General features: G+C 39.4%; 1 protein-coding gene across 2 annotated transcripts; it reads right to left on the bottom strand.

Moving 5' to 3' along the window:
- Positions 1-38,382: 38,382 nt before the first annotated feature.
- LOC148029096 (Thioredoxin superfamily protein) lies at positions 38,383-45,931 on the bottom strand. 2 transcript variants are annotated; one of them, XM_087687856.1, is made up of 8 exons: positions 45,580-45,931; positions 44,417-44,463; positions 44,151-44,265; positions 44,014-44,058; positions 43,860-43,919; positions 43,684-43,779; positions 39,051-39,102; positions 38,383-38,679 (listed from the first exon to the last, which is right to left on the bottom strand). In XM_087687856.1, the coding sequence occupies exons 1-7, from the start codon at positions 45,895-45,897 to the stop codon at positions 39,085-39,087; spliced, it is 699 nt and encodes a 232-aa protein (XP_087543982.1). In that variant the 5' UTR covers positions 45,898-45,931; the 3' UTR covers positions 38,383-38,679; positions 39,051-39,084. The 2 variants fall into 2 exon arrangements, with proteins under 2 accessions (XP_087543982.1, XP_087543981.1); XM_087687855.1 differs by lacking the exons at positions 38,383-38,679; positions 39,051-39,102 and adding an exon at positions 39,866-40,916.
- Between the last annotated feature and the right edge of the window lie 26,158 nt (positions 45,932-72,089).

The following is a 72,089-nucleotide window of genomic DNA, read 5'->3' on the forward strand; positions in this document are numbered from 1 at the left end:
GACTCATGCTCTACATAACTAACTAAATCCATCAGTAAGTTTTGTATAGGGAAAGCCAAGGTTTTCCATCATTGAACGAACCCCATTCTATGGGCAGCTTAGTACACTACTAATGGAAATTATAAACTTAGGTCCCTTTACAACCTAGATTCAGAAACCGCCACTTACAGGCAACTCCCAACAAATGCACCATTAATGGGACCTAAAATGGGCCGGCACTGGCTATGCCACTAGCCGGACCTCATGCACACAACAGAAAACCCCACCACATGGCCTTGCAGGCCAGGAGGGTCTGAGCCTCACTCTACACTAATCAATTCTGCGTTTGTATTGAGTCATAGTCCACCATTCATCATCTCTTCTCCTCAAAGGGAGATCCCATAACATATAGGTATAGGCCTCGTAACACCAACATAAGGAAGCACCTTTCACTGCTCCATTGCGACTCTCCTACACCTCGGGGATTGGCCCCAAGATGCATCGCTTCAACATAAAGTACACATGAGACAAGCTCCACTCTTTCATTTTGAACATATTCCAGGAGATACCATGTGTCCTTACCAAATAATTCCCAAAAAACCCGATCGACTAGCCTACAAATTAGGTTGTCCCTCACACTCTCAAGCGTAGGTCATCATAATGGAAAACAGGTGCTATGCATCCAGTTTTTCATATCCCAATACCATGGTTGATATGCACATGCAAAAGTGGATGATCCTAATGTGCTCAAACATAATTTGCAATTAGAAACATGTCGTGCACAACCAAGATTTCTAATGCTCATTTACTAACTCATTACGGTGATATAAGGATAGCAGTGAGACAACGCTCATGCTACTATCCTCTTAATTAAAATACAATGAACCCTATATCATGATATGCATCAACAAAATCAACAATAGTTAGCACCCAAATTGCATCATTCAAACACCCCACCCCCTACGTTTAGGCAGTGCTTCCATTGCGTAGGTGTAGGGGTTCATTTTGTCATGTTTTGATGTAGAAAAAGCGATAAATCACGAACTTTGACAAAAAGATAGGGCAAACTGAGGCTAGACCTCATGCTCTGCTACTACCATACATTCACAAACACTCATTATATTTTTCCTTATTTTTATGAAGCGTATTTCTAAAAAAAATTCTATTTTTTATTTTTTAGTATTTATTTATCAATAATCACTATTATTTTATGCTTTTTCTTATAACAATCATTTCGGCATATTGAAATTCAATTTTATAATCCATTTTTTCCCATAAGAACACATTTCACCCACCTGAAATGACAAAGCCATCATTTTACCCTTAAAAACCGTATTTCGGATTTTGTGAGATTTAAATAGTGCATGTAAATCATTATGAAATCAAAAAAATTTGATAAATAGCAATTAAACATTATGCAACCAGCACTCAAAAAAATTTTCATCACATGAGAACATAATCTCCATCATAAAATATCAAAAAAGTTTCATTTCCTTCATAAGAAATAGTCATACCATGTTTCTAATGAAACCTAAGACGCATTAAATGGTTGTGTGACCAGCGGACAGAGCCTCCATTGCTCTCAATTCCATGCTACACATCAAGCTTCAGCATCTCCATTAATGTCCATCATCATTTGCTTCAATCTCCTTCTCGATTCCTCCTTCAAGATATTGCACATGAACAGGTTATAAAAGGGAGAGAGAGGGAGGAGAGAGAAATATTAAAAAATGAGATTTTTAAATCCTCCATTAAAACGGGCAATCTTACAACCATCTTGTTCCTCTCTCTGCCTTAATCAAGAATTTCCCTCTCTCTCTCCAAACGGGTTTGAATCGGAGAGGCATCGAGCAAAAATGAGGAGGCGCATTGACGCTTCCCTCTGTTCAACAGTTTTTGCATTAGTTTCAAGGCTTTTATTAAGCCTAAGGTTTAAAACATTAAAATAACCGGTTCATCTTTTTGTGTTCACACTGTCCCACAAGTGGAGTTTTCAATTTTGAAGGCCCAAACGAACTCCGATTTGCAATTCGACTGGACATGCGGCTTCATGGCGTCGAACTCCATTAACCTGGCCTCTCCACATACTTTATAGCTTCTTGATCCGATAGCTGCTTTATAACGCCGAACCTTGCGGGGATTCAATGGAGGGTCAAACGACCTCCGATTGATGAACCGATACTTGCGTTGGATTCCTGATGTCGAAATGCATCTAGGAAAACTCTAGCTCAGCCATCCACCACCGTTTGATTTTTCATTAAAATTGGCTTTTCAACGCCTCTCGAGCACTTTTCGGCTCCAAAACGGGCTCGAGCGCTCCAAAATAGGTCCAAATCAAGTCCTAAAATCCAAGTCTCATACTTCCCTCCCTAGGGATCTTAATAATCAAAGTCGATCTACCCTTTCCCTTTTGGGAGTCACACTGTCTTCCTTGTGCTACTAATAGCCATTACACTCTTCTTTATGAGGCGGCATCCTTCTGCTAGTCCCTCCCAGACACCTCCCATCCTTACTATGTTCTCCTCTCGTCTAATCCGGTAGTGGTAGTGAGGTGGTCTTGACATATGGTATTTCTATCATTCTCTTTATTAAAGAAAGAAAAGAAAAAAAATGGAAAAATATATATATCGGTTATGAGAGAAAAGAACTTAGGTCCTTGTCATACCCACCTATTCTTTGAGAAAAGGTAGAAACACCCTCGGGAGTAGGAAAGAATAGAAAAAAAGAAGAAAAATATTTTTTAAAAAAAAAAACAAACAAACTGCTATGGGAGAAAAGGAAGCAATTCCTTGTCATAGTAGGCCTCTTTCCAAGAAAAGGTGGTAAACACCCTTGGGCGGAAAGTTGGCTATGGAAAAGGTGGTAACCCAGAGTTCAGGATAGCTTACTCACCAGCTAACCTTCTTCAGATACAATTTCAAGCCCCCTCCCTTGGTGCACTATCTCTGCAACTTCATTAGTCTATCTGACCCCTTCAACAGATGATCTCTTTTTCAACCCAATCGAAGTACCATACGTATTGGCTGCCTCCTTGGATATGCCTCATCTTCAACACCCTGATGACACTAATAGACGAAGTGATCTTCATCGACAACCCCTTGAGTAATGCGAGCTTTCATCCTAACCGGATGGGGATGTGAGTATGGTCTGCCCTATGTATCTATCAGTAAGTGTGAGACAAAGAGTGGGGTGAGTGGCCAGTCCTTGCCCTTTACATTTAACAGAGAGGTGCGATGTGTGAATGGAGTGTTGCACGCACGGGCAGGGCCTCTCAATGCACAAAGCAGGATATGTTCCTGTGTACTGCACTATAAGGCTCCCTGGCCTTCTTTCTCGCACCGTATGCCAGCATAGGGCACGGTGCACAATTGCACCATCAATTGCGAACAAGGCATACAACCTTTGGAGAAGTGACTGTGAGGATAACATCAATGGGTTTTAGGAATGAGCTGCCGTCCTATATCTATCAACAGAGTGTGAGATAGAGGGGGGTTGAGTGTGGCTGGTGTTTCCTAAATCAATTATTGAGATGTGCGGATTGAGGGACGTTACGACAATTGGAGTCAAGTACGTTCTCGTTCCCTATGCACACATGGTAATGGTCTTTGTTATCACCATAAGACATGTCATCCTCTTCTGTACACTAGACAACAAGGCTCCCTCGCCTTCCTGCTTGCACCTATGCCAAATGGGGTTGGACGCGCTAATGCATCATCAACTGTGCACCTTGGCATACTCCCTCTGCACCATCCCCCTTGTCGATTCCTAACTCAAGTGTGAGATTTGGGTTTTCATCATGATTCACTCAAGTGATATCAGTAATGGAGCAAGTGCTTGTTCTTTCATTCCATTTGAGTGACCGTGAGCTAAGTGCAATATTCTTCGCCATCAATGGTTTCACGTGATTCCCTCAACAAAGCTGCCTCCCTGGGTATTGCTACTACGTGGTCCCTACCTCGCTGGATGTGTAGGTGCTGCAAAGAAATCTTGGTCTCTCCTGCATCTGACTACGACATAGTATGCAACATCGACAGCCAACCTCGATTCTCTCCAACATGGTCTAAGTTTTTCTAGCCCTACACCTTTTGTTTATTAGTGATGGTTAGGTCTTAAGTGTGGGGATGTTAGCAGTTGGTCTGATGTGTGGTCCTAGGTCCTTGATGTTTGATTTACTCTTCCCGTTAAGATTTTAAGTGTGGGGACACATCCCTGTGCGTCTATGATGCATACCCCCTACATATGCCTCGATTTGATCATGTATCTATGCCATGACCTGATTTTACCCTGATGGGGTCCCTTCCCCACTCACCTATTCACTTTCACCCCACTCATGGGGGCCGTTCCTTCTCTATTTTCATTTCTCTCTTGTTTTGAAGTTTTTTCATGTAAACGCACTCTACGTTCACCAGAACCCCAATCCAACCTTCTAGCCATGTTCATCCTTTGAACTAACCACTTTTCCTTTTAGCAATCCCTGTTCCGCCAGACGGTTTTTGGGTTATTAATTTTTGAACCATTTTTCATCAATTGGATGTGTTTCCATGTGAATGCATCCTTTTTGCTTCGGAACAACAATCTGGCATGACCACCGTGCCCTACACCTTTCCCTTGACATTTTCTCTTTTTGCCGCCTGTCATTCTGATGCATGGTTCATCGGTTATTCATTTTTGCGGGTTTTCGTGTCTTTTTCATGCGTATTTTCATCCTTTTTTCGCGTGAACCTGTCCTATTCTCCATGGAATTCAATTCTGAGTAGATAGTCTTGACCGGCCCCCCTTCTTATCCATTTCTCATTTTTCTATCGCCATATTTTGACTTACGAATTTTTCATTATTAATTTTTATAGTTTTTTCAACATTCATTTTATTATTTTTCCCATGTGAATGCCTCCTACCCTCATCGGAACTGAGCTCTAATGTGCCAAGCCTAACGATCATCTATGTCATGACATTTATCCTTCTAATTGCCCTCCATTTTGATGGATGGATCATTAATTATTAATTTTGGAATTCCTTTTCGAATCTGATTTTTGGGTTTTTTCCATGTGAACGCATCTTCTCTTAATCGGACTTGTGTTCTGCAATGCTCGGATTCTTGGGCACCTTCTTTGGCACATTTCTCATTTTTCATGCACTTTGTTTTGACAAACACATTCTCAGATATTAATTTCCGTATGTATTTTCGTGCTCAATTTTCACCTTTTTTCCATGTGAATGCCCTGCATTCTCCCCGGATCCCTATTCATTTTTCCATTGTCTTTCCCCTAGCTTCCGACACATTTTTCGTTTTTACAGCATTTCATTCCGATACAAGGTTTGGGTTTTATTAAATTTTTTCGTGTTTTTACGTGTCTGCACCTCCCGCATTGCGCATAAACATCAGCGTTTTTTAATTTACCCGTACTTTGATGCGTCTGTCACACCGTTCGCCCCCGTGACGGTGTCCCGGCCGTCTACGGGTCCCGTCACTGCAAATTTTTTTACCCCTGCCCCGTGCTTGTGCGCGGGCCAAGGGGAGCTCCCTTGTTTTTATTTTTTATGTTTTTATCTCTTATTTTATTTTTCAATTAAAAAATATACCTAGGTATTCATTTTTTAAAATCCCGAAAATCCCTTCAAGATAGTAAAATCCATTAAAAACATTTAAAATTTCGAACCAATCATTAAAACATTCTAGAAATTTACAAAAATTTGTTGAAACCTTTTCCCACATTTTGAACATTTTTCTTCATGGAAAATGCCATTAAATAACATATGAAAAATTTAAAATTGGCCAAAATCATTCATAAAATGCTGGAGATCCATAAAAATTCCCAAAAAATACATAAAAATCAAAAAAAAAAAATTCCCCAAAAAAATTCTAAAAAATTACATTCATATTCTTTTACATTTTGAACAAAATTTTGGAATGGAAAATGTCAACATATTTTTTGGGACATAATTCTTTCATGGAAAATCTTATAAAAATGTATTTATCATTTAAAATCCTTTGAAAATTCAAAAACATGATCAACAATTTTTGAAAAATCTAAAACAAAAATTTTTCAGCCTTTGTGATGGGCACAATCCGCTTCTTGGTTTTTTTACAGAAAGAAACAAAAAGAAAACAAATCAAACAAAAACACACATTCATCAAATCATATTTGCACAAATTCTTTCCATTTAATGTTGAAAAAACAAAACAAAACCAACCAAATCAAAACATACAAAACAAAATCCAAAATATCCATCTTTTCATTTATTTTGTTAATGCGTATCATTTTTGGTTTGGTCAAGGTGTTAGAAGGTTTCCATTTTTTCTGTATGGCAAGACAACTATTGTTAGTCGACCTTCTATCAGTTTTTTGTGGATTGCACATTCCATCTTTGAGGACGTGGTATCAAACTTTGCAAACAGACCCACACATCACTAGGTTTTTTTCTCTTTTTCCCTCTTTCACATTGCACCATAACACACATTTAATTATAATAACAATCTACCGACCATTGCACACACCAAATTAACAAAATGCATATCATAAAATTGTAAATAAAATGAAGCGGATATTAATTGTAAAAGGAACCCCATTGTTGCACACACATGTTTGCACTATAACCCACTTAATTTTTGTAAATTAAAAACCATTCACAAGTGCACATGCATACACGTTAGGACACATTTAAATTGTTATTAAAATGAACCCCCCGAAGTGATGCATGCATGCACTCAAGTGCCACACATCATATAATTGTAAAAATAAACTGCATCAGTAGAGACCCAGTCAAGTTAAGTTGTGTACAGTCTGAGAGGGGCTAGGCTATGTTTCTGAATCACCATGCATTAACGGATTACATTAATAATGAACTATGCTTAATTGATCATCTTAAAAAATGAGTCATTAGTTTCACCCACCCACTTCACCGCATTGTAGGACATTGAACGTTATGTGGGATTTGGGGTTATTAGTATGCCCTTGGTCTGATCAGTGTTCTTTATATTTTTGGTCCAAGTTTTTGGTTCAATCATGACTTTTTGAGTCTGTGTCAGGTTACAGTATGCGTGACACTTTTATTTTTGATTGTGTGCTTGTCTACAAGGATTAGGGTGCTTGATTGTTATGCATATCATGAAGCTTTAGGTCGCATATGTGCATAGATCATGTCGAATTTTCTTTAGGCTATGGTTTGCTTGGGATGGTATTGTCCAATCCAATCAATCTTTCATAAATCTTTCTCCTGTCGATGGTCTCAGTGGTGGTTTTGTTTGTGGGTTTTGCAAGTTTTCTCTTTTTATTCCTGGTTTTGTGTGTGTGTTGGTTTTTGATATAGTCTGAATGGAACCTTCTTCTACCCCTCCGATTGTGGTACAGTATGCTCCCCTCCCGGTCCATGATTATTCCCTCCTTTTAGAGGCAGATTGCATCTGACGTGCAAGCCTCCGATCATTTGTTGCCCTCACATTGCCACCTGGGGATGAGAAGCTTTGTTACTCCTTCTTGGCTTCTTATACAAACTAGTCTGGTCTGGTTTATAACCGCACCTTTTGTTTATCTACATCTAATATCAATGAAGCACTATGCTTGCCCATTTCTCCTTCATTTGTGCCCAGCTGTAACCAGTTACTGTTGAAGAGATTGTCATGCTCTTGAAGAAGGAAACTTCTACCCCCTTGCTTCTCAATTAGCTTATTAACAGTTCATGGGTATCTGTTGCCCATATTTCTTCTCCCATATGGAAGTAGCTATGTCAGTTCCTCCAAGACCGGTTTATGGCGGGGGCAAACCTACATCTAAGTATCTATCCAAGGAATTGTTCACAACTTCGGTGAAGATTCTAGAGGGTGCTAAGTTCAATTGGGCAAGCTTTCTAATATCCAAAATGGATCAACATTTTCAGTGAGTACAGAAGGGTCCTCAACTCAGTAATGTCTCATGTGGTACCTTTTTACATCGCATTATCACTTTTGCACCTCCTCCTGGTGGTGTAGCAATGCCTGATCCTGCTCCTTTGCTGATGCAGCCTCCACCTTCAGTCCCTTCTCCTCCTAGTGGTGTACCAATGCCTGATCCTGCTCCTTTGCTGATGCAGCCTTCACCTTCAGTCCCTTCTCCTTCGTCCATGCAACCTAATTCAAAAGATGAAGTCTCCTGTTGTTTTTTTTTTACAGAAACGCCTTCGTACGAAGGGTCCTTCCAGTCCTCTTGTACTAGATTCCAATGTACAAGCATCTGCTTCTACTATTTTGGTAGTGCTCTTCCTTCATTCCTCTCCTGTACCAATTTATTTGCAGCACAAAGGAAAGGACAGCTAGATTTACAGATCCCCTCATCTTTACAAACCATATTATCTAGACCCATGCTTCCCCAGATGGTTTCAAGTGTCAAGTCTAGTTTGGAAACCTCCCTCACTTCTTGTCCTTAGACACTATACACGTGTTTACACTTCCATGCAAGACAAGGTGGATTCCCTAACCAATCAGTTGAGCAAGGCGCTGGAGGATCTATCTTCAGAAAGGGCTACACTTAGTGATATCCATAAACAAATGATTATTGCCACAGCCTTAATGGATTCATAGAAGGCAACCATTCAAGAGCTGGAATCTAAGGTCGCTAAGTTGGGGGAGGAGAATGCATCTCTAATGATTGAGAAAAATTCTGCCCTTGAGGAAATGGTCACTTTGGCTAGTAAACTTGGTACTAGTGAGGGTCAATTGCAGCACTCTCAGGAAATTGTAGAGTCCCAAAAGAAACTTATTGAAGAACTTCACCAAAAGGTGGTTGTTCTTTCTATTCCTCCTCCAGCTCGTGTATCTTCTGTTTTGTCTTCCAAAGAAGAGCTTGATCAGTTGCAACATAAAGCTAAACTATGTGATGGGTTTTCTGCTAAAGTGGACCGCGCCGCCTTTAGCAGCATATGGATTGCATGCAATAAGATTTTATTCATTATACTGAATTGGTGTCTCCTCCTCCATCCTTTTGGATCAAATATAATCAACAGAGGTTTTCCTTGTATATTTCTTTGAGCAATGTAGATTTGGAACCTCTAGAGGATGGGTGGTCAAATCTGTGGTTTGCAGACTTACTAAGAGCTGTATTTGATAGATTCATGGATGAGCTAGTTTCCCATGAGGACCAATTATTATCTTTTATGTATCTTACTGGCCATTTTCGTATCCCTAATGAGGAGGACTTGAATTTTTATGTTGGGGATGTGATCTTGCAAGCTATGATGTATGTGCATTCAATTGAGCTTTTTCTAGCAGAAAGTTTGAAGACTTATCATGAGTAGATATCTTGGTGTAAAGGAGATGCCTGGCACCCACCTTTGGAGGTTGATGCTTTGAAACCTCGTCGTCTTAGGAGTGTATTTCATAAATCCGATATCCAGCCATTACAAACTTAGTTGTTGAGCTTTATTGTTGATCATCCGTTATTTATTGAGTCCTTTTTCCAAGATCTTAATTTTTGTTGTTCTATTTATTCGTTGGATCCTGCTGATCTCCTTTCTTATTCTCTTATGGTGTATCATTTCCCTTTTTATGTTTCCCTTATTTCCTCCAGTTTTGATACCATTCCACTTTTATATTTTAACCCTTTTGGATCTCCTCATATCCCTATTTTTACTATTTATCCTTTTATTGTCGATCCCACATTATCTCCTACCCCTCTGAACCTCCACCTACTGCTCCTCCTATTCCTTCTATTTTCTCAATGGATTCCCTTCGAATCTTTTCGTTGAATTCTCCATCTTTTCCATCTTCCTTATCTCTTCATTTACCCTCATTTTATGATTTTTCTTATCCCCCTTTACAATGTTCTCCTCTTATTCCATTACCCTCTCCCTCTGATTATATTAACCTTCCTCTCCAGTCAGTGATGGATACACCTGGCTATGATCATGACATTCTTCGTCGAAGACAATGGAAGCTGCATGATTCTGTGATAGGACCTGACCTCTTATTCTAGGGTCCTGGGATATGTCTGCAACATGTTCAAACTCTTACCTTCATTTTGCTAGAGTGCATGTTACCTCTGAGGATACCACTCTCCGTCTTGCATCTCATTTTTGTTGGTATCTTTCTTTTATGCATCAGCAGTCAAACCCGAATGCTCGAAAGAGTATCCCCCCATTGATTATCAATCCAAATGTGGATGTGACTGTTTCTCAAATGGATGTTATATACTACTTTACACATGCCTTCCCAACCAGATTCATTATCTTACTGGAAAGGATGTGTTGTTTACAGTTCCTCCAGAATGTGCCTTAGCATTTTGTTGATGAGAATAAAGCTCTGGAGCGCCTCAAGATTAGTATGCAGTTTAAGAAGAGATACCTTCATCCTACTTAGCATTGGATCTTTTCATGATTGTATCATCTTTTTCTTAATGTAAACTTCTTTTTGCTCTCCAATTTTTGGGGATCCATGCCATTCAAACTATATTTGCATATGGGTATTTTTTGTGTTGGGTGATGCTTTTTTTAAAAAAATCGTATGGAGCTAACGAAGATAAAGCTGTGAAGATTGATGATGTTAGTTATAAGATGGTTGCACTTGAAGACTTGGATGTCGAACTTTTATATCCTTTAATAGTTTGAGTTATTTTGGTTTTATGAGGTTGGAATGGTTCTTGGTATTATTGGTTTTCCTTTCATATGTGTTTTAGATACAGGTTCTATGAAGCTGATATATTGGGAAAGTGATAGTAGTTTGTGACTTGTGATGGATTGAAGATTCTTTTTAGCAAATATTAGAGCTTTTATTCTCATTTTCTTTCTGAGGTCACGAGGACGCTTTCTTTCTAAGTGTGGGGATATGTTGAGTGTGCAAATAATTTGTTTTTTGGACTGATTTTTTGTTGTTTTTGTTGTGCTGAATGGTTGTTTTGGTGATTGATCGTTTGAATTTGAAGATGTTTTGAAGTGTTTGGAATGGTTTGAGTATGTTTGAAGGGTTTATGTTGGTTTTTGATGAGGATATGTTGTTCTAAAGGGTTTTGTGATTCTCTCTGTTTGGTTCTATAAGGTCTGATTTTCTTCTGCTTTGTTTCTGTTTTGGTAGTTGAGATGGTTGAATGGATGTTTTGAGAGATTGTTGAGGTTGTGTTAAAAGGTTTATGAAAGATTGCATTGGTTTGGATTTGATTTTTGTGGTTTTTATGGTCTTTATTGATCTTTGTAAGGTTCTGTAGCTTCTTAGTTTTGTTCTTCTATTGTCTTGTTGTTCTGTGGTATGTGTTGTTTGTTTTTGTTGAGTGTTATGTTTGATGTATGGATGTTTTGGAAAGTGTTCTTGTCTTAGAAAAGGGTGAGCGGAAGCTCTATTCAAGCTAATTGAAGTGAAGAAGTGGTGAGGTTTTTATGTACTATTGAGGGTGTACTATTGTGAGAGAGATCATATGCAAAAGAGAGTTGATTCTATGAAAAACAACGTATCTTTCTATGAGAGACTGAGAGAGAGAACTATGAAGAAAATGAAGATGAATACTATGTGATCTTATTTCCATTCAAAGTGGTGTTTCTTTTATGTTCTCTTTGTTGGTTGATGAATTCTATGAAGAAAATAAAGAGAATGATGAATTTTGTTGAAGGTAAAATCGTGGGAGAATTGTTTCTATGATGATGCATGAAGATTTCTTGCTAGTGGTGTTCTTTTCCTTCTTGTGGTTCTCTAAAGAATGAAACAAAAGCTTGTTGATGTTACAAGATAGATTTTCTTGCAGTAGAAACCCCGTTTCCTTGGTGTTCCTTTGGGGCCCCAAAGCATGGATCCATAGCACTACGACTGTAGCCCTGTGACTACATAAAAGCATCAAACTTATGGTACCATTCCCTAGGTGTGTGCTTCAATCCATAAAGACTTTTCTTCAACCTGCACACTAGGTGCTCCCTGCCAAGCTCTGCAAAGCCCTTAGGCTACTCCACGTAAATCTCATCATGCAAGTCCCCATGTAAGAAAGCCATCTTGATATCCATTTGATACAAGTCCAAGTCAAGCTGTGCAACCAAAGCCAACACCATGCTCCTACTTAAAACTCTTTGCTACCAATCTAGCCTTGCATGTCGGCTTGGGGTGTCCAGGGATACTTTTTAGCATGTACACCCACTTGCATGACGGAGCCTTCTTTCCAATAGGCAAGGAAACCAAATCCTAAGTCATATTCTTATGCAATGAGTTTATCTTAGATTGCATAACCCTCTCCTAGGAGTGACTATCACCCCTACACATAGCATCATCATAGGTGAGAGGCTCTCCTGCATCTATAACCAAGACATAATGCATGGAGGGCTCAAATCTGTCAGGTGGGTATCTATCTCAGTAGAATGCTGTACTGCAGGCTCTATTGCGCCTGCCCAACATTTTATCCAACACCCTAGCCATGAGCATCTGTTGCTGTTGCAGGCTATCCAACTGGCTGTACAGAAGCTCGTGGCTCCTCCTGAAATATAACCTTGCATATCTCCATGATTCTCTCAGGATGCTTATGCATCTTGTCTTCATGGAAGACTACATCGTGGCTGTGGATGACTTTCCGCACCTAGGGATCCCATAGACAGTAACCCATATCTCCTACATCTCCATAACCAAGGAATATGCATTTAACAATCTTAGGATTCAGCTTGTTATGCTTGTCCTTGGGCACATGGAAGAATGCCTCACATCCAAAGACACATAAATGCACATAAGAGGGAGGCTTTCCTGACCATACCTCCTCTACAACTTGAAAATCGATGGCACAACACGAAGATCTATTAATGATATGCAGAGCAATCGTAACTGCCTTAGTCCAAAAGTGCTGGGATAGGCATGCATGGCTAAGCATACTATGAATCCTCTCCTAGATGTGGTCCTATTCATCCACTCAACCTTATCATTCTGGGGAGGGATATAGGGGGCCGTCAATTGATGCTTAATACCCCTCTTATCACATAACTACTCAAAAGCACGTGAGAGACATACTCACCCCCATTATCAGTCCTTAGGCATTTCAGCCTATGCCAAGCCATCTCTGAAAAACTATCAATACATCGGACTTCTACTTTATGGGATAATCCCATACTTTACGTGAAAAAACATCTATGAAAGTAACAAAATACTTTGCACCACCCAAAGATTGATAGGGCATGGGCCCACAGACATCATAATGTACCAAAGCCAAGGACTCACTCATGCGTGAAATACCAAACTTCTTATGCGTAGACCTAGTCCTACTGCCATAAAGGCAATGATTACAAGAATCAAAATGAGAATAGTCAAGGGGCGGTAAGTATTGCAAATCAGAATGCATTTTCATTCCTTTAACAGACATGTCCCAAATGTGCATGCCAAAGAGATACATGAGGTAAAGACCCCATAGACAAAGCATGATCAACTGTAGATTCAGAAACAACTAAGGGGTAGAGGCTGCCAGCCTTGGCACCTCTCACAAGCGCAAGCATGCCACAAGTAATCTTCCATGCATAGTCTCCAAAAGATACATGATATCATGTGTCATCAAGTTGTCTAGCAGACATGAGACTACATGTCGATATAGGTACATGACATACTTCGTGCATAACAAAACTGCTGCCAAAAGAAAACTGCAACCTAACATCACCAATGTCGACAATCTCAAGAGACCTGTCATCACCAAGCACACAAAATCCGAAACAAAATGGTATGAATGGAACCACTCTAGACAAGGTGTCACATGAAAGGACGCACCTGAGTCGTCCAAGAGCCAACACTGTGCATACATAGAGTGTATCTTATACATATGCGAAGCACTAGATGAAGCTGCTGCAAGGACATAATCCCCATCACTATCCTCGGGCCGCATAACATTGATCTCTTCAATTTTAACACTTGACTTAACAAGTATTATGCTGCGATCAAAATACTTTTCTTGCACTTTCTCTTTCCCCTTGTCTTTTCACCTTTCATTGTGCAATTCATGGCACTGTGGTATTATGTGGCCTTTCTTCCCACAATGATGACAAGTCAAATTTACATTTCTCCCACAAGACTTATGTGTAACTTGCCACATGACTTGGACTGAGATTTATGTGAATCCCATCCACGGCCAATACCACGGTAATTCTTTGCATTTCCATCATGTCGACCTCTAACTATCAAAGCATGAGACACACGAGAGGCATCCAAATTCTTACGGTTTATCTCTTCCTGTAGAAGAGAGCTCTCGACATCAAATAGCTTCAGAGTAGTGATAGAAGCACATAAGGCAGTGCGGAATACATCCCAAGACTCATTAAGAGTTCCAAGCAAGTACAACGGAGTGACATCCTCTTTGAAATCAATGCCCTATGAAATCAAGTTCTTAAGAATAGCATGAAACTGACTCATATGAGCTGACATGGTCACATTCTCTTTCATATGGAGATCCATAAGCTATTTCAGCCAATACATTTAACTTGCATGACTTTGCTTATAAGGGTTCTTGATCTTATCCCAAAGCTGCCAAGCACTCTGTGCTTCCTCAACCACATTGTAATGCACCTGTTCAGTGAGAGACAAGATGAGGGTGGACTTGCATAACTCATCAAGCTCCATCCATTCGTCATCATTAGTCACAGTTTCAAGCTGCTCTCCACTCAACCTTAGTGGCTTTATCTACGATTTCTGCACCAATACTTGCCAAACTTGGCTCTTCCAATGGCCATAATTCATATAATCAAGCTTAGTGATGTTGAAGATAGCACTATCAGTGGAATAAGATGCCATACTGCAAGCTGAAATAGTGCAGACAATTCAAAACTGCTTGTTGTAAACTGTAGAAAATGACCAAAAACCCACTAAAACCAAGGCAAAATGGTAAGAAATGAGCATTTAAAGATGCTACCCACCAAGTACTATCAAAAGTACATCAAAACAAGATGATTCAACATGAAAAATACATCACAGTCGTCCGCAGATATATGCTTGCTATAATAATTTGCAGCAATGTACAATGAGAGCTAACAATAGGTAAAAAAACAATATTCCAAGTCAACCACTAATTGTCAATGCAAAACTAGCATCAAGCAGGCATCAACAAGCATGTAACAGTCAAACTGACATGAGCCAACACCCAAGCATGCCAGACAAAGTCCATCAGTAAAGTCAGTATATCCCCCAATCAATAGGGTAAAATGTACATACCACTGCCAAGACCTGACACAAGTCAGTGTCTCCTTAGTGAATACAAAGCCAAATCACCCCAAGTACATCTATACGGACCAAGATATATCAACCATGCATCATCCACGAGGAGATCTCAGTCTCAAGTATCCAAAAGCTCAATATGCATAACCCTCACTACTCAATGTCTGATAAGTCTACAAAGACGCTCCCACTGGCATAAAAGCCATAATTAGTGCCCTCAAATAAGCTCAAACAAAGCATGTAAGAGCACTAGTGATGGAGTATCCAAGATCATACATCAGTAAGACATCCAGAGCATATGAGTGGTCAAGTATCCAATGATACCATCAAATGTCATGAAGACAATCCCACTGATGAGCCAAAGCAAGACCAAAATAAGCTCCATAATATCCAAAGTCAAGCTCAAACGAAGCTGTAGTAGCATTCAAGTCCAAACAATGTAACTAGCATGTGTAAGCATCAAGCATGTACCAACAGGTCATACATAGACCATAGGTATAACCTCTATCACAAAGCATGCCAGTGTAAACTAATGTCAAGTAAATGCCAACCAATATGGAGTGCAAACAAGGCTCAAAATACATTCCGAAACCATCCAAAAAATTTCCAACCTTCATTTGCATCCCAATAGTCATATGAAACACTCAGGAAAGCACCTATGGACCAATATGCAAAGCATAAAGTGACTAAATAAGCTTCAACCCTGGAGTGTATAGCAGTGGTTTACTATGTAAAACTAAGTATTTCAGGCTACTAAATCAGATCCAAATGATGTCTAATCAATAGGCATACATTCCCCTAACATTCAAGGACCATTCGGGACCAACCGAGCATCAAATGTCAATGTTATCCAAGCATAAACATAAAGTGATGATGTAACACTGTTTGTGGCTACCTGTGGATTGTGGAAAATAGTCCTGGATTGAGCTAAATCAGTCTACAAATCAATGCCAATGATAAACCACCAATGCCAAGCATCAAAAGGGGTGTTCCCAAGTGCCAAATGAAGTGTTTTCAAGCTGCCAATGAGTGCCAAGGGAGGTAAAAAATAAATTTTGCATGTCTTCAAGCTGGCCCAAAAAAGGCTAATGTTGTTGGGTATGCTCCTGGTCTACATGGCATTAATGGGGTCGAATGGGGGCTCAAGTAGGGCCTAAAGAAGGCCTACACAAAGCCTTGTCAAGCCTAATCAGGCAGGAGCCAAGATATAAAATGAGGAAGCTCTAATGGTTGGAGCTATGGCTGCCCCTTCTTATTGTACCCTACAAACTAAAATAAAAACTCAAAATAATGATTCAATACCTTTGAAGGAATGCCCTGAGGGTGCCAAATGGGCCGAATAGGTGCTCGAGAAGCCAAGGAGTGATCGGAGCTCGAAGGAGTCGGATATGGCTACCAAGAGTGGGAACTAATGGTGTAAGGATTCGAATGAATGCTGAAGGAGTCATGAACCAAGCTCGAATGCTCAAGCAACCATGCTTTGATACTAGCTGAAAGGTGGGAAGGATCGAAGCTTGCACATGAGAGCTATGGAGGGAGAGCAAGAGCAAGAGAGAGATAGACTCACAATGTGGGAACTCCAACAAACACAATGTGTGACCGGCATTCCCTTTATTCATCTGTCACTATAAAAAAAAAGAATAAAGTGACGGTGATGAGTGTCCATAGCCTGCAATGTGCAGGCATGAGTACTGTCAGTGTAGTAATACACACGTGGCTAGGTGGAGGCACCTTTACCCCCAACATTTGCATCCTAGCTACCTCATATGCTGCCATAGCAAACTCCTTGTACTCTACCTCTATACTCGACAATACAACAATGGGTTGTTTCTTATTGCTCAATCTTTATATTAGTATACCAAATAACTATACCATCAAATCAGCCTCACAAAAGATATCATAATCTAGTGTAGTCTTAAGGTAATGCAAGTTACATCTTACATTGTCTAAATGAAGCTTGTGAGCAACCTGCATAATCCTCCAATATCTCACTCACACTAACACTTAGCTTCACATTTTGATCTAATGCCACTGAGATTGGCTTATAATCATCCATACATCATCAACATATTTAAGGCGCACTACCTCTGTGAGAGCCATATTCCATTAGATGTCCTAATCACCTCAATGGTTAGAAAGTACTTCATCTCTCCCAAGTCTTTCATGTTAAATTTATGCTTGAGAAAACTTTTCACATGCTCCACCTCTTGCACACTATCATCCCTAACAATCAAATCATCCGCATATAAAGTAATCACAATATGTCCCTATCACTCTTACGCCCATAAAACAAGTGATATGCATTTTCAACATGAAACCCAATAGACATAAGATACTATGTTAACATATTATACTATGCTCTCAATTCATGTTTCAGTCCAATGTACAAGGCCTTCCCATAGCCTACACACATTATTGGGATGAATTGTGCTCTCTTAAGCCTATGGCTACTCCCTATATACTTCTTCTTGCAACTCATCATACAAGAATTCATTATTTACATTCGTTTGACGCAAGACCCAACCTTTTATAGCTGCCATTGCAATGACAACTATAACAGTTGCCATCTTTGCAAGTATAGCAAATGTCTCTTCATAATCAATCACATAAGTCTATGCATAACCTTTGGCAACCAGTCTTACTTTATACCTACTCACACTTCCATCTATATTATGTTTTACTTTGTAAACCCATGTGTAGCCTATAGCTTTCTTTTTGTCAAGCGATGGTACAAAATCCCAAGTCTAATTTACATCTAATTTAGGGTTTTTGACCTACTACTATAGTTTATTACAGCAGCATGTCCATTTTGATATATGCATTATTTATGAGGGCAATCACTTGTACTTAACAATTTACTGATTGCAATTTGTGGATAGCTCACTTCCTTGGCAGTCTTTCTTGTTTACAACTTGATTTGGCAATGCTTTTGGGAATGATTTGCAAGCAATTACAACAGCATGCTTTGCCCTTACGTGCACTTGCTTGGTCTCATTATGGCTGGTGGTTGTCACATGACAATGATATCTTCAATATTGAAAAACTGGATGGGACCAACTACAACTATTGGAAGACATAGATATGGCAGGTTTTAGTGTAGAAATTGCATATTAGACCACTAAAAAATGAGGGTGCCAAACCTGAAAACATCGATCCCAAGGATCGGGCTAAATTGGATGAGCTATGCAAGTCGACAATCATTTTATAACTCTCTAATCAAGTTTACTACAATGTTGTGATGGCTGACATCAACTTTGGACACAAATTAAAAATCTTTATGACAAGCAGAGTCTTGTATCTCAAAGGTATTACCTGAAACAATTGATGGATCATCGCATGAAGGAAGGGACTCCTATGTCTTCCCATTTGAATGAGTTTCACTCCATCATCAAACATCTAGCTTTGCAGGATATTGAGTTCAAGGATCCTTTGCATCCTTTATTTCTACTTGGTACTCTACTTGAGTTGTGGAATGCTTTTCATATGGCTCTTATGTGCCAATATCTCAAAGGATGGGCCTGAAATTACATGATGTTGAGAGTCCCTTCTTGACAGAAGAGATGAATAAAAATAATGTGGGTGCTTCTCATACATAACATATCTTGATTGTGAGAGGCAGGGAGGACAGAAATGGCCATGGTAGAGACTCTCAAAGGTCTTACTTTAGGATATGTGGACAATCTCGCAATAAGTCTCATGGCCGTAAGTCCACTCTAACTTGTCATTATTGTGGAAAAGTGGGTCATATTTGGCCATAGTGCCATAAAATGTGTGAAGATAAATACCAAGAAAAAGGTAAAGTGAAAGAACAAGAGAATAATCATGATTGCAACATTGTGCATAGCAAGTCTAGTATTAAGATTGAGGAGATTAATGTGGTGATGCCTAATCTATCTGATGATCTCATGTTGGCAACCTCTTCCTTGGATGCTTCATAGCTAATTGATGCTTTGTTAGGATATATTCAGTGTTGGTTGATAGATTGAAGGACTTCCTTTCATGTGACCCCTCATAGAGAGTGGTTTCACTCCTATCATAGTATGACTAGATCTATCTGTTTGGATAATGACCTGGTATTGAATATAGTTGGTATTGGTGATGTGTAGCTTAGACAGCATGTTTACTCTTCATGATGTACATCATGTGCTGACTCTCACAAAGAGCCTTATATCTACTAGCACCTTGGATAATAGAGGTTATTTTGTCTCTTTTGGTGACTCCTCATGGAAGATTACATGTGGGATCTTGAAAATGCTTACCAGTTTTTAGTATCTTCCGCCCTATAAGTGTTTTGAGTCTTGTAATAATTATTTATATGGCTAGTAAACACGTAGAATGCACAAGAAGTCTAGCATGAAGAGCACAGGTGAGGCTTTAGCTCTTATCCATTCATATGTATGTGATCCCATGCCCTATCAGTCACTAGATGGTGCAAAGTACTTTGACACCTTCATTGATGATTACTCACATAAGGTTTGGGCTTATCCTATTAAGCAAAAATTGGATGTCATATGTATCTTTCAGTGTTGACTTGCTCTTATTTTGAGAATCAGTCTAGATATAGGTAAATTGCCTAAGGTCAAACAATATGGGTGAGTATGTCTTGAAAGATTTTGAGCAGTTTTGCGATAAGCAGGGTATTAAGCATCAGTTGACCATCCTTTACACCTCTCCCTACAATGGTATTGTCGAACACATGAATAGGAAGATTATAGGAGAAAGTCCATAGTATGCTTAGCCAAGTAGGCTTACCGCAGCAATTTTTTGCTAAGGCAATTACTATTGTCGTACACTTGATTAACAAGTCTCCTTGCATTGCTATCAATTTCTAGGTTACAAAGGAGGTATGGACTAGGAAACCTCTATCATATGCTCATTTGCACATCTTTGGTTGTGAGGCATTTTCCCATATTCCCAAGTACAAGCACAATAAGTTGGATCCTAAGTCCATGAAATGCACCTCTCTTGGTTATGGGGATGCAGGTGAGATGGGCTATCACCTATGGGATTGTGGAAAATCAAAGTGAAGCAGAATTAAGATGTGCACAAGAAGGAGAGAAGAGCTCAAAAGTACAAGAACAAGTCTTGCTTATGAAGTTGCTCATGAAAGTACAACTTGGGTCACTATCACTCAATCAACTGATGTAGACCCATGGTCTATTTATATATCCCCATATGGCTAGGGTTAGGATTTTCCCTTCCCCTCATGAACTTTTATACTCAACTACCCTTATCCACCCTTGCATACATAGGGTTCACATGCCTATCTCTCAACACCCCCTCCAATTCTAGAGTGGCATTGGACTAAAAGACATGTTAATGCCCCCCCTCAAACAAATTGGGATGCCTTTATAAATCAGGCTACAAGAGTGCTTATAGGTAGAGGATTTATAGATTTGGAAAAGTCAATCGTCAGGTGGTTTGGAGATAAAGTTGGCCTCCAATGCTTTTGGTACTTCAGGACTAGTAGGAAATTTACTAGTAATGTGCCATGTCTTCTTGCATTTGTTGCACTTTATTTTTTCAAGATATTTTTTCCAAGAGTTGCTAACAAGATGTCCCTTCTTATTGCAAAATGAGCATTTAGTGGATACAGTATGAACCCAGGTCACGGGTTGTCAAACTGGATGCCTGACTAGTGCTATTTTCTTTCTTATTTATTTTCTCCTCATCTAAACAAGATTGGATGGTGCTTTCCAAAGTTGGATTAGGGATATTTGTAAGAGTAGTTACGAGGGTTGGAAATACCTTCTTTACAGCCTTCAAGAGAATTGCAATGGCATCTTCATCATGAATTGGAGCTTGAACTGAGGATAGTTGTGCCATGATCCCCTTCATGTGAGAAATAGTCTTCTCCTTGTTTATAAGGAAAATTTTAGATTTCTTTCTTGTAGTACCATAAAGCTTTTCAAGCTCATCCCATTTCTCCTTGGCATTGGAGAGTTGGTCAATGTGATGGATTAGGGATTCATCTAGATGAAGCATGATTATGGCTTGGGCTCTCTCATCATCTTCTACATCAAGTAGGTTTGATGGATCAATAACCTTGGTCCCTTTGATGAAGGGCCAATAGTCTCATTCCATCATTTTATACTTCACTTGGACATGCCATGGATGAAAGTCTTTTATGTCAAACTTACGGATTTAAGGTCTAACATCAGCATAAGCCATGGCCATGATAGGAAGGTCTTACAAATTGCACTAGGAAATGGCAATGTCTAGTCCTTTACATAACGGTCAAAAAGTGTAAACCCAAATGAAGAAAATGATTTATGTGTTCATAGATACCACATAGCCTCACAATTGTGTAGACTTAAAACTACAAGGATGAGAAAGGTTGAAAGTCATACATATGGAGTACTTCAAAATAAGACATTGGTGGTCCTTTCTTTGGAAAACCCTTTGTTTAGGTTTTATTGTCTTCCTGGGATTTAATGAAGTGAACTTTGATTGAGCTTCTAGCTCCTCCCAATCATGTGGTCTAGCGGATGAATGTTTGGTTGAACAACGTCAATCGAGAACTTCAATACTTATAGAGGAGTCCGAGTAGATTTCAATTATATTTGCATTTCTATTTTATCATAAAACAATAGCAACTAATGACAACTAAATGCATTTTAGTGCTAAGAAGCACTCATCTCAAAGTTAAGACCACTTGAGATGATAAGTATCCATCCTGGCAAGCTTAGTGATGCCCAATAAATGAAGAATCGTCGTTGAAAAATGAAGACCACAGATCATTAACTAAGTCTAGAGGTAGTGACTCATCAGTGATTAAAATCATTGTTAATGACACCAAAAGGTGAAAAAAGCATGAAATTCAAGCTTTCAAGCTTGTGACTATGGCTGCCATTGTGACCCATAGCTAGGGTTTTGTTTGCAGCAGCCAGTAGGAGGAGAGTTAATCCACACCCTTTAAGGGGGAGATGGCCTACTAGGGGGGCTAACAAAGCCCCACCATAGTTACTGGGATTGCATCGCCTGCTACTCGTGGTTCAGCTCGAAGCAGGTTGCTATCTGAAACTAGGCCAAATCTGTGTCAACTGCAATGTCGTGCTCGTGCGACCACAATGTCAAGGTTTTATGTGCCACATTGTTGCACCTTGAGTTAGAAAAGAGAACTTCAGAAGAGGTATTGAGTTGAAATGCTCTCTTTTGCTCTCCCTAGGTCCTTCAACAGAGGTGGGTATGGCAAGTGGCTATGGAAGTGAAGAGTTTGGTGAAGAAGATGAAGACTCATTTTGTGCACTTAGTGATAGATGATGCTAGAGGAAGCTGAGGAGATAAGAGATGGCTCTGATTTATACCATGTGTAAGATCAAAGTGAAGTAGTATTGAGATGTGCACAAGAGGGAGAGAAGAGCTCAAAAGTACAAGAACAAATCTTGTTTATTAAGTTGCTCATGAAAGTTCAACTTAGGTTACGCTCACTCAATCAACTGATGTAGACCCATGGGCTATTTATATAGCCCCAGATGGCTAGGGTTAGGGTTTTCCCTTCCCCTCAAAACCATTCACACTCAACTACCCTTATCCACCCTTGCATACATAGGGTTCACATGCCTATCTCTCAATAGGGATATGTACACTCACCGAGTTATTTATAGCCATGATGTAGTTTTGCATGAGGAAAAGATAAACAAGAAACTTGAGCACATAGTTGAGGTAACTAGGGTGATCTTTTAGGAGGAGCCTCCTACTCCTATACAATCAACTAGATAGCATACAATAGTTGACACTCCCATGGCCTAGGATCAACCTGTTTTGAGACACTCTACTAGAGCTAGGCATAATCCTAAGTGCTTTACACCTTCCATAAATTATATTATAGTGATAGATGTAGGTGGACCTCTCTCTTATGATGAGGCCATGCTTTCACACAAATGGTAGTCGCTAATGGGATAGGGCTATGCAGTCGAAGTTTGACTCCTTACAAACAAACCATACATAGGATTTGGTTTCTTTGCCTAGTGGCAAGAAGGCATTGCCATGGAAGTGGATATACAAGTTGAAATGTATCACTAGATGCCTAAGCTCGCTTATAAGGCCAGATTGGTAGCTAAGGATTTCAAACAGAAACATGGTGTTGACTTCAATGAATTCTTTTCTCCTATGGTAAAAAATGACGACCTTATGCTTAGTACTAGCATTGGTTGTTCAACTAAATGGATCTTTATTAGATGGATGTAAAGATAGCTTTTCTACATGGAAACTTGTATGATGAGATTTATATGCAATAGCCTAAGGGATTTGAGAAAAAAGGTAGGGAACATCTAGTGTGCAAGTTGAGAAAGAGCCTTTATGACCTTAAGCAAGCACATAGAGAATGGCACCACAAGTTTGATGCTTTATGCATTCACAGGGATATAGTTGTAGTGCTATAGATCCATATTTATACACAAAGAAGGCTTGTGATTGCAGCCTTATAATTTTGGTACTCTATGTAGATGATATGCTTATTGTTGGGAGAGATCATGATGAGCTGGATGCCTCAAAAACTCAGCTCAAGAAGAGCTTGGAGATGAAGGACATGGGACATGCCTCACATATTCTTGGGATGTGCATCACACGCAATCACTCTAAGAGGCTCCTTTATCTGTCTCACAGAAGGAGTATATCCAAAAGTCCTTGAGATGTTTCATATGCAGGATGGTAAGCCTATTGGTTGTCCTCTACCTTCTCATGTGAAGGTTAGTTAGGTCAATTGTCTATAGTCAATGTCCGTAGTCAAATGAGCAGAGGGCCCGAGATGGCCAAAATCTCTTATCCATTAGTAGTAGGTAGTTTGATGTATGCCATGATAGCCACTCATTTTGACATAGCATTTGTAGTGGGAGTTGTGACATCCTATATGGCTACACCTAGTAGGCGACATTGGGATGCTATGAAGGGTAACATGAAATACCTAAAGGACATAGTAGATATGTGCATATCTTATGGTGGCCACGATATATGAGTCATGGGGTACACTAACTCTAATTATGTAGAACATACAAACAATAGAAAGTCCACCTCTTGCTATGTCTTCACTTTTGCTAGAGATGCAATTTCTTGGATTTCTAGGGTGCAAAAATGCATGGCCCTCTCCACTACAAAGATAGAGTATATTGCAGCCACTAATGCTTGCAAGGAGGCTCTCTAGTTAGGCCATCTTGTGGTAGACCTTGGTATTACTAATGTGCTCCTAAATTGCATTCAAATTTTACGAATGCTATTCAGTTGGCCAAGAATTTGGTCTTCTATATGAAGACAAAGCACATTGATATGTGTTACCACTTTATCCGAGAGGTCATTGAGGACAAGTCCATTGAGCTTGTCAAGGTCTCAACTAACTAGAATCCTATAGATCTGCTCACTAAAAATCTCTCAATGAAACGTTTTGCCTTCCTTCAGAAGATGATAGACGTAGGATGAGGTGGCCTCTTTTTCCTCATCCTATTGTACTTTATGTACACTTGTACTTTGTTACTATTGTTGTCTCCTTACTAGGGACACATTTGCCTTTAAGTGGAAGATTGTCGGGGCCTACGCCTAGCTACTTGTGTATTAGTTACACTAATAGTACCCGCACATTTGTATACTGCAGGTGGCAAGCACCCATCACTATTATTTCATTCTTTATTCTTTCAATGACATTTGCATAAGGCAAGGCCAGTCACACATTGTGACTGTTGGAGTTCCCACATCTTGTGTCTTTTTCTCTTGCTGTCTTAATCCTTCCACCATAGCTCTTACTTTCACTCATAGGCTTACAATCAAGGCTCACTCCCTTCACATTCTTTATTCTTTCAATGACATTTGAATAAGGGAAGATTGACCACACATTATGACTATTAGAGTTCTCCCATACAGTGTCTCTCTCTCTCTTCTCTCTTGCTTTATCCGCCATAGCTCTTGCTTCTGCTTGTGTGCTTTCACTTGAGCTCTACCTTGCAACTAGTATCGAAGCTAACCATTCAAGGAGCTTCTCCATCTTTTGCTTCAGTCCGAATTCAAAGCTTTAGCTTAAGGTTTCATGATAACCATTGTTTCTTCCTCCCAAGATATGCATTGAGTATTTCCTACTTCCGGCTTATTTCATCTTGCTTCATGGTTATTGGGGAGCTTCTCAAGGGCTAACTGAGCCTTGCTAAGTACTTATTGAGCTAAGTAGCAACCATTTTATTCATTTTGAGTGGATACAAAGCATATTGTAGAAATCATTGGACAACTCTGGTAGCTTGACAACACTATCGTATTTTGGCCATAACTTTTGCATTTGGTATTGGATTTAGGTATTCTATAGCTAAAAATGAAGAGCACAACAAGAGCTAGAGATCTAGACACTCGTTGAGTTTATTATTTGTAATATTTTATTCTCTATTTCACACAAAACAGAACAATTTAGTTTGGACAACATAAAAATTTCATAATGCGTGTTTGATACTTTGGGATTCTATTTTGGTGCCTGGTTAGTATGGTTATGCTTTTGGGACTGATTGAGCTTGAAATAGCTCAAATTTCACTACCATTTTGGTGCTATAATAATAAGGAAATAAGTATTTATCAATAAAAAGCTTATGTCAAATGCTCATTGATGCTTTATGAGATACTCAAAGGATGTACCACTACTTCGGTGTTATATATACTTCTCGGTGTGCTATGGAATGCATTTGAGCTGAGATTTCGGCCCTGTTACATTGATCTTGGCTGTGGTTATATGTCTTGGTTACTTCAATGGATTATGTGGTTATGGACTTGAAAAATCTATTGGATTTTATGCTCCCAACTTATGCTTCATGTATCTTGGATACTCGGATGTCATGTACCTGATGTTTTGAGCTTGTATTGCTCATTTGGCATTTGATTTTCTTCTAGTAGGAGTTTGCTACACTACTTTGGATATTCTATAGAGCTTTGGATTTATGCAATTGAGCTTGAGCTTACTTTCATCGAGAACTGGCATACTTGCTTCATGTACATGCCCTCTTAAGATATATTGGATGCAATTACCCATTGATTTGATCACTTACTTTGGACTTGGCACCTCTATCTATGAGTGTATAGTTAGTAATATTTATATGCTTTTGGATTAATTATTGAGCTTTGCTCAATGGATTATGCTTTTGGCAGTTCTCTTCTCTTTACCCTCAAATATCCTATATACACGATGTCAATGCCTACTGCATATCTGGTTACTGACACACTCCAGTTGTAACAACTTTTATTTTTTGTCTTTCTTTCTTGGTTGCTCATCATAGTTTGTTGTTGGCATATTGCTGCAGTTTATTACAACTACCTATCATTTTAGTTTTATGCATTCTATCAGAGAGCAGTCACTTGGATTTGATAGTTACTTGATTACAATTAGTGGGCAGCTCATCCTTCAAACAATTTCTCTCTCACCTTTGATTTGGCTACAATTTTGGGGCTATTTTGTTGTCATTTAGAGAAACCTATTTGTCGTAGATTATGTGAGGTGTTCACCAGTCTCAATCCATGGCACACCTTTTAGTAGTCCATCAGTAGATTTTCTAAAAATGATGCCGCTCTGGCGCTCCCTTGGAACATCATGGGGTTTGTCACTTAGGCCCTACTGAGTCTACTTCGCAACGGGAGAGTTCCGGCTGAAGAACCCACTAGGATTGACCTGAATTTTTAGGTTCCTAAAATCAGATGGGTCTCTTAGCAGCTAGCTAGCGTCAGTGATTTCGAGTTTCCACTTTTACGGGATTACTTGATCTGAAGTGGACTTGCCATTGCACTTGGTTCAAAGAGAATGGGATACGGAGGGGAGTGCGGTACGTCAACCCTCTTGCCCATAAGGAAAAATCCCATTCTGGCCCCCTAAAACAATGCAAGTCGGTTCTATACCTAACGACTAGTTGGTCAATTTATCGTCTTCCTATTTCTATTGCCGATTTAGAAAAGCTCCCAGCTAACCGAGATCACCCTACCATTGGACGGACCCATCAAGGGTTACACCCACCCACTTTCCTTTGATGACGGGATCATCTTTAGTTTTTTAATTACCTATAGCACATTTGTTGGAACATATACAACCATCTTCCTTAATTAGTATGTTAAATCACATGTTCCTTCATGCAATTTATCTCACAGACACGCATACAATTCAAACAATTCTTGAATAAAGAAAATTTCTTTATTATATTGGAAGCTCATTACAATTTCCATTTTCTGACCCTGCGGACGATACACAAAATTCCACGAGGGTATTCTGAACCCACCAAGATTCCACCCTTGTAACTAGTATTTAGGGTTCCAGGATCCCATCCTAGGTCATGAAGGGGCTCTCATCAGATTCTAGGAACAATGCAGGATTTACAGCCAGAGTCCCCTCTAGCACCCACATTTCCTACTGCCCAAGACTATCCCTATTAACAGACCTTTTGCTAACGCAGCCGATCTAAGCCTCTCGAAGTGATAACTATAACCCTCTTGGAGTAGGGTCTCGCCACTAGCTTGGGGGTATCCTAGCACGATCCTTCCTTTTATCCTGTTTGTCAACAATTTCAATTAGAGATTTAGATTCTAGCAAACACAAACAGCCCTTTCAAATGTATATAAAATGATGCAATCACAATCGCACCATCGTGCAATTTACAGCTTCACATAGCCAAGGTAGACCTTATCCTAAGGTAACCTTACATTCTAATGAGGATTCTCCTCCCCATAAAAAAGTGTTGAGTACATCTCTTATAACATGTTAAGAAAGGCATGAATTTTCCGTTTGGGCTATCTTACCCAACATAAGTGAAATTCTTTAAAGAAATATATTATGCCAATAACTCAACAAGATGACTTATAGGACTCTTAAATAGACATTCACTTTTCATAACAAGTATTGCTGAACACTTAACCTTGTCGCATTTGACCATAACTATATCGAATACGCATAAAGTCATATGTACAATAACCTTCATCAATTATTTCTAACATGATTCTATGATTTAGAATCTCAATTAATCTAGCTGCAATTCATAACCAATAATCATTTATGCTTGTACTAGTATGCTTCCTAGATGAAGTTATCCATTCGTGTAAGTGAAAAATATGGAAGCTAATATTTTATGTAATTATTTTATGTAGCAAAATAATAATCTGGTAACGAATAACCGGGCTTGGCAGCATGACGACATTAGAAATTTCGTCTTTACTCGCACTTGCATCAGCCACACCCGATGTTCCGTTGGTAGTGGCAACTCCGCAACCTCGAGAACTCCATATCTTTTGGCAATATCCGTTGCTTGACTGGTTGCGGTGGTCCCCATGGTCTTTCCACTTCATCACTTTGGAGCCATTGTCCACGAGTGGTTTGAGAGATAGAGAAGGCGGAATAGATTCAAGATGAGAGAGCATAAGAGAAGATGGCTTAGTAAAAAACCGAGACAGGGGAATTGAGCTAACTTCCTCCCTTGCACCTTCTCGGGGTAATCCTCTCTCTCTCTCTCTCTCTCTCTCTCTCTCTCTCTCTCTCTCTCTCTCTCTCTCTCTCTCTCTCTCTCTCTCTCTCTCTCTCTCTCTCTCTCTCTCTCTCTCTCTCTCTCTCTCTCTCTCTCTCTCTCTCTCTCTCTCTCTCTCTCTCTCTCTCTCTCTCTCTCTCTCTCTCTCTCAAGCTCCTTCTCGCAGCCTCTTGGAGGGGTATCCTTTTACCTCTCTCTCGCAGCCTCTCGGGGTCTCCTTGTGTCTCCCTAGCTGCTCCCCATGCCTCTTATTTATAGTGAATTAGAGAAGAAGTGTTGTGGCTAAGAAGTAGAGCTCTTTGTGAATGTGATTTTGGAAAAATCAGTGATCTGATGCTCAAATTATAAATTTGATGGTTCCATTGGCTTCGAAAGGGGGGTAAAACTCCAAGACACTGGGTTAAAAATCTTTTACTTCGCTCCTTCTTCTCCCTGTTCAAAGTGTTGTTTTCTGTCTGTAGACTGCAATCGTGGCAAGCGCGATTTCGCCAATCTCTCTCCTTTTTTTTCTTTTTATAAAATCTCCAAAACTAACTAAAACATCACTTGCCTTTTTTTTTTAATGACATTCAGTTTTAGAAATCTCCATATCCTTTTAGGGTAATATCTAAAATATCTAAAATATACTAGTCTTGTCAAAAAGTCTAATATTTTTAGACCATCCATACTATACACATTAACACTAGTGATTAATATAGCTCATAACTCTCGTTCACATTGTAACGTCCGTGAAGGGTGGACACGGTCCTTGTCAATCCGAGAAAAATGTCAGATTACGATCCTCGATTTTATTTATTTATTTATTTTTAATATTAGTTAGTTATTAAGGTTAGTTAATTTTTTTACTTTAATTAATAACCTTACTAATTTATTTATTGACTAACTAACTTTTGAACTAACCAACTAACTTTTATTGTGTGAAAATATTACATCCTCCTCCCCTTAGAGAAATCGAGATGTCCTCATCTGGAGAGAAACCATGGATATTATCGATGAAGAGCATTCTCATCTATCCATGTAGCATCTTCTTCAGGATAATCCTTCCACTAGACAAGGTATTCTCTAAGGGTTCTACTTCTCAATTTTCTCTCCCTTACATTAATTAATCTGTCAGGTTGTAGCTCGAGGACTCCTTGGCTAGGTATTACAACTTGTTGATCATCAAGGATATGGTTAGGGTTAGCTACGTATGCTTTCAATAAGCTAACATGAAATACATTGTGGATTTTTATATTCACAGGGAGTTGTATCTTGTAAGTGCTTTGTCCTAAGGACTTGAGAATCTTATAGGGCCCACAATATCTTGGACTTAGCTTCTTAAATCCTCCTAAAGTCAGAGAACTCTTCCTTGGACGGACACAGATGAAGACCATGTCTCCCTCTTTGAAGATTATTTCTTACATTTTCAGATCAGCATACACCTTTTGTCGGTCCTTGGCGGCTTGAATATCCTATCTAATAGTCTTGATTTGATCATCCATTTCTTCTAAAAATTTTCTCGAGGCTTCTACCCTGAGAGTAAGATCGAAAAAAGTAAGTGGCATACAGCAATCTTGACCATATAGTTTCTGAAATGGAGTCATCTGAATACTTCGATGATAGGATGCATTATAAGAAAATTCCACTAAGGATAGATATTGAATCCACCTTTTAGGTTCCTTGCTGCAATATGCGCACAGAATATCCTCAATTACTTCATTAACTCGCTTTGTCTACCCATCAGTGTGTGTGGATGATAAGCAGTACTGAAACAAAGTTGGGTTCCAATGGCTTCAAATAAACTCCTCCAGAAGTGTGATGTGAAAATAGAATCATGATCATCACTGATGATCCTTTTAGGTAACTCATGTAACCTAAAAATTTCTTTTACAAAAATTCTAGCAATATCTAAAGCTTTGTAATCGGTTTTTGTTGGAATAATATGAGCGATCTTTGTTAGCATGTCTACTTTCACCATTATTGAGTTATATCCTCCTTGTATAGAAGGTAACCCAACTACAAAGTCCATGCTAATAAATTCCCATTTCATCTAGGGAATGTCAAGTGGCTGGAGTTTTCTTGGTAACTTAACATGTTCAGATTTTACCCTTTGTCAATTTAGACATTCAATGACATACTTAAGTACATCACCCTTGATTTTTTGCTAGTAATAGCTTTTCCTGATAGCATTAAGGGTTTTTGCATACCCCGGGTATCCTAAAAAAGAAAAATCATGTGCTTCCCAAAGTATCATTCTCTTGAGATTCTGACTTGATGGAATGCATAGTCTCATTCTGAAATAAACAAGTTCTTTGTCTTCATATGTAGAGAATTCTTGATACTTAGTCTTGAGTTTGGGATCTTTTTCCTTATTCTGAACTTCCCAAAATAATTGTTGATAGTCCGGGTCCTTATTTGCTTCATCCTTGGTCAACTCGATGATAGGATTAGTTTGCATTGATACCATTGTAGCTAGAGTTTTTGCCCTATATGGTTCTTCAGTGATAAAAGTATTAAAGAAGGCTTTACGGCTAAGGGCATCTACTACTACATTTTCTTTACTAGGTCTAAACTTAATTTCAAATTAACACTCCTGTAGAATTTCAACCCACCGTCGTTGCCTCATATTAAGATCAAGCTGGGTAAATATCCACTTAAAACTTTTATGATATGTGACTAGGGAAAACTTATTTCCAAGCAAGTAATGTCTCCATAATTTGAGAGCATGAATCACAACTAACAACTCCAAGTCGTGAGTAGCATATCTCTTTTCATGGGTTTTCAATTTTCTTAAAGAATAAGCTACAGGATGTCCTTCCTGCATTAGTACGTATATCTCAATGCAAGAGAGCTAGTATCTGTGATAACTTCAAATTCCCTGATTAAGTCAGGTAGCCTTAAAATAGAAGCAGTTACCAATCTATGCTTTCATTGCTCAAAGCTAGACTGTTCAATTGGCATCCAGTTAATGGCAACTTGCTTTTTTAGTAGGTCTGTAAGAGGTGTTGCAATTTGAGTATAGTTTCTAATGAATACCCTATACCATCCTGTTAGACCTAGAAAACTTCTCACTTCCTTGATAGTGGTTGGGGATGGCCAATCTTGAACATCTTTGACCTTGGCAGGATCTACTAATATACCTTCATAAGACACTATGAATCCCAAGTACTCAATCTTTCTTTTGAAGAAGGCACACTTCTTCTTCTTGGCATACAACTTGTGTGCTCTCATTGTCTCCAAGACAATGCGAAGATGTGGTTCATGATCTTCTTCCTCCTTAGAATAAGTTAGAATATCATCAAAGAATACAAGAACAAAAGCATCAAGATGAGGTCTGAAAATATCATGTGTTAACCTGTTGAAGGTAGCTGGAGCATTTGTCAACCCAAATGACATCACGATGAATTTGAAATGCCCGTATAAATGTTAAAGGCAGTCTTTGGAATATCTTCATTCTTGACTCTAATTTGATAATATCCTGATTGAAGATCAAACTTAGAAAATATATTTGCTCCTTGTAGACGATCAAGAAGCTCGTATATCCTTGGGATCAAGTACTTATTCTTTATTGTTACATGGTTTAGCCCTCGGTAGTTGATACAAAGACGGAGAGTTCTATCTTTCTTCTTTTGGAATAAGCTAGGGCTCCCCATGGTGAGTTACTTGGCCGAATATACCCTTGTTCTAGCAGTTGCTTGAGTTGCTCTTTCAATTTGATGGCTTCAAGAATAGACATTTTGTAAACTCACTTAGCTCTTCAAGAAATATGTCGATGTACTCTTTTAACCAGGATGGTTCTTCTTCTGTCTGACCATCTTGATTTATCTTGTTAAGCTTGACCAAGTAAATAGGTAATCCCTTCTTCAAGCCTTTCACAACTCGAGAAGCTTTTGCTAATTGAACTTTAGGTCTCCCTGTTTCACCTTGTATAGTTTCTATTTCACCATTCAAATCCTGAAATGTGACTTGACCTTTTCCACAATGGATATGAGCATCATTGGGAATTAGTCAATCCATTCCCAGTAAGCATTTATAGGCTTCTAAGTTCATTACTATGAACCTCATACTTGAAAGGTTTTCTCCTAGGTTAAACTCTACCTTGGCAGTTTGCTATGTAGAAAGTACTTCCTTTCCATTTGCTAATTCCACAAGCAGTTTTGATGCATTTATTGTATCTATTCCTAACTTCTTAGCACACTTGGGTGAAATAAATGAGTGTGTACTTCCACAGTCAATAAAAACTTTAAATGATTTACCTTGGTGACTAGCTGGTGTTTGTATTACCGAATATTGACGATTTGGACCTTTCTTGTGGAATGCAGCATGAACAGTTGCTCATTCAATATCTTCTTCCATAGTAGGATCTTCCTCCCTATTAGTCTACTTTAGGTAATATTTGAGGTTCTTCCTCTTGCCATAGCTACTTAACCACGGCTTGGACAGTTTTTCCTTGACCTCAAAATTGGCCTTGGCGATGGTCTCCGCCAAGCTTTGGACAATCTCTCTTGAAATGTCTTGTCTCATTACAGTGAAAGAACCTAAGACCATCCCTATTTCCCTGGGTAGGAACAAAATTTCCAGTTGCATTGAATTTTTTCATTTTCTTCTAACCTTGGTAAAATTGGCCTTGGGTTCTTTTTGCTTGACCTTTGAATCCTCTTTTGTTTTGGTTATTGTAGCTCTAGAACTTATTATTGTTAGGCTTTGATTGTACTTCTCGCACAATAGGAGCAGCTCGAATCAAAGCATCCTGGAGGTCTATTGGGCGCATTGATTCCAAATGAGTGTTCAGAGGATAATTTAGCCCATTGCAGAACTTGGACACTTGTTGAACAATATCCATGGGGGGGTGCATATTTAAGAAAAGAAACAAACTTGGAGTAATATGCTTCCAATGTCAGTCCCATTTGCTTCAAATTAAAGAACTCATTCATCTTCTAGGTGCGATAAGCTGGAGATAAATATCTTTCTCTTATAGTTTCTTTTAGCAAATCCCAAGTAATGGTATTTTCACGGACACCTTGATCTTGGTACCATTGCTTCCACCAAAGTCGAGCTTTTCCAATTAATTTTAGCTTAGCTATCATGGCTTGATTAGCTGGGATAGTTCCAGCAATAATAAAATAATCTTCCATGGATTCGATCCAAATTTATGCATCAACTTCCACGTTCTCGCCTTTTCCGTCAAATTCCAGAGGTTTGACTTGCTTCAAACCAAATTTATGCATCAACTTCCACGTTCTCGCCTTTTCCGTCAAATTCCAGAGGTTTGACTTGCTTCAAAAGATTCATTTTCTCTTGAGCTTCATTGGGAATTATTGTGGATGCAAGATTCTAGGAAATTTTCAACAATTCGCAATTTAAATTTTACAAAATTTATATAGTATCAATATTAGAGTTCAATACTCAAATTATTTCTTGCTTAGTTTATTGAAACAGTTTTCAAATAAAACTCTCTTCCCATTGCTAAAGTTAAACTGCAATTTCAAAGGTTTGAAGGGAAAATAAGGTTGCATTATTTCTCTGATCGATAAAGTATCAATCAATCTTTATTTCAACGAATGTACAAGGTAATCAAATGGAAATAAATACATTATTCAGACAGCTCGCATGCTCATCTTGTTTTCTTCCAGAAAAGGATTCCCTTTTACAATCTAAGCATGACACTCTGATACATCCTTTATGAAGTAACTTGGATTTGGAGAGTAGATATCTAGGAATCTATATTTTTTAGGGAGTTCAGGAAATCCGTCCTTTTTGTAGTTGCACCAGCTAGAGCGACCTACGACTTTTATTCTATCAGAGCTGGAAGGATATTCGTAACTTCCTCATAGATATACTGGTTTAGTTTGATCTTCTTGCCTCTAGTATATAGGGTTGATTTTAGACTGGCCTCATGAAATAGATAGATCTTGACAACTTAAGATCCTCCATCCATTTTATTCTTTTCAGATTATTTTGAAGATAAGCTAGAAGGCTTGCATCGATATAGCAATATCCTCTGCTAATCATCCACCGTCTTTCACGATATAGAGGCGAGGGATTGTACAATTGATCTAGTACCCGCATCATCTGAATTCTCTAGGCAAAACTGAATAAATGCATAGCTAACATAAACATTACTCAAAAGATCAAGAATCGTTTCTAAGATTTGTTACTCTGCCATAATAAAAAATATACATTAACAAAGAGAAGAAAACATGTCCTAGGCTATCTTTTCTTTTTTTTAATAAATATTTTTCTTAAGCTTACATCATATTCCATACTAACGTGCCCTTTGATACCAATTGTGAGATGTCCGCCAATCTCAATCCACGGCACACCTTTTAGTAGTCCATCAGTAGGTTTTCCAAAAATGATGCCGCTCGGCGCTCCCTTGGAACATCACGAGGTCTGTCACTTAGGCCCTACTAAGTCTACTTCGCAACAGGAGAGTTCTAGCCGATGAACCCACTAGGATCGACCTAAATTTTTGGGTTCCTAAAATCAAATGGGTCTCCTAGCAGCCAGCTAGCGTCAGTGATTTTGAGTTTTCACTTTTACAGGATTACTCGATCTGAAGTGGACTTACCATTGCACTTGGTTCAAAGAGAATGGGAGACGAAGGGGAGTGCGGTACGTCAACCCTCTTGCCCATAAGGCTAAATCCCATTCGGGCCCCCTAAAACAATGCAAGTCGGTTCTACCTAACAACTAATTGGTCAATTTATCGTCTTCCTATTTCTATTGCTGATTTAAAAAAACTCCCAGCTAACCAGGCCCACCCTACCATTCGACGAACCCGTCCGGGGTTATACCCACCCACTTTCCTTTGATTACGGGATCGTCTTTAGTTTTTTAATTACCTACAGCACATTTGTTGGAACATATACAACCATCTTCCTTAATTAGTTTGTTAAACCACATGTTCCTTCCCATAATTTATCTCACAAACATGCATACAATTTAAACAATCCTTGAATAAAGTAAATTTCTTTATTATATTGGAAGCTCATTACAATTTCCATCTTTCTGACCATGCGGAAGATACACAGAATTCCATGAGGATATTCTATCCACTAAGATTCCACCCTTGTAACTAGTATTTAGGGTTCCAAGATCCCATCCTGGGTCATGAAGGGGCTCGTCAGATTCTAAGAACAATGCAGGATTTATAGCCAGAGTCCCCTCTAGCACCCACATTTCCTATTGCCTGAGACTATCTCTACTAACAAACCTTTCGCTAACGAAGCCGGTCTAAGCCTCTCGAAGCGATTACCATGACCCCCTTGGTGTAGGGTCTCGCCGCTAGCTTGGGGGTAGCCTAGCACAATCCTTCCTTTTATTCTGTTTGTTAACAATTTCAATTAGAGATTTAGATTCTAGCAAACACAAACAATCCTTTCAAATGTATATCAAATGATGCGATGACAATCACACCATCGTGCAATTCACAGCTTCACATAGCCAAGATAGACCTTATCCTAAGGTAACCTTACATTCTAATGAGGATTCTCCTCCCCATAAAGAAGTGTTGAGTACATCTCTTATAACATGTTCAGCAAGGCATGAATTTTCCATTTGGGCTATCTTACCCAATGTAAGTGAAATTCTTCAAAGAAATATATTATGCCAACAACTCAACGAGATGACTTACAGGACTCTTAAATAGACATTCAGTTTTCATAACAAGTGTTAATGAGCACTTAACCTTGTCGCATTTGACCATAACTATATCGAATATGCATAGACATGTGTATAGTAGCCTTCGTCAATTATTTCTAACATAATTCTACATTTAGAATCTTAATTAATCTAGCTACAATTCATATCGAATAATTATTTATGCTTGTACTAGTATGCTTCCTAAATGAAATTATCCATTCGTGTAAGTGAAAAATATGGAAGCTAATATTTTATATAATTATTTTATGTCGCGAAATAATAATCTAGTAATGAATAACCAGGCTTAGCAGTATGACGACATTAGAAATTTTGTCTTTACTCACAATTACATTAGCCACACCTGATGTTCCGTTGGTAGTGGTAACTCTGGCAACCTCAGACACTCCCATATCCTTGGCAATATCTGTTGCTTGACCGATTGCGGTGGTCCCCGTGTCTTTCCACTTCGTCGCTTTGAAGCCATCATCCACGAGTTGTTTAAGAGATAGGGAAGGCAGAATAGATTCGAGATGAGAGAGAGTAAGAGAAGATGGCTTAATCGAAAACTGAGATAAGGGAATTGAGCTAACTTCCTCCCTCGCAGCCTCTCGGGGTAATCCCTCTCTCTCTCTCTCTCTCTCTCTCTCTCTCTCTCTCTCTCTCTCTCTCTCTCTCTCTCTCTCTCTCTCTCTCTCTCTCTCTCTCTCTCTCTCTCTCTCTCTCTCTACTTTTCTCGCAACCTCTCGGGGTCTCCTTATGTCTCCCTAATTGCTTCCCATGCCTCTTATTTATAGTGAATTAGAGAAGAAGGGTTGTGGCTAAGAAGTAGAGTTCTTTGTGGAGAGGATCTTGAAAAAATCAATGATCTGATGCTCAAATCATAAATGTGATGGTTCCATTGTCTTTGAAAGGGGGGTAAAACTCCAAGACACTTACTTTAAAATCTTTCAAATCACTCCTTCTCCCTGTTCGAAGTGTTGTTTTCTGTCTGTAGACTGCGATTGCATACACACGATTTCGCCAATCTCCCTCTTTTTTTTTTAAATAAAATCTCCAAAACTAACTAAAATATCACTTGTTTTTTTTTTTAAATGACATCCAGTTTTAAAAATCTCTATATCTTTTTAGGATAATATCTAAAATATACTAGTCTTGTGCAAAAATCTAATATTTTTAGACCATCCATACTATACACATTAACACTAGTGATTAATATAGCTCATAACTCTCGTTCACGTTGTAACTTCTGTGAAGGGTGGATACGATTCTTGTCAATCCGAGAAAATTTTCGGTTTACGATCCTCGGTTTTATTTATTTGTTTAATTTTAATGTTAGTTAGTTATTAACATTAGTTTTTTTTTTCTTTAGTTAGTAACCTTACTAATTTATTAATTGACTAACTAACTTTTGAACTAGCCAACTAACTTTTATTGCATGGAAATATTACAGATTATGCTTTCATCTCTTGCATTATGGCTCTTAGTGGATCAAATGGCAATGCTATCTTTAATATTAAGACATTGGATGGTACAAATTATAGTAATTTAAAGGCACAAATTGTAGATTAAGCCATTGAGACATGATAATGTAAAGATGAAACACTTTGATGCAGAGGATTGGGCTAAACTAGATGAGTTATGTAAATTTACAATCATTTTGCCACTCTCTAAGCATGTCTATTATAATGTTGTCGCTAATGGGCAAATCACTTCGCAGTTATGAGATAAGATTCACATTATCTATGATAAGCCTAGCCCTACCTCTCAAATGTATTGGCTGAAGCAACTCATGGACCTTCGTATGAAGAAGGTGACTTCCATGTATGCCCACTTAAATGACTTTCATTCTATTTTTAACCAATTGTTCTTACAGGGACTTCAATTTAATGAGAATCTTTCTCCCTTGTTCTTACTAGTTGCATTGCTTGAGTCATGGAACACATTTCGTACTACTATGAGTGCAAATATGCATGTTGATGGACTAAAATTGCAGGATGTAGAGGGTGCACTCTTGAATGAAGAAATTAACTAAAAGAACATAGATACTTCTCACACCTCTCATACTTTGACAGTCAGAGGCAATAATGATAGAAGCGATAATGACCGCCATAGAATATCTCAGAAGTCTCGTTCTCAATCACTGGATAATCTCCCAATAAGTCCCCTGGCTATAAGTCCATATTCACTGGTCCTTATTGTGGGAAGAAATGCCATATTTTACCACAATGTTATAAAATGTGTGATGACAAGCGCAAGGAAAAGAGAAGATAAAGTGCAAGAAAAAAATGATGATCGCAACATTGTCTCTAGCAAGTCTAATGTCAAGATTGAAGAGATTAATGTCATATAAACTAATTTTGATAATGACTCCATACTTGCAACCTTCTCTCTTGATGTTTCGCAATTGACTAATGCCTCGTCCACTTATATTCGGTATTGGCTAATTAATTGAAGGGCTTCATTTTATATCACCCCTCATCGAGAGTGGTTCCACTCCTACAACATGACAAAATCAGTTAGATTGGATAATGACTTGACATTGAATATTATAGGTATTGGAGATGTTTAACTTTCTTCGAACAATATGTTTACTTTGCATGATGTATGCCATATTCCAACTTTGACTAAAAGCCTACTTTCAACTGGATAATTAGATAATGAATGTTATGTTATCTCTTTTGTGATTCCTCATGAAAGCTTACCCATGGATATCTTATCCTAGCACAAGGATCCAAGTTTGACATTCTTTATCCCTTACTTATATCTGGGTCTATCGACCATGTCTTAAGACTCGCTACAGTACCACATATATTATTATGGTATCATTGCCTTGGACACATATCCTTTAAGAAAACGAAAATACTTACTCGTTTGCAGCGTTAATTCTTATGATCATTGTCTTTATGGCAAACAACAGACCTGCAGTTGGCACAAAAAGTCGAACATTACGCACATAGATAAGCCCCTAGCTCTTGTTTATTATGGTATTTGTGAACCTATGCTTTGCAAGTCATTAGGTGGTACAAAGTATTTTGTTACTTTCATTGATAATTACTCACATAAGATCTAGGCATACCCTATAAAGCAAAAATCAAGAGTCTTACTACCTTTCATCATTGACTTGCTTTTGTTAAAAACCAGTCTAAGTATAGGTTAAAATACCTATGATCTAACAATGAAGACAAGTATATATCGAAAGCATTTAAGCAATTTTATGATGAAGAGAAATATTAAGCATCAATTAATTGCCCTATACACACCACCTCAAAATGATATGACTAAGCATATGAATAGGACAATTCAAGAGTATATTCATAGTATGCTTAGCCAGTCAAGCTTATCGCAAGAATGCTTTGTCTATCAATCTTTATCAACTTTGTCCACATTTAATCTTCTTACATGGTGTCACAGTTAAATGTTTAAAAGACCTCTCTTGTTTTTTTCATACTAAGTATGAAGTCTATAAAGAACAAAGTTACAAACTAACTTAACGATAACTGTAGAGAGTTGCATAGGGTCTCATACACAGAGTCTCTCTCTCTCTCTCTCACTCTCACTCTCTTACTGTCTTTCTCTCTCCCATTTGCAAGTTTACAATGAACATTACATGTGCTTCATTGTAAAGAGTTGTTCCACATATTTGGATGCTTACATAGAAAAAAATAAACTTCAAAAGTAACTCTTTGAAACTATAACCTTTACAAGGTGCGTTTTAAAAGAAATTCTTCAAAATAAGGAAACTTTGTTCCTTTCATGACATTAAGCAACGAGTTTGATAGCTTCAACATCATCACCTACAATAGGTCATGGCTTAGCAAAAGTACAAGTTTCTTTATGAAACCATCACCTTTCCATGGTGAATTCTAAATGCAATTCTTCAATATAAGATAACTCTTTTCCTTTTTGTGATGTTAATCAACACGGACGATAGTTTCACAATCATCACCTACAATAGGTCATGGACTTTCCTAAGCTCCCTCCAACTACTACCTCACAATCTTCGATTGTGCTCGTCATCCCAGCAACCATTAACAATAGTTAGATGAATTTGCCAAACTTTGTACTCGATTTTGGGAGTTTCATATCCCTTTCCAGGGACTCAGTGGAAAACCCTTTTGAGTTAAAAAGTATCTCAGCAGTCGGAAAACAACAAAATCTTCAATTTCGGCGTCTTTGGATAAACTAAACTAAACTAGAGATTCTATCTGCAGTTTGTGTCTTTTTTTGTCAAGAAAAACAGAACTTACAAATACAATCTCTAGTTGCTGATCTATAGCACCTAATGAGAATAATTGTTACATCATTTAATGAATATCACAATTCAGGTACTATTGCATTGTACTAATTTATTTGCTGATGCTAGTTCAGCTATTACTACATTGCAGTATTTGGAAATTTGAGGATGATCGAGATTGTTCAAAGTTGCAGTCACAATCAATTGTACAATATTTTAACTATTCTAGATGGAATCCTCCCAACCGTATAATAGTCACCTCCACACGCAGTCATCATACCAAAGAGCCTGTCCATTGCCTTCTGGAGAGCATTCCAGGAAAATCCAAACTTGCTTTGTAAAAGTACAAACTGGGCTCGTTTGATCCAATATATGTCACTCAAGCTACTGGCAATGAGCAGCAGATGTTCAATACATCATCTAGAGGTGCATGATCTCCAGTACCTTCGTCTTTTCGGGAGTAGAGCAGTTCTGTACCTTTAAATACATACAAGCCCCCCTGTAGTCCAGCAACAAAAGTCATCTCTCTCTCTCTCTCTCTCTCTCTCTCTCTCTCTCTCTCTCTCTCTCTATCTATCTATCTATCTATCTATCTATATATATATATGTGTGTGTGTGTGTGTGTGTGTGTGTGTGTGTGTGTGTGTAAATTAACATATGTAATGGATGGAAAGTTGCACTCAGAACTTTAAGATGAGCAGAGATTGCCCCCAAATAAAAAACCCCAAAAAAAAAGCTGAGAAGAAGCTGATGCCAACCAAGAAAGATATTATGGCAGCCAAACTCTAGGGACCAAAGTAAAGAAAAGGTAAGGGCTTAAATATTAGCATCACAAAGCTCAGTGTCTTTATGCCAAAAGTTAGATACTGAAAGGTTGAGGGATACTGCCAAAGATAAGCCTCTTACCCTGAAATTCCCTGACACAGCAGCCAAAACTGATTTCCTAAAACGGTATCCAAAAACACAAGGCACCAAAACATACATGGCAGATGACCTAGAGGACCCCAAAATGCCGAAGTTACTTGCAGCCAGAGGTGAGAAATCAGCTCCCTTTAAGCACAGCCAAGTGACTATCAGGGAGAAGCACTTGCCACTCATGATGGATGGGAAGACCTAGGAACTGCATCACTACAGTCATCTTACTCAAGAGGATTCATGGGGGAATAAACATCATTTTTACACTAACCATTCGAATCAAAGAGGGGATTCTAAGCTACACAGGGTGTCAACAGATGAGAAAAATATCTAGAAAAGAAAGAAGTTGGCCTCTTCAGAAAGCATATCTCAGTAAAGCAAGAAGGCTAGATTGAGTGATAGTCACGGTATTCCTGCCGCTGCACAAGTGTATTTTCCAACAGCTACATCTCAATTTGCAGACAGGTCTCCCTTTACATCACTCTATCAGACATCACCCCCTTGCATGTGCACACTGCACACTCCAGGACTGCTCATATGACTTTAAAGAAAGATGCCCTAATCCTCCAGGAGCAAGAGATATAGGAGACCTCCTAGCCATAACCGATAGAAGAGCCTTGCTAGGCCTGGGGACAGCTTATAATCTGATCATCTTAAAATTGACTGAGGAAATGGCTAAAAATCTCTAGATCACTTGACTCACTGTGGAACAAGAGTACACTTGACTATCAGACAGAATCTTCAGTTTTCAGCACCAACCTATCTCATTGCACACACTCCATCACCCATCTGCACTCCAGCAAACTCAGTGCTCACACATATTTCACAATGCATTTCAGGAGTACGCGAACTAAAAACCTCAAGAAGCTTTCAGCAGTTAATTTGATCCTACACGCATCCTTTGACCACCTCCACAAGGTATGTTGCCAGAGCTACTGAGGGAGAGTGAGCTGGAAATCATCAGCATGCAAACAGAATTCATATTAACATGACTGGATAGCTTTCTTTGGCAGAACACATGTATGAGTTTTTCATAAGTAGGGACAGCAAACCTGCTGGAGGCTCTTAGCAAAGCAAAAGCCATGCATGCTAGCAAATGACACTTCAGTTTGGTGTTGCATGCATCTGATGAGTCTATGATTCCCTAAACAGACATGTTTAATCTTACAAGCCCATCTCAGCCATCCCTCTTAGAATACAGTATGTGAGCCATTCACAGGCTCCATCATGGAAGGTTAAAGGACAATAAGGAGACCTTTGTCAAATACACTATACATATTGAACTCATCATCACATCCATTGCTGCAAAGTTCAAAATTGTTCTACATGAGGGTTCCCTGCTAGCCTTTTGGTCTATGAACCTCTCATATGCATATATATTAAGCATTGGGCATGTTATGGCCAAGTTGTTAAGAGCTGTTTTTGGAAATGCAGATCAGCTCACATGCAGAGAGATGCCAACACAGAGCCAGATGGCCAGATGGGTCCAGGAGGTCCTACACTTGGACCAAATTTTCAAGGTTCCCTTTAAACTTCAGAAAAGCTTAGGACAATCGTAGCACATGCTTATCAACTTCAAAGACTGCACAATTTGAATGTAATGGAGAAGACATAAGTAGACACTTTGAGAGCCAGTAAATGAGTACACACATATATGATTCTATGGCCTTGTAAGATGAAGTTGGCATCACCACAAACCAATAGCGAAAAGTACAATCAGGAGCAGGTGAATGTTAACCATCAGGTCAATCAGGGAAGCTGAAGCCTAAAAGTCAGCCTGAGTGTTCAAATGTGCGATTTGTGGCCCCAGCATGTGGCCTCATCAGATGAAATCAGCATCACTACAGACCAGTAGCAAAAGTCCAATCACGAGGAGATCAGAAGAACTAGCACCTCAGCCAATGTAGATGAAACCTATGAAGAGGCTGCCATGATAGACGTCAGTATTCTAACATATAAATTGAACTCACAGCCTCTAGCCTTGTGCCAGTGAGGGAAGTCTTGGTATGAGAGTACTGAAAGAACGTGGTTTACATACTGCACCAGGAATGTTGATCTTGCAGACTGAAAGTTTGTATACTTTCCTGAGTTCAACTAGTCGAATGCTTCTTTCAACTGCCTCACACACTTACTCACATTGATCAGTCTTAGAAGGACTGTTGAGTGAAATACATTAGTAAGAATCAAACTAAGGGTAAAGATTCACGGTTTAGATGTAATGCAAACAGTGAGCAAACAAACCCAGAACTCTTACTGATTAAGCAATTGAAAAAGGAGACTACAAACTTTTCTAGCAAATGCCTTTCTTGGTAACCCCTCCAATCATTTACAACATGTGATGTCAGATAGACCTGTTGTAGAACAGAACTCCTGTCTTCTGGGGTAGCATCAGGTGTGTAGCCTTTTAAAGCTTTTTGAATTGTATCAAAGCGACCCAACACTTTACCCTGCAATCAAGGTTAGTGTTACTTCAACTGCAATGGACCCTCTCACTTTGCAGAAAAGCTAGATAAGTTGTAGCACTTACACTTGCAGGATTGAAAAAGGTGCGACCCAGTCCATAATACAAACCAAGTGCATTATATGCCTGTGGGGCATTGACACTCCATCAAACATCTGCCCTCTATAGACTCAACATTGCTTGACCACCAATGAAAGCAAAAGATAATGAACTTGCATACCTTCCGATCAGGATCAGCATAGAGGCAATCTTTGGGAAATGGTAGCTAAAAAAGACACACACAATCAGGCCATGCTTATAAAAATAGCAAAGCTTGTAACAGAATCAGAATGTAATTTCCCTTGACAAGATTTCTACCCTTTCAGCAAGGATTCGAGCTTTATCAGGAGTACCAACACCAATGGCAATAAGCTTCACCCCAGCAGCATCAAATCTTGGCCTTGAATCCCTTAGTGAAGCTGCGAATTCCCAGCTGGAAGAAGATGGCACCAAATTTAGCAGGCCATCTTTAAAAATAGAGTATAACGTGCACAAAACAACAGATATGAACCCTTCCCTTTTACAATGACTCACGTCAATGAGTAAAGATGCATGGGCTTGCGGTACTTCAAACTCAAAATTACCACAGTGGGCATCCAAAGTGCCTAAGGAAAGCCACTACAGCTGTTCCCTGCAAAGAAAACCGGACATTACCAGTGAAAAAAAGTCAGCAAGGAATTACCTGATATGCATAGCAAACACACCGATGACAGAACAGTGCTGCTAGTGAAGGAATTGTGATGGTATGAATGCTAAAGGTAGAGTGGCTATTATGATGCTGGGGAATTGTGATGTTATGAATGCTAATGGTAGGCTGGCTATTAATGATGCTGGCCATAAATAGGAACAGGAGCATGAAAAGCACCAAATTAGAAGATGGATGGTATCAAATGAACACCAACACAACTGTTACTGAGTCATTGAACGAATTACAGTTGAGGTATGTAAAATGTTCAATAGGATCAACACAATTGTGTCATTACTACAGAACAAAGAGACAACGGCACCACTCTCTTTACAGTGGTAATAATTTACTCTGCAAAAGCCCATGCCAGAGAACATGCTTAACTTTCAAACAATCTGGCACTGACAATGCACATGACAATGCTAGGGTTATTGAATTCCCTGATGGTATGAACACCACTTTGAAATCCAGCTATGTAACATTGATAAATTTTTTACCACCAATCTCTCACTATCCTAGAGTGCTTAGCTCTAGTAGATGAGGACTGGCCCATTTGTTCTCTAAGGGGAGGAGGATGTAATATTTCCACGTAATAAAAGTTAGTTGGTTAGTTCAAAAGTTAGTTAGTCAATTAATAAGTTAGTAAGGTTACTAACTTGACCGGATCACTACCAAATATGACAATTATAACACATCCATTTTCAGAATTCTGAGCCATTCCTTTAACACCACTCGCAAAACCTAGCATTTCTACTATTTAAGTCTCCATAACCACATTACTCAACTGCTTATTTGATTGATGTCTTAGTATTGTGACATTCTTTTGGGCTGAAACCTGCCAACGACCTTATTGGGAAAATCCAAACGCTTGCTAGATTGATGTCAATATGAAAGAATACAGGCTTACATTCTTTTGATCTCGCCTTGGCAATGACCTCATTTGTGAATCTAGATGCTTACTTGATTAATCTCTAACTTAAGCAATCTAGACTTGCCAATATTTAATATCAAGCTCGTATTGATGACCCAAATGCTTAATGTGATTAATTTATGCACACTTACATTCTTTTGATCCCAGAGTTGCTGAAACTGCACAGGTTCACCATCGGCGGTGTAGATAGTGACGGAGGAGAGGAGCCTGGCCTCAGCTGAAGGAGAGGACATGGCGGAACGAGGGGGATTGAAGGGGGCATGTTGCGAGGATGGAGAGGAGCACGAGAAGGAAGAAGGGGGGAGGGAGTTTGAGAGGCGGGATGAAGGAAGGTGGGAGGCGGAGGAACGAGGAGAGAATAAGGGCGTCAAGCTCTGATGAGCAGGAGAGCACGAACGACAGGGAAGGATTATCGGCGAGCATGAAGCCAGTCCCGCCATTGATACCATGTCTCTGAGCTCTCGCGCAACAAGAATTAAAAAATTATTATGCCTGTGTAGAATAAATATATGAGATGTTCTATTTATGCCATATTTTTATTTTCAAAATTTTGACATTGCAGGGACCATGTGTACGTGGGACAACCCCAACCAGATATGTTGTCTAAGGGAAAAAAAAAAGGGTTGTCACGTGCAATCATGCACCCAGGTTACATGATAACTACTAAGAGAGGCTTCTCACAAGCCCTTTCCATAACACACACATAAGGCCACAAAAGCAATGAAACTCGTTTACCTTTGTCACAGCCTACAATAGGTCAATCCCCACATCCTTGCATGAGCAGGCTAGAATACTCATCCATCTGACCTTTAACAACCCTTGCGTTGCCTGCATGTAGAGAAGACAGTCTTGTGCATTATGCCCGTCTCAAAAATGGCCCATAAGAAGCCGTTCTAAGACACTTGCACTCGAGAGTTTAGCAAATTCTTATTTTGAATAGGGTTGCAAATATTTCATATGCGGACACTTTTCAATCTTGTTCTTGAAGACAAGCAACTCACGAAAAATTTACTTCTAATAAGACGTGCACTACTTAAAAAGGTTGAATACTTAGATGCACTTGCAATGAGCAAGGAAAACTCCAAAAGATTTTCCAACATCTTTGAATATATTGCTCATAGTCAATTGCATGCATCTCAGCCTCACTTAATGACTTAGGATCTCATATCCTCACTTGGATTTGCATATTAATCACTAAGCCATTTATAAAGAGCTCACACAACACATCATTCAGTAACATAGTGACTCTTCTTGGCCAAAGTGTAAGAATATTATCAAAGGCTCTAGCATATTCTTTGACAAAGATACATGACTCTTGTCGAATCTGTGCAAGCTATCCCAAGATTGAAGTCATGGAAGCCTTCTTCTCACACTCATCTAGGACTTTGTCACATAGTTTCTCAAAGGTTCTTATTAACCCTCTTGGGAGGCTCTAATACCATTTCTTGGCCTCTCCCTTCAAGGTACTTGTAATCACAAGTATCTGATGTATATCATCAAACCCACTCGCAAGGCAAGTTAGACCGTATTCTTTCAAATGAAACATCGAATCCCCATCTAGCATCCTATAAAACACTAAGGGATTCCTATAAGGAGGAGGACATTTATTCCTCTTCTTTGGGATCAACACTAGGTTATCTAGAACTTCATATTCATCTTGACCTTTCAAATGAAACATCGAATCCCCATCTAGCATCCTATAAAACACTAGGGGATCCCTATAAGGAGGAGGACATTTATTCCTCTTCTTTGGGATCAACACTAGGTTATCTAGAACTTCATATTCATCTTGACCTAATCTTAACATCTCAAGGTCTCTAATCTCTTCCGTTTTCACCTTTACCAATGTAGAAAGGTTAATATTTCCATTGATGTCCCGTTCGGCCAACTCACAAAGTGGTCTAGGGAATCCTGTAACTTTCAGCATATCATTCTAATCCTTTCTTAGATGATCTTCCATTCCTTGACAATTCCATAATATATTTATGTAGGAGCTTTTGCCCCTCACCTAAAGTAAATATATCAACATTACTTAGAGCTTGGGGATCATGCCTTTTGAGCAATAGTTTTCCCTTAATAGCTAAGGCATCCAACGTCCTTGCGAGGCCTAATATCTCTGCATGGTGACCCACCATATGGGACATTTTAGTCTCACAACTAAATTCCATTATGTGTTGGTACTTTTCCATCACGTTACGACCTTAGTATGATCATTAGTTAATGCCATTATTGCCACGGGTTCCAGCATACTTATTACATATCCTTTAGGTTGATGAATAGTTGTGCACAATGTTTCTTGGATAGAGACCACACTAAGGTGCAAACCTTAGCCCATGCCATCATACTAGAGGACAGAATGGTTACTTTCCATATCACATGAATTATCTCTTATAGAGGATTCATGCTCTACATAATTAATTAGGTCCATTGGTAGGTTTTGTATAGGGCAAGTCAAGTATTTTAATCCCTGGGAAAACCCCATTTTGCAAATATTTTAGCGCACCCCTAATGGTCAAGGTTATACAAATTTAGATACATTTTCAACCAAGGTTTAGAAACCACGGCTCCCGGCAAGCGCACCACTTGTTAGGACCAAAATTGAGCCTGACATTGGCTCTATTGGCTCTATCTGCTACACACACCAAACAACCCACACAACCTTGTGGACTAGGAGAGTTTGGATAATAGAAAAAGGTTCATTTAACTAATGCATTTGTAGGACATAAGTTTAAAACTGTAGTCCAATGGTTTGCTCATCTTGACTCCAAGCACAAGGAGTTTTCCATACATAAGTGATTACCTCACCTCAATTTACACATACAAAGGGCACCCCCCCAACTGAACGTTGTGGCCCCTATGGCTCTTCTACACCCCAAGGATTAGCCCCAAGATGTATCGTCTCACACATAAAGAACAACGAAACATAGTCCACTCTTTTGATGTTGCATGGTCAAGGAGATATATTTATTTCCTCACACAACTATCCCCCAGATAATTGGTCTAACCTACAGCAAGGGAAACCTCTTTCGCTCAATCATAGGTCAATAACGTGGAAGATATGTGTTATGCATCCAGGAGTTGATCATTGATACCATGTTTAATGCTTATGCAATGTGTCATGCCCTAGCATGCTCAAACAATTTTAATTAACAATCAGCCATGTGATGTGGGAAGACATTCTTTTCATGATGTTCCCTAGCGTAGTATGGTGTTGAGAAGATGGAGCCAAGCTATCTTGTACTTCCGCTCCTTTAGATATTCAATGAAACCTAAATGATGCACTTCAATACACAATCATTCATTTTTTAAATAGAAAAACTTGGCATTTCAGTTCTCATTTGACATTTATTTATTATGTGGAGTGTTCTTTATATTATGTGTTGTCTAATCCCCATTCAGTTTTTTGGCACTTCAATACACTATGGGTAAGTGTTTCAGCTAAAATCGGAGGTCCAAATGAGCTCGAATTCGAGATTTGAAAACAGGGTATCGTTCCTGGCATCGATTTCTATTGACTTGACCTCCTAGACGCTTTTTTTGGCTCCTAGATTAAATAACTGCTTTGTAATGTGAAAGTTACGCCTCTTTAAATTGGACATCTAATGAACTCCAATTGACAAACGGACGCTTCCAACATGTTCCAAGCCACCTCTTTCGCTTAGAAAATGCCTCTTGATATTTACTGCAAATGCTATATTTTCTACTTCCATTTTGGTGCCTAAATACACCTCTCATGCATCCACATGTAATAGAGACTTTTTGGCATCCATATAAAGAATCAAGATCATAATGTTAACATCTATAGCGTTCTTTGTTGAATGAGATGATGATTTATTTGACTCCATGCATAATGCTAAGACCTCATGAAAGCATCAAACCTATGACACCACCCCCTTGGAGCTTGCTTTAGTCCATGTAAACTTTTGTGAAGCTTAGATACAAACTCTTCCTTGCCCTATACAACAAACCCCTTTGCTTACATGTCAATGTCATCATGTAAGTACCCATGTAAGAAAGCTATCTTTATATCCGTCTGAATAAGTTCCATGTCTTCCTTAGCAACCAATACAAGCACTGTACAAGGAGTGGTCACCTTGACTACTAGTAAGAAGGTCTCATCAAAGTCTATCCCTTTCTCTTGCTTGAAGCCCTTGGCTACTAGTGATCTTGCATTATACCTATGCAAAATACATCTAATGGTGACATTTTTAGGTTATAAAGCCATTTTTATGGTAATGCATGCTTTACTTAATCTATCACCGTAATATAATCTAGAGATAGAGTATGTCTCTATGGAGGTCTAGAGACACTCATAGATTCTCTTAATGCTTGCTCAACTTGTGTATTTTGCTATCCCAATTGTCTATCATGTTGCATGTGAAATTGTGCACATGGGTGTGGTATGTCTATCTCAATATTTTATAGCTATGTTAGCCTACATCATGTGAAGTAAGTCATGCATGATGCTCATATGGTGGTTGTCCATACTCATGAAATACCACCCTACATTTCTTAGTTGTCTTTACAGGCCATTTATGTAGATTCTATTCATTGAGGACTATACCATGGTTGCATGCTATCTTTTTTCCTCTAGATTTTATAATTGGTATCCTATCTCTTTTGAATCTCCATGTCTAAGAAAAATGCTTTTTCACAACTTGAGATTAAGCTCGTTCCTCTTAACCTTGGAATATGCACAAAGGCCTCATATCCAAACATAGCTAAGTGCTCATGATAGGGTTTCATTCCACACCACATTTCTCTGGGAATCTTTTCATCCAATAACCTACAATGTGATCGATTGATTATGTGAAGCATGTTGTTTTAACATTTCAACCCAAAATCCATGTGTAAGACCTACAATAGATAGCATGCTTCAGATCCTCTCCAATATGATGGTATTCATCTTTTCTATAACCCTAGTTTGAGTTGGATTTTTAGATCCTCAATAGCTCCCTTAATTGAAGCACTTGTTTTATTTAAATCGGAGAGCTTGGTGATAAGATTTGTAGCTATTTTAGATTTGGATAACAAGCATTGATATTGTGATAAGCATTAACTCATGCTTCTCGCTCTAAATATGAGCTTCCACAAATAATGCTCTCATAGTAGTTGAAAGTGATGAGTTATAGAGTCACAAGCTTGAGAGAGAGAGAGAGAGAGAGAGAGAGAGAGAGAGAGAGAGAGAGAGAGAGAGAGAGAGAGAGAGAGAGAGAGAGAGAGAGAGAGAGAGAGAGAGAGAGAGAGAGAGAGGTTTTTGTGTGTAATTTATAACCTTTATTAATCATTATCTTCACATATATATGAAAAAAGCAGTGTATACATGTACAAGGGGTGCCATTTTCGACCTTTGGCCATTGACCTTTACCTAGACATGTTATACTCTTTGTGATCAGGAAGGCGGAATAATTGTTGTGCTGAATGAGATGGTGAAGTAGGCCTTCTCAACCATTTTTATCTATGCCTCAAATATCTCAAGCTTGAGTATGTAGAAATCTTCTACAAGATAGACTTCCCCTTGTGAACTCTAGTTTGTTTGGAAATTGGAACATGACAATTGAAATGGGGGATATCTCATGGATAGGAATGTATCATCCATGAATAACATACTCATGGTCAAGCATGGTATGCTAGATGTTTCTTAAGGCTTGGCACACTCATGTGTATGTGGCTACAAGTGGCTTAATTGCCATCATCGTCATCATGAGTGAATGTGGAGAAGGGCTAATTGGATCAAATATACGTGAGCCATGATGGGTGGTGGGTGGCCCTAGCCAATCACATCAATGTATTGGGGGATATCACCACCTCTGACCATCTCCTTATTGTCTTTACCTTTAGGTTTTTGGCTTAAATACCATGTTAAATGACATGTTAGTTCATTTATATATTCACAGCAATATGCAAAGGACAAATATTGTCTTCACAACCTTAGTCCTATCTCAAGGTTGGACACTCTTTTAAAATCTTCAAATTTTCAACTTACCCAAAGTAGTATTTCCTTGTAGTAGAGAACATAATAGAAAATATATCTCTCTTTCATATGGGGGAAATGTTCCTTTCCCTTGCAATTATGAAAATGGAGAGACTTGAGCTATCCCTTCGTCGTGCTATTTAAGTAGTATAGTTCTTTGCTTGTATATAGGCTTATACTCTTGATATTATGTACTTTTTATATTAACAATACATTATAATGTTAGAAAGAATACCTTCTAAGCTCTCTGGACAATGTTTTTGCCAAGTTGTTTTCTATTTGGCGAGGTACTATTTATTGACAGGATGCCACTAGCCTCCACTAAGAAACATATTCGAAAATTTTCATTTCACTTGAATATGTGTAGTGATAGTATGCCTCTTGGTAGAACGGTTCCAAGCCAAGCAAGTCCTAGTAGGGAGGCTTACAACACTGTCATGAGAGTTGGTTGTGAAGGCAAAACCGATAAAATCATTGGGACTATACGTGTGGATGAGCATCCTATGAGTGGTTCTCATTTTGCTCTTGGAAAGGCTCTTGAGTGACCTTTGCCATCTATAAGTGAATTATGCCATGATGCCTATGAGTGAGAAGTTTCAATGTGGACAGAGGCAAGTAAAGGTATCCAATGTGAAGAAAATGCAGAATGCCAAAGGTCCACCTATGTTGGATGGAAGTCATAAGTATGTGAGGCAAGAGTCCATTAGACCAACTTGGCAAATTGAGGCAGTGCAAGAATATAAAGAGGAATGTGAGATGGGTTTGGACACCCAAAATCTCTAAAAGTATAGTTGGTGTGTTAAATAGAAGGCCAAGAATTCTAGGTGAACATACCATGGTCAATCCCCAAGTGGATGATACCAGAGGCCATAATGATACATCTAACAGTATGCACCACTCTGGGATGCATCTATGTGATGGGTCTATGATTAAAACTCTACCTAGTTTGGGTTGTAACACTAACATATGCAACAATCTAAGTAGGGAAGGTTTAAATGAGCATAAATGTATGATTCTCTCTATAGGAGGGGTCTCTAGGAACCTTAGATGACCAATCTATTTGAATGACAATCAAGGTGGGACACATGAACCCAATGAGGTCATTCATTTAGCTAATATCACCCAAGAATGCCCTTATTGATCTTATATCAGTGGTGGGAAGACTTGGACTTATGGATATACAAAAGTCCAAGATTAAACTTCGATGATTAGCTTGTAGTAAGCTAACTTGCGTATGTAGCATGAGTCTAGTCCTCGCATCTTTTGTCATTTTTGGTTTATCTTGGTTAGTTTGATAAGATGCAATGCATATGCCAAGAAGACTGTATCTAATAGATCAAAATGATCTATTCTCTTTAGGTCAAGAGGGCCATGTGTCTTGTTAGTACGGGTGCGTTTAATGGTTCTTTGTTTTAGTGCTGCACCATACATGTTTGAACAAGCACCAAGGAGCCAATTATTACGTGGAAGCTTTTTGCAACTAGTCTAGGTGATATCTTTCCTTTCCAAGTTCTTTTCCCTTAAGCAGAATGTGTTGTGTGTATTTTGGGGATTTTTCTTTCTTTTGTTGGAGATTGGCAATCAAGGCATGAAGTCCCAGGATTAAGCTAGGCATATCTAGGGAGGTTTGAGTAGTTGTCTACTCTTGTGAAGACATTGTTGGGCATGTAAAGATTTATCTTAGTGGTAGCCCTAGTGACCTTGTCCTGTTAGCCTACTAGGTATTTGTTTCCAAGAATTCCTATTAGTTGTGAGGTAGTTAGGGAAACTTGACGAATAAAAGAAGAAAATGATGAGTATGTCTGAAATACCTACAATACAAAGATGTGTGAAAAGGGATTCTAACCCCTAAAATAATAAAATAAAGAGAAAAAAATCAAAAGACCAGATGTTCATCGCCTTATGGAGGCCTAGTAGGTTCTTAGGGATGAGTTAGCAACACGAGGCCAATGCCTTGTCTTCCTAGGGGTGGCATTTAGTCGAAAGAAAAGAAGGATGGTTGGAGTGAAAATAAAAGTGAGCGGGAATAAAAAGAAAACTTTTGTATCACCTCGTGAGAGCTAGTAGTTTCTTGGATATCGAGACTAGACTTAAGGTCAATACCCTTTTCTCCTTGGGTCACAATATGCTCAATTACCTCCTTTTTACACATTCAAGTGTAGTAAGTATGAAGAATAAAGAATGTGGAAATATGAAAATTATATGAATTCAAGTGGACCAAGCTATAGAAGTCCTTGCCTAGTAGGAGTTCCTAGTCTAGTTGTCCTAGATCAAGTAGGCAATTCAAACCACCACTTTGAATGATTTCTTTGATAGTTCTTTTAACCGGTCTGTGTTGGAGTAGTTGGTTTATAGCTAGCTCTTGCTCTCTTTGTCAGATTATGCTTAGTCTATCCCTTGTGGAATTCATGCATTGATTTTGTCAGGGGGTAGGGTGAGGGTTGTGTTTTGTGTTATGTATTTTAGGCAACTTGATGCTCTCTATGTTTTCTTTATGTGCAGATCCTTTTGTGGGTTCAACAAGTTGAGTCGCCCTATCCTGTGGTTGCTAATGAGATGTATATTTAGGCACCAAAATTGAAGCAGATAGAAGTGTTTTTCGTCAATCGGAGTTCATTATATGGCCCGTTCAAAGAGGTGCAACTTTTGCATTACAAAGCGGCTATTTGATTGAGAAGCATTTAGGAGGCCAAGTCATCTAGAAAGCGGCTATTTGATCTAGAAGTCGAAAAAAGCATCTAGAGGCCAAGTCAATAGAAAATGATGCCAAGAATGTGGCTGTGTCTTCAGATCTCGAATTTGAGTTTGTTTGGCCTCCTATTTTAGCCAAATCACTTGTGCTGATAGTGTGAATATGCAAAGCATGAACTAGATAAGTTGATAATTAAGCGACTAATGGGGATTAAAAGAGGAAAAGCCCAAAAACTCAATGTGGGGGGGGGGGGGGGGGGGGAGTGTGTATTTCTCGACGAACCCTCTCATGGCCTAAAAAATGGGATTTGGCACAATTGATCAAATCAAGAGGAGCAGTCTTGGGAATGAGATCCTGCAAATTTTCACCTTAGATCACCGCAACATTGTATGAGAAATGATGTACTATGCTGAAAGTTAGAAAATTAGTCTTTCTCTCTTCTCTTTCTCTCTTGCCATAATTGTTGTTCATGTGGGCTAAGAGGATAAGGGGGAAGGGGTGTCAAATCATGATAAGATGCAAGTAATGGAGCAACAGAATGCAGAGGTAGCTGGTACTGGCTATGTGGACTGTTAATGGGTGGTCATGCATCCCTAAAATCATGAAAAATTAAGCAATTTTCTTGCGGCAAGTCTTGGTTTTAAAGGAAATTCAACCAAACCAATTGAGGGACCCGCCAAGGTTAAAGAGGTCAATTTGGCTAAGGAAGGGGAGACCCCACGACCTGTCTTTATAACAGATGACTTGGCTGAGCAAGATGAAGCAAGTCTCGTTACTCTCTTGTGAGAGTATATAGATGTCTTTGCTTGGTCCCTAAAAGAACTTAAAGGGGTAGACCCGAGTGTGGTGACTCACAACATACCCATGACACCTGACGCAATGCCTGCCAAGCAGCGATCGTATCCCATGAATCCAAAGCACACTCACACTGTTAAGGAAAAATTGACAAATTGATAATAGCGGGATTTATCTACAAAATTGAACACATGGATTGGGTCTCACCCATAGTCATCGTCCTAAAGAAAAATGGGAAGATTCGAGTGTGTGTCAATTACAAGAAGGTAAACACAGCTACGAAGAGAGATAATTATCCACTGCCATACATCGAGCACATGCTCAAGAGAGTGGCTGGAAAGGAGGCCTACAGTTTCTTAGACGGGTTCTCTGGGTACAATTAGGTGCAAGTGCATCCTAACGATAGGCATAAGATGACATTCGCCACTGAATGGGGAGTCTTTGCCTACATAGTCATGCCTTTTGGATTGACTAACCCACTAGCCACTTTCCAATGACTGATGTGTACAATATTCAAATACATGTTGAGGAAGGAGTTAGAAGTTTTCGTGGATGACTTGTGCATCCACTTTGCTTGGCGAGAACACTTAGGGAGGCTCCGAGCGGTCTTTGAACGATGTCGGCTATACCGCCTCTCATTGAACCCCTTGAAATGCAAATTCTGGGTGAAGCATGGATGTATCCTAGGACACGTGCTGTCAAAGAATGGCATTGCCATACAAATTCCTCCAAGATCAAGGTCATTGTTGATCTTCCACCCCCAGCTAATTACAAGGGTGTTTAGTGCTTCTTAGGACATACTGGGTACTATTGATGATTTGTGTTAAACTACGCATTGATTGCTAGACCTCTATACAAGTTGTTGATTGTATTCGAATGGACCGGGGAATGCCAATGTGCGTATGAGGAACTAAAAAAGGCTCTAAACACTACACTGATACTATGGGTCCCAGAATAGACACTCACGTTCCACGTGCACATCGACGCTTCGAAATTCACAATAGGAGCTGTGTTGTGCCAAGCTAGTGAAAACAATCTAGACCACCCGGTGAGCTTTGCTAGCAGACAACTTATTGAGACTGAAATGAATTACTCGACAATGGAGAGAGAGGGCTTGGCCATGGTATTTTCTGTAAATAAATTTCGACATTATCTTCTGGCTACACCTTTTACTTTCTTTGTTGACCATTAAGCCTTTGTCGATTCACCTTGACCATTTGCCTATGGGTAATAAGGTGAGGATTTTTTATGGATGATTAGGATGGAGGATAGGAGGTGAGCTATTACTTCATTGATGAAGTGTGTGCCTTGGTTGCTGACTAGTTCGATGGAGCAGTCGAATCGTGAGATCACTTGCTCCCATAGGAACTTAGCGGTGGTCCTAGAGTCATTCTTTCTCGTAGCTTGTGCTTCAAGATAGTCGGTAGCCACAATGATGTATTTAGCTTGTGAATATTGTGTCACAGGATTAATGGGTTCGATGAAGTCAATCCCCCATTTCTCGAAAGGTTATCGTGCGATAATTGGGATTAGCTCCATGCGATCTTTACAGATAGGGACTTTAGTTCGTTGGCACTCATCACAATGCTTCACGAATCGCATCACATCTTGGAAGAGGGTAGACCACCACAGCTAGGATTGCAGCACTTTGTGAGATGTCGTGTCTCCGCTGAAATGTCCTCCTACGACTCCGTCTTGTGCGTTTGTCAATACGTCATGCATCTCATGCTCACACACGCATCTACGTAGTAACTCGTCTTGTCCTAGCCTATAAAGTTGGCCAGCTATCAATTGATAGGGTTGGATTTTTAGGATAAGATACCTAAGTCAGGCCTTTTCTATCAATCATTCCGGTAGTCAATGTTCAAGCACTTGAACTATATCATTTGCCCAATATGGTGTCATGTCAGCTCAAAACAAATCTTTTTCGCTAGATAAGTAGAATAGATTCACGTCTTGCAGTTTGTCCACAATGCCTTGTCGAATTGCTTCTCACATGGGGATGCGAGATAGATGGTCAGTCATGTAATGCTATTTTCCCTTACACACCGTCACGGAGAAATCAAACTCCAAAAGCAGAAGAAGCCATCTAGCAATGCATCATGTAAAATTGATGGTGGACTTGTGGGCCTACCACATTGTTGTAGGATAGCCAGACCCCCTTTAGATTGGCATATGGTACAGAGGAAATCCTTCCCTTGGAATTCTTCGTACCAAGCCTCAAGATCGCCCTTCAAGAAAGATGTGGGCATGGACATAATGCTTGATTGAACTCGAACACTTAACGGAACCTGGCTTCTAGCCACTCATGCGCTCATATGAGAGAAGGCAAGACACAAAAGTTGGTTTGACAAGCATGTGAAGCAGTGCTGCAACTTCGAATTGGGTGACTTAGTACTTCTATACTCGGTCAAGGGACATAAGCAAAAGCTGAAGTTTCGGGGGCTAGGACCTTTTAAGGTTCGAACCATCAACCAAACTGGCAATGCCAAACTAGAAACCCTAGAGGGTGAGGGCATAGGCTTCTTTAATGGCAGTTGCATAAAGAAGTATTTCCCTCCCACACACCCATGGCATGAGCCCCCAATGCTAGCACCCCCTGTCCACGTACGAGTAGCCACTCTCACTGAGGTGGATGGTGATGATGAGGAAGCAGTACCACCAGCTTACCTATGCATGACAGTCACTGCTAAAAGCACATGCACCATCAATGTATTAATTGACAAGGGAGTTGATTTTAATATCTTGACTCATGACCATTGGACCCAAATTGGCAAACTGTAGGTGCATCCCACTTATGCTAATCTCACCCCTTATGGAGACCAACCCTACACGTTGTGAGGAAAGTGCAAGGTTGCAGTTTCTATTGAGTCTGAAAGTGTGCTGATAATCTTCTATGTGTTGTCCAACACTAAGAATGTAGGCATAGAATCACTGTTAGGATGAACTTTCAAGAAGCAAACTTGTTGCAATGTCGATTATCAGTCGCAGCGTATCCACCTAGCCATGGGCAACGTCCGCATAGTTACAGCATTCAGCAAGGGCAGTGTGACTCTTTCCAAGTCCACAAATCCACTGGTAGAGAAGCCCATCACCAAGTCTAAGGAGGGGGTCCTGACTCGTCACAACCCACCCAACCTCGAGGCCAGTAACACACTAGAACCAACACTGAAGCCCATGAACCCTAGTTCAAATGGGTACCTAAATAGGGAGCGCCACCTAGGAATAGAAACCCACGGCCTTGTCACGCTAATCATCCGCACCCAAAATCTAGGAAGCCAAGGCCGAACCATAAGCATCGACTCACAATCAAGCCGCGATGGGTCCCCAAGACCTCATTGCAAGTGCAAGGCTACTATGCGGGTAACACCTGGTTGGATTTGGCTACCTAAAGTCCAAACATCCAAAGGCACTACTCAAATGCCATCTTCAAGCTTGACCACATGAAACGTCCCTTCAAAACCACTCAAACCACAAGGGACTCAAGCCACTAAATCCATGGAACCTCTAAATCCTAGCTCAGCAGGGCATAAGCCACTATATCGCCCAAAACTGCAACTTGTTACTAACAAACTGACCACATCTAGTCCCGGTGATGCCCCTCCTCAACTCTCAAAGGCACCAAGTAGCATGCCAACCGTAGCCACAACCACACCCATTGAACATAAGGCCACATAAGGCCAAGCTAAAACCTCACGAGAAAACCAAGCAATAACCATTAGCTGTTGACCTCTCTAGCACTGTCAAACCTCAACCACCTACCGGGCTTAGACCCTCTTATGAGTGGCGATCAATTCTAACCTTGGTTACGGATTTAACTGAAAATACTGGGGATGACTTGGTTGCTTGCCTTCGATGCTTGGATGCTACTTTCATGATGTTGGCTAAAAGCTATGATCTACTAGACTTAGGCCTCTTGGAAGATCCTATAGCAATGGAAGTACGAACACTCCCTTGCTCTTGGGAGAAGTCATTCATATTCGTTAAAGCTTCTGAAGCATCTAAGGAGTTAATTGCAACCGAGTTATCCAAGGAACAAGAAATCAAAAAATGTCTCATTACATGATATAACAAGAATACGATTAGGGCCATAAACTAGGAAATTGAAAACTTACAACAGCTTACTGACAACAACTCTTCCTTCTTGCAAAAATGGTATGCTCTACGACTGCAATGGGAGCTAGAGGGATGCCAAATAATGACCAATGCTAAGCAATGATGCGCAATCAAGGCATCAGAGTACGATCCCACCTATGTAGCTCCAACTTCATATAGGGTATTGATTACCCTCCGTAATCGACCCCGTGAGGAACACATTACGGGAAATCCTCATTTAGATCGCATCCTCATTGAGGAAGAGTTGCATGTTGCTAGCCAATTGGACTCCGATGACTTCTTACATCAAGTTCTCACTTACATTACGCATGTGGGCATCCGCCCTTTCGATTTAGATGGCTATGCTAATCTAGAATATAATCCAAATTTCTATGCCTGGCTCATGCAGAAGTAGAACACTAAGACGAGTTGTTGAAGGCCCTTCATCCTCTAACCCTTTAATCCTAGGAAGGATTCTTCTTATTTCAAGGGGGGAAAGGGTAATGTGAATCAAACCAAACACCTAAGGAAAATAATAAAGGAAAAGCACATATTGCAAGAGTAGGATGAAATAACTTATGGTTGAGAAAAATGTCAATAAAAGTGAAAACAATAGACCAATGGGAGGAAAAAGTCTACTTTTGCACTCAAACATTTCAGTTCAGCAAGTATGTAGTCGTTTCTCGTTGCTTGTAATTATTTTGAAAAACACTAATGGTGAATATGGATTTATGATAGGCACCCATCATGGCACGCTAAGAAAAGGCCAACAAGCTGCCTTTTTCAGAGGAAGAACAAGCAAAATATGGGCTTTCAGTGGAAACACGAGCTTTCAACCAGTTCAAATTCCGGCATATCTTCAACCTAGAAGATGTGGCCATTGAAGAACAGACAGTGAGACAAATCATCGAGCAACGAAATCTGCAAAAATATGTGGAAGCAGTGAATTGAGGGCTCGCCGAGGGGTGGACTACTTCCACTATGCAGAGTTCCTAAGGACTTTCCACATGGACCACGGCACCATAACTATGCATGAGGGAGAGGAAACTCGTTAGGTGCAGATTGAATTGATCTCGGAGCTTGTGGAAAAGGCATTGGGCCTAGAAAACAAAGTAGAAAGAGAGCCAAAAAGAGATGTATATGCCTTGCTAGGGATGGACAAGGTAAAGGTCCACACCAATGACGACATCATCTTGGCGGATACTCCTGACCCTGAAATCCAACTCCAAGCCAAGATGGTGCATGCGTTGTTTTCTAGCCAAAGATACAACCCCATAATGAGCCGCATCAATGTTCCCTTGCTAGAGAGTGTTGCAGCAAGGTCACTGGATGAGGTGAATCTCAACGAGTTTGTGAGGAAGACCATTGAGACCTCAGCAAAAGCCTTGGCAACGAGAGGACAGCTTGTCGGAGGAGAATCTCCCACCACTAAAGCTAAAAGGAAAGCTTCATCTTCAAAGGCTGTAACCATTGGATTTGGTGGGGTCCTCACCGTGATCATCAAGGAAGCCTTGGGACAAGGGCATAAAGGAGGAGAAGGGGTGGACAAAACGCCAAAAGTAGGTTGCCACCTCACCAGGAACGGGAGACACAATCCAACAAAAGGATGTTGAGTGAAGAATAAGAAAGCAAGGAACAAGAAGAGAAAACTAGCCGAGGAAAGGCTAGGAAGACAAAGAAGAAAACAACACAAGAACAGCAGGAAGAGGAGAGGAGGAAACAAGAAAAGGCGGACTTGCAAAAGGTTTGCAAGGAGTCTAGAAAGGCCAAGGAGGAAAGGAAGAGAAAGCAGGAAGAGGAGGATGAGTTGATAAAAAAAGAGGAGGAAGACATGGCCCTCGCCACACACAGGTCCATTGAGGAGTAGTTTAGGCACGATGAGCTGGAACACGTGAGCCCTATTAGAGATGAAGGGCCAAGCTCAAGTGCCTATGTGCCTAAGTTCGTGCCACCTGCAGTGCAAGAAGGCAAGGGCAAGGACCCGATTATCCCCATACCCACCCTCTTGATGCCCGCCATCACCCCTGCCATCTCCACTCCCAGTTCTACGACCTAGATGGACACTAGCAACCTAATGGCTTGGGTCCAATACATTGTGAATAAAGAAATGGGCCAAGGAGTAGGAGAAGGAACCTCCCTGGTAGGAACCAAAAGGCCGGCTGCGGTAGATGCTGCGAGTCAAGGTGAGACCCTTAGAGGCAAAAGGTGGCAGGCTCTACAACCTCTGTCCCCACAATAGAGAGGCCGCCTAAAGAATACGATGAGTATGTCAAAGAGCTCCTCTCTCAACTACTAGAGAGAGCCAAGGAGGAGAAGAGAACCGTGGTAGCGGAGCTTGAAGCTAAAAAGGAGGCCATGGCGGCATTCCAGTTGAAGAACACGCTAAATGGCCATGGCCCAAAGGGAAGTCGATGAGCTAAACGAGCAGCTACAAGCTAAGGAAGAGATAGAAGCTGAATGGCAGGTGCTCTTGAATGGAGAGACCGAGGCCACATGACACCTACGGAAACCCAATGAAGAGATTGTGGCACTCTACGAAGGTCTACAAGATCAAATGGAGAATTAGTATTGAATGATGATAGGGTAGCTCAAGGTGCCCAACAAGAAGATGGTGAGGAGGTATATGTATGTTCAAGTAATGGGCCAAGAAGGTCAAATGTATGGTTGGTGAAAATGAGGCTATGAGAATGGTGATGAAGAGAATGAGTTAATCATATGATGGTGGGGCTATGGGTAAAGATGGCGGTGGGAATTCATGGAAAAAAGGGCTAGTAAGTGATAGAAGCATAATGCTAAAACTTGTGCGAATGGGGTTAATCAAGGTGGCCAAAAGAATTAGGGGGACTAGACTTTTGAGGGGATGATGATGATGGTGATCGTAATAAAATTAGCCATTGAGTGCAACTCAATACATGTAGAGGGTGATGAGGTTGATGATGATGACAATATCAAGGAGTGAAAACCATGCATGGGCATCAAATGACTACTCTATAGTGTTGGAAATCAAGCTAGAAATCAAGCTCCACCTAGTCTCTCTTTATCTCTGTGTGACTTACCGACATTAGCTGGATACAACTGTGCATGTGTGTGTCATTGAATGAGTTGGTAGACTTGACCTAACCATAGTTAGATGATGGTTAGTCAACCTAGTGAAACTCTCTCTTTTAGCGTGTGACTAAGTGGATGAATAATGAGAAGATAATGAAGATAAGCTGAAGGCTCATGGTTCGGCTCCACCATATGTCTCTCCCTCTCTTCCAATATGGTATTAGAGACATGCTAGGTGGGCTCTCTAGAGCAGGAGTTAGTGAAGAAGACTTGAAGAAAGTGAAGATCAAGGCATTTTGAAGCACATGCAGTAGGCTGCCATTGTTCTTGAATGGTAGGCATTGGTTCATTGTGGTTCCCATTTGTTCAATTGTTGATCATGACTTGTTGGGGATCCTTTTAAGGCTTGTTTAAGCACCATAGTGCTGATCAAAACCACCATATGCATTTGATTCGTAGAGAAGAAACTCAAGACCTATTCACGCTAGTGGCACCTGCTAGACAGATTTGAATGTTGGCTGCAAAATCATCATGTGGAGCACTTGTCAAGTGGCATAGAGTTTGAATGCACACCTTAGAAGGTACTTGAAGGGTGTACTAAGCAAATGCCTTTGTGGGAGCTCATCTGTGAGCTATAATAGGGAATTATAGATCTGAAATGCAGCCTAAAATATCGTACATAGACATTATACATCACTTACTTGGCATTGGAAAGAACCCGGAGCCTTTTGACATGCTTGGAAGGCTTCATTGGAGCATAGATATGCTCATATAGACATATATATTGGTTGTAATACTTATGAGTTGGAATCTTTAGTCAAAATACTCAAATCTAAGAGTTTTTTTTACTAGCTAGAAAATTGTCAAAATTTGTGGGCAATAAGCACTTAATGGTCTTGGAACATTAGATGATTTTGGTTAGCTTATGTCTACTATATGACTTGGTATATGGCCTACAAATGTCTCGTGAATCAAGAAGGGAATTGAATGTAAATGCCTTGGACTGAAACAAATGTCTTGACATGGTCTTGGATGGCTATGAACAGTAAATGCACCATATAACATTGGCTCTTGAAAATGGGACACTGTTGGGGAGCTAACAGGTTTATGCATTGATTCTCGTGTATGGTGGCATATGTACAGGACAACTTGAGGAGGTTTTGGACTAAGATACCTTGTGTTTTGATGAACATTTGTTGATTGCAACCTATGAATAGGAGTTTTGACACTTGTACTTGCTGGATATGCACTGATTTGTGCATGTATGGTCATATTTGGACTATTACATGTACTAGTAGATGTCTATGAAGTTTTGGAGCATGTATGACTTGTATACACCTAAATTTTGGCTTTGAATCAGCTATTGGTCATCACTGATAGTTTACAGATTTCATACTGCATTTATGTACTCTGACAGTAAGGTTGCATGATATAAAGTGTACAGAAACTACATGGTCTATGTATTGATGGATGTACCTACAAGTTATGCCACATGTTTGTGGATGGTTATGAGATGTTAATGGATTGAAATACCCTGTTTTTAGCAGTGAACTTGTTGCAAAAAACTGTCATAAATAGTCAAAGACTGCAATTAGTCAATCGGACTTGTTGGCTTGTAGGAATTGATCAAACACAGTCTATTGCAACATGGCAAATGCATAGGGCACTGATAGCAATACATAGATTGTTGGTGAAAAGCTGGATAACAAGAATTTTGCTTTGTGGAAGTTTTGTATGAAGATCTTCTTGGTCGGTAGAGGTTATTGGGATTTATGCACTGGTGATGAAGCTGAACCTGAATTGCCTAAATGACCGACACATGATCAGAGAAGAGCTCATAAATAGTTGACAAAGAGAGCATGCAAAGTGCTACATTGGTTTTCCCTATGTATATTTGATGCTATGGCAATATAGATCACTGGATGTGATTCCTCGAAAGATGCTTGGGACATACTCATAAAGAACTATGGAAATGTAACACATGCCATGAAGATAAAATTAAAGCAACAATTTAACAACATGTTTAGGATTGGTAGAAGCATCCAGGCCTACATGACGGAGATTAAGACCATAGCGGACCAACTCACCACTATTGGATCCGCAATGTCTGAAGATGATATGATAGCAGTCACTCTAAATAGACTTGGCAAAGAGTACAAGGCATTTGACACTTCTATTTTTGTTAGAGTTGAACCCCTTGACTGGGACGAGTTGCTTGCCATGTTGTTGCATGAAGAAGTGAAGCTTGGGCAGAACACATATTGTAGTATGTCTCAAAGCAGATACATTGTCCTTTATTCTAGCCAACATGGCAAAGGCAGCAGAGGTTGTGACTCTTTTCAAGGTCATGCAGACACTCAAAAAACCTATGGGCATCAAAATCAGAGTAATTGGCATGGCACAAATACGCACGAATACACAGGGCCAACATGGATCTAGCGGCTTTAGAGGTAGGAGGAGATCACCCCATGGTAGAGGTGGTGGATCATGGCAGTCAAATGATCAATCCAACAGGGATAAAGACTGTCATTATTGCAGTAGATATGGGCACATTGCCAAGGATTGTCATAAGTTATGCATCATCTAGCAGTGCTCATGATGATCAGGGTGATAGATTGTTTGCCATGTAGGATGTGTCCAAGAATGCACCTAGGGAGAGTAGAGATGAGAGATGGTACATGGACTATGGGGCTTCTAACTATATGACACCCCATGGAGAGTGGTTTAATGAGTTGGTTGTAGGTTCACATGGTTATGTGTGTATTAGGGATATGACACCCAGCATGATATTTAGCACGCAAGAGTTGTTCCATTGATGATGCATGATGGCAAGAAAAAGAGCTTGCATGATGTACTACATGTACTGTCAATCACGAAGAATCTTTTATTAGTTGGATAGATGGTAGAACAGAACCTGCAGGTGAGGTTTAACAAAGATGGATGCTTTATTGAAGAATACAGTAATGACTATAAATTAATTGCTAGAGGCATATAGGATGGCAAGATGTTTACCTTGGATGCATCCATTCCAGAACTTAAGGCAGCCATGTTTGCACATGATGAGGGTGCTATATGGGGGGATGTTGAGGATTCCCATGCATTTCTAAAGACAATTCATGACATCAATATATGTATTGATATAATAATTTGAAATAGTATTGGTATAAGTGCCCATAGGCTAGCTGACATATACTAGTAATCATATCCACTCTAATTAAAAAACATTCAAAAAAACATATTGATACATATACCAATGCCTATTCTAGCACTCGTAAAAAATATCTACAAGTGAGACTTTTCCTTCTTTGTTCATTTTTGTATAATTAAACTTACAAATAAGTGCTAAAACCCTACTACTTTTTAGGTTTGGCATAAGAGGATTGGCCATGTTAATGTTCAAAAGCTAAAATCTATGCAGCAGAAGGAAGTGGTACTTGGATTGCCCAAATTCAAGTATAATGACTTTGGACATGTGTGTCCTACATGTCAATTTGGAAAGTAGGCAAGGTTTCCCTTTATGAAGCATGTTAAGAATAGTTCGAGACCTTTGCAGTTAGTGCACTTTGATGTTTGGTGTCCATCGCATAATGCTTCATTTGGTGATGCTCGTTACTGTGTATCTTTCATTGATGATTTTAGCAAGTACACTTGGCTGTACATATTGAAACATAAAGATGAAGTGTTTGATGCATTTAGAGATTTCAAGAAGCATGCAGAAAATGAGTTGGGATGCTATTTTTCTTGTCTTAGGTCAAATGGAGGCGGAGAATATGTCTCATGGGAGTTTGACAGATATCTTGCAAATTATGGGATCAGAAGATAGCCTACTTGCAGTTATACACCGCATCAAGACGGTGTAGTAGAGAGGAAAAATAGGGTACTAATGGAGTTAGTTAGAGCTATGCTGAATGAAAAGTGTTTGCCTAATGCTTACTGGGTTGAAGCAATGGTGACTATTGTATATGTGCTGAATAGAACCTCTATAGTAGGGGATCATGATGTAACACCTTATGAGAGGTTGTATGGTCATAAAGAGGAAGAAATTGGATCCCAAAGCTATCAAGAGTGTGTTTTTGGGTTATGCATAGGACATGAAAGCTTATAAAATGTATGTGTCGTCTACTCATGAGACGTTGATAAGCAGAGATGTTTTTGACAAGCTGGCTTCATGGTATGGGAATCCTGTTGCAGTGGTTACAAATGGATCAACTAGCACTAGTAATGCTAAAAATACCCCTGTAGTTAGTACATCTATGAGTGGTCCGTGACAGGTGATTTGTCATCTACAATAAGCCCTTGGTCAGGACTATTGCGGAATCGCACTCTTACATCCACTGACACGGACATGTCAGTGAGGGGGAGATTGGATAAGGGAAAATAAAAGAAGTTTTAGGATATAACAAGTCCACTTACTACAGGTCATGAGTCGTCCAACAATGATAGCTTGGACAATTAGTTGGGGATTCCTTCTATTATGATGCCTGGTGCAAGGCAGAATTGGGATGTACCGCCTCATGAGAGGCAAGCTCAGAGTGAACCACAGTTGAGGAGATCTGAGAGGGTCAGAAGACCAGTTGACACATACACATACATTGGATATTCAACCCGTCATTATGCCTATATGACTAAGGTGACAGATTTTAAAGAACCCACTAAGTTTTATGAGGTAGTTACAGATGAAAACTGGTGTGCTACTATGGACGAAGAGTATTTAGCTTTGGCTAAAAATGGAACTTGGGAATTGGTCCAGTTGCCTTGAAGGAAAAGTACCCATTGGCTGCAAATGGGTGTAGAAGGTTAAATGCAAGTTAGATGGGTCATTGGAGCACTACAAGACTAGGTTGGTCGCAAAGGGATATGCATAGTAGTATGGTCTTGGCTATGAGGAGACTTTCATCCTTGTGGCTAAAATGGCAACTATTAGAACAACCATTGCATTGGCAGTGTCAAAAGGCTGGAAGTTATGGCAAATGGATGTGAAAAATGCCTTTCTGAATGGTGATTCACAAGAAGAATTTTATATAGAGCAGCCTAAAGGCTATGTGCATCCGGATTGTCCTACACATGTATGCAACTGAGAAAGGCATTACATGGGTTGAAATAGGCACCTAGAGCATGGAATACTCGAATTAGCAGCTATTTACAGTAGCATGGATTTAAGTTGGGTGATGCAAATCATAGTTTATTTGTGAAGAAGATAGATCATGGCTATGTGTTTCTAGTTGTTTATGTAGATGATTTAATCATAATTGGAGATGATGAGAACGGGATTGCTGAAATTAAATCATTGTTGCAGGCTGAATTCAAAGTCAAAGATCTTGGTGAGCTGAAATATTTTCTAGGAATTGAGGTAGTGTCTATGCCTCAAGGCATATGGATGTTACATAAGTAGTATGCTTATGAAATGTTACAGAAGTATGGTATGGCTGAATGTAAGGCTATGGATACACCCCTAGACCAAAATGTCAAGCTGCAGATTGATGTTGGGGCAAAAATTGAGAATGTAGCCATGTATAGACAGATGGTGGGCAACTTCAACTACTCAACTATTACTCAACATGACTTGAGTTATGTTGTGGGGCTAATTAGTCAGTTCATGGAGAAGCCTCGCAAGCCGCATTTGGATGTAGTCAAGAGGATCATGAGATATGTAAAGGGTACTATAGATTATGGGCTATTTTGTGCATATGGAAAAACCCTTGACTTGACAGGGTATATTGACGCTCACTGGGCTGGTTGTGCCTATGACAGGAGGTCAACCAGTGGCTATGCATTTGGATTGGGCAACAGCATGATCAGCTAGCAAAGTAAAAAACAACCCACAGTTGCGTTGACTAGTGCAAAAACTGAGTATAGGGGTGTGGCCTTAGTGGCATGTGGAGCTGCTTGGTTACTACAGTTACTAAATGACTTGGGGATACACTTGGATAGCAAAGTGAAGCTGCATTGTGATAATCTTAGCAGTGTGATGCTTGCAAGCAATCTTGTCTACCATGCAAGATCTAAACACATTGAAGTTCATTACCATTTCATCAGAGAAATGGTACTAGTAGAGTAGATTGACTTGATGCATGTGAAGATTGAAGACCAGGTAGCGAATATCTTTACCAAATCACTTGTAAAGACAAGTTCATCCATTTTAGGCAGCTACTTGGAGTATTGCAGATGGTTTGAGCTTGAGGGGGAGTGTTGGAAATCAAGCTGGAAATCAAGCTCCACCCCGTCTCTCTTTATGTTTGTGTGACTTACCGACATTAGCTGGATACAGCTGTACATGTGTGTGTTATTGAATAAGTTGGTAGACTTGACCTAACCATAGTTAGATGATGGTTAGTTAAACCTAGTGTAACTCTCTCTTTCAATGTGTGTGACTAAGTGGATGAATAATGAGAAGATAATGAAGATGACCTGAAGGCTCATGGTTCTGCTCCACTCTCTGTCTCTCCCTCTCTTCCAATATATAATTGATGATTGAGTTGGCTATCAATGGGAAGAGGGTTTGAGTGGTAGGAGTGGCATGCAACAACAAAGCTAGTATAGGAAACAACTTAGCTAACACAACACAATGTTGGTATGATGATATGAAAGTAAGCCAGACGTGGTGGACTCTTAAGCTCTATAATGGTGGGGGTGGTGTTGTCTTTCAAGAAAGAGGTTGGAATGGAGGAAGCTGATCAAGGATAGCCTAGTGGGGATTTTTTCTACTAAGATAACTAGGAGAAAGATTCCCCAAGCTACGAAGAGAGTCTCACTCTCTAGAAGGCCCATATACCATATGCATTCAAAATATTTTTTAAAATACCATTTTTAATGAATTTGAGCTAAGTAAAATGACCCCTTTTTCTTTAGAAATTTACATGTTTTTTAAAGTGTGCCTTTAAAATCCTCATGTCTAAATATAATTTTGTAAAATTCTCAAATTTCTTATTTAATAAACCCAGCTTGTTGACCTCACATGATACTTACATTTTCTTAGTTATCTATGTGAAGTTGCATAATGGTGGCCGATAATGCAAGTAGATATTTTAAACATAGTTTAGCACTCAAGGCGGGGGGTCACTCATAAATATATATGGATATCACATGGATTCAAAATAAGAGGTTTTTAAGATACTATTTTAATATGATATTTTACATATTGAAGGAAGGTATCACATAAAGGGGTTATATACAGATTAGTAAAATAGAGTTATATTTTATTCACCGCTAAGACCCACGGACCACTTATTCCTTCGAGCGTTTCAAGCGAGCACTAATCACTACCTCTCACATAGTCAATGCGTCCACATGAACCTTGCATTCCCAAAGAGTCATTGAGCATGCACTTGAGTATTAAGATTATTAGCCAATGAGTTCGGCTTCTCCATTCACTGCAATGAATCCCCTCACTTCACGTCTTATTTAGCTACTAAGAAAACCAACTAGGTGGTAAAAATTGATGAACCTCACAAGAGTGATGCCTCATTATTCCAAGTACTCAATCAAGGTTTTTCGGGTATGAATGTGCAGCATCACAACACTGCTACCAGTTGTGCTCACATAGGGGTATGCCTTGCCCACTGCCTGCCAATTTTTGGCATGTTGGAGAGATAGATAGATGCTATTTCATTTTATATCCGGGTTGGTACCTAGATATCCCTAGCAGTAGGAGCTTGATATTTTGACTTTTGCCCCACAATTATACACTCATTTGCTGTAATTTTGTGGATACCATGTTGGAATTCAATTTTGAGTAATTTCTTTGAGAGTAGACACTTGTATTGCATACTCTAGTGCTTCCTACTTGTGGACCAAAATGTATTGGCTCCGTCTTCCTCTTATTGTACACTTTTTGGCTCAATTTTGGGACTAATTTACGGGTATTACAATAGATTGTAATATCTTTGGTTGGTAGGCATAGTGATAGGTGTTTCAAATACTTCTAATAATAGTGCTATTTTTAACATAAAGAATCCAGATGGCAAAAAATTCTAGTATTGCAAGACCCATATTTGATAGATATTGGTACAAGTCTACTAGAAAATTGGAGTAGAGATAAATGTGAAGAGATTGATGAGGTATGTAAGTCTATCATTATCTTGTCCTTGTTTAACCATGATTTTTTCAAATTTCTTGCAATTAAAGGTAGTACTTATGATTTATGGAAAAAGATATGTGATCTCTATGACAAGTAAAGTCCTACTTCACAGTTGTATTGGTTGAAAAAGGTTGTGGATCTTCATATGAAGGAGAGTACTCCTATGTTCACTCATTTGAATGAGTTCCACTCCGTTTTTGACCAACTTATCTTGTAGAGTATTTCGGTTTGAGGATAACATTAAGTTTTTGTTCTCACGTACTACACTACCTAAGTCTTGGGATACATTGCATTCTGCTATGGAGTGATAATCCCCAAACATGGCTTAAATGCTCTAATGTAGAGAGCACTTTGCTTACAAAAGACATAAATAAGAACAATATTGATGCAGCATGTACTTCTCATGCACATATAGCTAGAGGCAGACATGATGATAGAAGGAATACTGATTGATGGGGTAGAGACTCATAGCCCAATAGGGGCAAGTCCAAGTCTCATGGATAGTCAGGTAGTAAATCTAGTGGTCCTAAGCCCTATTATAAGCAACCTGGTCACATAAGACCAAAGTGCCATAAAATTTGCAATGATAGGCATGAAATAGGCAAAGCAAAGTGCAAGATAATGCTAAAGCTTCTAATGATCACATTGTTCCTAAGTCCACTATTGAGATTGAGGATATAAAAGCCTTGGAGTACAATTTAGATGATTAGATACTTGCTTCTTATTCACTTGATGTTACTCAATCAACTAATATTCAATTTTCTTACTGTCAATATTGGCTTCTTAATTTAGGGGCTTCCGTTTATGTGACCTTGCATCACCATTGGTTTCATGCCTACCATACTATTACTGGTGGTCCAATTAGACTAGGTGATGATCATGTATTAGATATTGTTAGCGTAGGTGATGTGAGAATATTGGTTCTCCATTTGTGCTACATGATGTATGTCATATCTCAGCTCTGACTAAAAGCCTTATCTTAGTTGAATAATTAGATGATAATAGTATCATGTATCTTTTGGCGAGTCTACATGGAAGATTACATGTGGCAATCTCATTTTTGCTAGACATGATAAGATTGGCCCATGTATCTCTTACTTGTATTTGGATCTATTAATCATGTTTTGGCCATGATTGATCATCCACATGTATCTCTTTAGTATCACCATCTTGGACATATGTCCCTTAAATAAATGAAAGGCTTGACTAGTTTGTAGTATTTACTACCTCTTGACTACTAATGTCTTGAATTACGTGATCATTGTTTATATGGTATGCATACTTGTAACTTGAATAAAACGTTTGGTTCTATATGCATAGATGAGTCATTGGCTCTTGTGCATTCAAACATTTGTGGTCCCATGCCCTACATGCATCATGAATACCTAGGTGCACATGCACACAAACTCAAACTTTCTATCTCACACACATATAAGCACAAGCACATGCACGCAATTACACACACAAGGCCACTCTTTAGCATGTGCAAGCTTCTCTAAGGGTGTGTAAATTGATTCAAACATGCATCATGAATACCTACCATAAAGTGCGTGTGTGTACTCTCGTATACATATTTTCGTGTGTCGTGGTGGATGTGTAAAGTGGCCACATGTGAGGTTGGTAGAATGAAAGAAGTTCACACACACACATACACACACACCAAGGAGGACACATTCTTCATTGAAGCCACACATACATTTGGCAAGTGTGGCATGTTTGTTATGTGTGAAACACACTCTCTATCCCTTTTTGTGAGCAAAGGGAAGAATCTTTGTAATGTGCAATCCTGTATGTAGGGAAAAATATGTCCTAACTATTGCGCAGATCGAATGCAAGACTTGTGTGTAGCGAATCAAAGAAGCCTTATCTTACTCTCTTTTCTTATAAAAATGAAAAGCAAGACTCATAAAACTCAAAATAGACTAAAAGAAGAGTAAAGTAGATTTGAACAACACATTAT

The sequence above is a fragment of the Lygodium microphyllum genome, chromosome 11 (assembly GCF_053477565.2).
Source record: "Lygodium microphyllum isolate KBCC chromosome 11, Lygodium_microphyllum_v1.1.10, whole genome shotgun sequence".
NCBI classification, from domain to species: domain Eukaryota; kingdom Viridiplantae; phylum Streptophyta; class Polypodiopsida; order Schizaeales; family Lygodiaceae; genus Lygodium; species Lygodium microphyllum.

Coding starts and splice junctions, on each gene's coding strand:
- LOC148029096 (XM_087687855.1), bottom strand. CDS start 45,897: ATGGTATCAATGGCGGGACTGGCTTCATGCTCGCCGATAATCCTTCCC. Junction 44,464..45,579: donor AACTCTGGGATCAAAAGAAT/GTAAGTGTGCAT, acceptor TTTTCTTTGCAG/GGAACAGCTGTAGTGGCTTT. Junction 44,266..44,416: donor CACTTTGGATGCCCACTGTG/GTAATTTTGAGT, acceptor ATCTTCTTCCAG/CTGGGAATTCGCAGCTTCAC.